We start from the raw sequence: 72,089 nt of genomic DNA, 5'->3' as shown, positions 1-72,089 counted from the left end.
TTGATCTCCTTCGTCCATTGGCACAGAAAGTGTTGAAGCCTGTAACCAGTACTGTTTACTCCACAAAATAATCTATACCAGCTCTCAATCAGTTCATCAGTTGGTTCCATGACTAATACTTTGTGTCATGAACTAGAAGTTCACCAGGTGATTCACCACCAGAACTCTACCTGGCTAAGACAATTGTGGAGTGTAGGTTCTGACAAGAAGATATTTGTTATTTAAAATATCTAAGATTTACAAGCCTTTTAACTTCTTAGTTCCACGTTCCAAAGATTTGAAGGAGCTTTTTCATAAGAACTGTTCATTGATGTGCTTAAAAATAAGACAGAAAGTGTGTTTGTTAAAATAAATGATAGGAATAACATAGATAGCAATTTGGAAAACACAGAAAAACAAAGGTCTCCAGCTCACCTCCACAGATTCTGAGGGGTTGTTTAAGGCTAAGTGGCAAAAAGGTTAAAGATTGAGTTGGTGTTTAAGTTTTAAAGATGAATTGTGTGGTGGTGTGTTTTGTTTATCTGACCTCTTACTGGGTCAGTTTAGTGTCTCCTGAGTATTTCAGGTCCTGTTACTTAGTGTATCCATGTGTGAGTGTCACACTGAGATATAAACCTGTCTACCACCTCCTATACACACACACACACACGCACACACGCACACACACACACACACACATGTAATACAAGCACACATTCTCCAGTTCAGTTTGGTGTCTGATACATGGTCATGTGACTGTAAGGATGCAGTAGAAATTAAAATCATTAACCATATGCAGGGCACTTCTGTGTGTGTGTGTGTGTGTGTGTGTGTGTGTGTGTGTGTGTGTGTGTGTGTGTGTGTGTGTGTGTGTGTATACGTACCTCGGCTGAACTTTTTCCCTGATATGTCCTGGTGTACATTAGCTGAAGATCTCTGAGTTCCTGTTTCTTTTGAACAATCTCACCCTCCAACTCATCTAACTGAGACTGGAACATAAGACTCTCCTACTAATTCACACACACAGCTTACTGTATTCATATCTGTGTGTGTGTATGTGTGTGTGTGTGTGTGTGTGTGTGTGTGTGTGTGTGTGTGTGTGTGTGTGTGTGTGTGTGTGTGTGTTTGTGTGTGTTACCTGCAGGTGCTCCTTTATTGCTTGGAAGCTCCTTATGACGTTTTTAGCCTCCTGACATTTCAGCTGTACTTTTTCTAACTGTTTCTGCAGGTATAACACATCCGTGCGTACGCACATTCTGGAGACAAAGGGAATTGGCGACACAGATGGTGAGGTCGTGAACTGAAGTTAGATTGTAGAAAATTCATGTGAGAAGAACGATTATAAGAATTAATGACATTAAATTTTCACTCCATTTCATACATTATATCCACATTATCATGAAGATTAAATCCAACAGTGTTATTTGTGCCGATTGTTGTAGGCCAGTGGTCCCCAACCTTTTTTTCATAGCGGACCGGTCAATGTTTGATAATTTTACCGCGGCCCGCTGGGGGTGGGGGTTGGCAGCTATACAATTAAATAAAAATTAATAAATTTACTTTAATTGTATGTAAATATGCCTTTTTAACTCACTACAACACTAAACCAATGAGAACCCTGAGCTTGTTTCTTTACAACGAGACGGTTCCATCTGGGGTAATAGGAGACAATGACACCCGAAGTGTGTCGCTTATGTCCAGTTTATTCCGTTGTTTTGTTTCGGTTGCCATCACTGCAGAAATCCCCGCTTCACACAGATAGCATGTCGGACATGGCGATAGGGATGTAAGTGCTGTGGTGACAATCTCAGGGTATTCCGCCATGACTTTAATCCAGAACACCGGCAGAGTTTCTAACTTTCTAACGACGTCTGTTTCATGCTCGTTTTTGCTAATTTGTGGGTTAAATTTGAGCAAACACAATATACACGTACACCAAGCACTGTTAAACATGACAAAGTACCGGTGAACAGAGAGAAGAGCGATACACACCTTCTCTCTTTACCAAAGCTACAACACCACTGCCGCTCGCAGCCGCTCAGCTCCAGACGTCACCTAAACCCGGCCCCATATCATATTTTGCGCCTGCGCGGTATTGGTGCGGCTTTAGGTGACGTCTCTCAGCTCCCGGTTATTAACCTCTCGTTCAGGGAAAGTCGCACAAACCCGAGAGTAAATAAAATGAAAATAATTTAATGTTTAAAGGGCGGCCCGGGGGGTTGGGGACCACTGTTTTAGGCTATATACATCTAGTAAAATCCAAACGTAATTCAAAATTTATTCAAAATAAAATAATAATAATAATAATAATAATAATAATAATAATAATAATAATAAGTGTAAAAAACCATCATGAAGAAGTATGTGTTCACTATAACATTTTCGTCTTAAATTTTCGCCCACAAATTAATTCTGTGATTTTGTCAAGATGTTAAAGATCAGTCTAATTGCTAGAAACATATAAATCCTCCGGTGACAAGGGTATGTAATGCTTCATGATGGCACTGCTGGCACTGTTGGAGGATTACGCCAATGGCAGAATAAGGAGAGAACGAGTTTTCAGGGACCATGATGATTTCCTGGCCCATGATGATGACTGGCTAATAAGCCGATTTAGATTCCCTAGAGCTGTGCTCTTAGATCTATGTGTTTAATTGGGTCCAGTATTAGAGAGGGCAACACGCCGGAACCATGCCATCCCAGTCCAAATACAAGTCCTCACCACTCTGGGGTTCTTGACAACTGGCTGTTTCCAGCGGGAATTGGCAGACAGGTAAATTATTTATATAAAAATAAACTATAAGTAATCCTCAACTTCGTGTCTAAAACCTTTTTGTATATGAAATAATTCTATTGGAATCTATCATCTCACCCTATAGGTCTGGTATATCACAGCCATCTGAGTGCCATAATATCTGTCGTTTGGAATGGTATACTTAATATGGGTAGTCGGTGCATCAGGTTCCCCTACACTGTGTGAGATACATCAGGTTCCCCTACACTGTGTGAGATACATCAGGTTCCCTACACTGTGTGAGATACATCAGGTTCCCCTACACTGTGTGAGATACATCAGGTTCCCCTACACTGTGTGAGATACATCAGGTTCCCCTACACTGTGTGAGATACATCAGGTTCCCCTACACTGTGTGAGATACATCAGGTTCCCCTACACTGTGTGAGATACATCAGGTTCCCTACACTGTGTGTGAGATACATCAGGTTCCCCTACACTGTGTGAGATACATCAGGTTCCCCTACACTGTGTGAGATACATCAGGTTCCCCTACACTGTGTGAGATACATCAGGTTCCCCTACACTGTGTGTGAGATACATCAGGTTCCCCTACACTGTGTGAGATACATCAGGTTCCCCTACACTGTGTGAGATACATCAGGTTCCCCTACACTGTGTGAGATACATCAGGTTCCCCTACACTGTGTGAGATACATCAGGTTCCCCTACACTGTGTGAGATACATCAGGTTCCCCTACACTGTGTGAGATACATCAGGTTCCCCCCCTACACTGTGTGAGATACATCAGGTTCCCCTACACTGTGTGAGATACATCAGGTTCCCCTACACTGTGTGTGAGATACATCAGGTTCCCCTACACTGTGTGAGAACAGGCCGAAATTATAATGCAATTTGCAGCAATGTCTGGTTTCCCAAATGTAATCGGCACAATTGACTGCGCTCATGTTGCTATAAGGGCACCATCTGAAAATGAATTTGCTTATGTTAACAGAAAGCATGTGCATTCTATTAATGTGCAAATCATATGTGACTCCAACACGACCCTCACAAACATTGTGGCACGCTGCCCTGGTTCAACACATGATTCCTTTATCTTGACACATAACAGTGTAGGGAACAGACTAAATGCAGGCGCAGTACGTGATGGCTGGCTTCTTGGTGAGTTTAACAATATTAATTTGAGATAATTTGAATATTAACATATGCCGGTGCGGTTGGCCCTGGGCTCCTCCTAATGCAAGACAATGCTAGACCTCGTGTGTCAGCAGTTCCTGCAAGACGAAGGCATTGATGCTATGGACTGGCCCGCCTGTTCCCCAGACCTGAATTCAATTGAGCACATCTGGGACATCATGTCTCACACCATCCACCAATGCCACGTTGCACCACAGACTGTCCAGGGGTTGGCAGATGCTTTAGTCCAAGTCTGGGAGGAGATGCTGTAGCGTCTGGTACAGGTCATTTAGATTCCAGGTCCCAGGCACCCTAAACCTCGGCATCTCTTCTTCAATCAACCGATGAGCAACCCAGTTTTACACACACACAACTGGCTCCAGAATGACTGGAGCCTACACAAAGACCAGATAACGCCAGATAATTCTCTGATTGAACTCATAGGAGCCCTCAACCAGAACACACACACACACACACACACACACACACACACACACACACACACACACACACACACAACACAATGAGACATTCCTTTAACTAATAAAACAAGAATATAAGATACTCTAAGGTTCTCATTCTTATAACCCTGTTGTAATGTGTTTCTTCTTTTAAGGCTTGCCTGACTTAAAATTATTTGCTCCATACTTTCCTGACAGGGGCGTATTTTATTCATCTTATTTTATTCATCATATTTTATTCTATCGTTTTCTTTTTACTTCCCTAATGAAAGTGCATCTTGTTTTATGTTTCATTTTTGTTTCTTTGCCTTTATAAGAACACAATGTCGTATTAACATCAGTTACCCTTCGATTACTGATCTGTGTATGTAATGTACCGCTGCCTTTATACCGTCATTACCCTTCATGTTTAGTATCCAAATGACGAAAGGCGCCATACCAGCACGAAAGGCGCCATACCGTCTTAATACGCCTTGGATAAAACTTTAAAGTCATCTAAAAGTTTGATAGCTAAACCACGACCACAGACACCTGAAACAAAGGGAGTTTTTCCCTCCAAAACCTTGACCGAAGTATTGGCCATCTCCCCAAAGATGGGTGGAGTTCGCGACCTTTAAATTGTCACAAACACCACCAATCCGTGGTCAGACTTTCGGAACAGCTTGGAGACGACTCCATCTTCCTTCAAAGAAGTTCCAGCAAGCTTCACTTCCAAGAATGACAACTGCTCTGATCTTCAGGAGAACTTGGAAGAACGTCTGACCCCACCCTAACTGACTCCTCAGAGATTTCTCTGTTGCATCCGGACTCTTGTGCAGTAAGCCAATGCAAGTAACCGTTTCCTTTACCAAACAATTTAGATGCGTAATTTTAAGTAGGAATCTTTCATTGAATCTTAAGGTGAATTTAAGTTTCTGTGATGATTTCCCAGTTAGGGTGTGATTAATTTTGAAGTTTAAGCTTGCCATTCCTTTCCTTCCTTTCTCTAATTTCCTCTTTCCAGTCTCTTCCTCCCTTTCCCCAATTTTAATTTCTTTTGTGTTATTTTATTTTCATCTTCGTTTTCCCTATTTCTTTTGTTTGTTTGTGTAGTTAGTTTTATGTTGTGTTTGTCTCATTCATTAAATGTCATATTTTTGTGCCACAAGTGACAAGTGTCTGAGTATCGCTCACAAATTTAAGGTACCTGCAAAATTGCTACAATGCCATAATGGCCAATGGCTATTTGAATGTTACCCTACTGGTGCTTAGAACTGAACTCTCAGGGCAACTACCATAACCCAAGCTTCTATGATCTGTCCCATGGGTTGGGCCCTTAATGGCACCAATTCTCTGCTCTAGTCACACCGGATAAACCTCTCAGGGCCCAGCAGTGAAGAGAAAGAGAACACTAGTTGGGATTTGATAAGCAGGTTCCAGACCATTGTGACATAAGTGTTGGGTTCTAGTAAGTATGACTTTGCATATCCAGGTGTTAAACACTGACCCTGGAGGATTCTCCGGTGTTAATAAGATCACAGGATGGTCCTATGCAATAGTTCTGTGAAAAAACAGATTTAGTGTAGTAAGATGATCAGGGAGAAGCTTAAATCTTGACTCTTTTAAAACACGGTGTACTAAAGCAGTCATGACATAGTGAGAAGACAAACTTACATCATAGATTAGAGTCCATTCATCTCGTTCTGCATCTCCAGGGTATTAGGAGCCTCGCGCTCTCTATCTCTCTCCTGAAACAGTCATTGTGCTGTTCATATCTGAGTGAACAGTAATGACACTTTACTTCATACACGTATTATTCCACCCACCTCTGTTATCTCTTCACAATTCCTGCGTGTCTAAGAAAGTTCTTCCTCCAGCTGCTGCACTAAACATCATAGTGAGTTCACCTGGGACATCAGCTCAGACTTTTCCTCATCCAGCTGTGCACTGGACTCCATCGCCGGCTCATGTTTCTCCTCTGCTTCACCCAAAGATGCCTGAAATTTTAACACCCAAAGCATGTTGGCTCGCTTTTCACACTTTTTTTGCATGGACACTTTAATTCTGGACATGAACAGCACAGTGCCACTTTATACACTCCATACACTATTTACACACCATACTGCACCTGGGGTCTCATTTATAAAACTGTGTGTAGGATCCCTACTAAAAGTTTACGTACACCCAAAAGCCAAAAATGGCGTACGGCAAAAAAATTGGACCACTTGAGTCAAAATAAAGACAATTCTTTGAAATATTTAAATTTTTTATTTGCAAGCTTATGAAATTTACATTTGGCGGTATGGCTCTGTTCTGAATTCCCCTTCCTTTTCATGAGCTCCATGAAAGCTAGTCAGGGAACAGCAGCAGCTTCGTGGGGGGACAATCTCCCATTAACTGGGAAAGCAGCCAGACAAAATCCCCCCCAAACAGACCGTACCAGGCAATCCTCCCTGGCTCTTCATGCTAACTGAAGAGCCAGCAGAGGATTAAAAGCGAGCTTTTCACTAGCCAAACTTATTAGTAAAATACCAACAGATAAGAGGACATGTTATCAGGCACGGAAAGCAGTTCCTTTACCATTTACTAGCAACCACTGACCATTAACCCCCCCCCCCCCCCCCAAAAAAAAAAATACAACAACGGAAGGCTCAGTGCCTGTATAAGATTCAAGGCTGCAGAAAACTCCAGATCATCATGAACATCATGCCATCCCAATTTCCCAAGGAGCAACCAGCACCTTTAACGTTCCACTCCTGGTTCAGCTACCTTAGGGACAGCAGCAGAGGAGGCGAGCTAGCGTAGCAGCAGCAGAGCTAGCTCAATCACAAACAGACCACGAGAACCAAGTGCCTCCTCCCTGAATATCCCGAGTAGCCATCTCTAGCTCTAGGATCCATCCAACAACCCGAGAAAGGAGACTTCCAAAAGACCCAACAAGAAATCCAGTCTTAACTTCCTTTTCCAACAATTTCAGGCAGAAAGCAAATTATAGGCAAACTAATGAGTAGTCAACCAAACACTCCTGCGAAAACCTTGGATAAGTCCAGCTATTAAATAATTGAAGAAGCAGCGGTCATCTATTTATTTATTTATTTATTTATTTATTTATTTATTTATTTATTTGTAACGAACAGAAACAATTCAAGCAGGGCCAGGAGCCATTGATTATCAATCCAAAGGTCACTATCTTTCGCTGGACACTGCTACAGAGAGGAGAGAAATTTAATCAAGCTTTTCATTTTCATTGCTGGCTAAAATTTAACCGTCAAGTTAAGAAGTTAAACCATTTGCCAGTAAATATTTCCTGCATAACGTATCATAACAGCCTAGCGAGGCATGGCATAACATATCACAACAGCCTAGCAAGGCACAACGTGACGCAACATAACGCCTAGCAAGTCATGGCATATCATATCATAACTGCCTAGTAGGGCATAGCACAACATACCATAGCCTAGCGAGGCATCGTATAACGTAACAACGCCTAGAAAGGCATGGCATAACGCATCATAACGGCCTAGAGAGTCCTAGCACAACGCAACATAACGCCCAGCAATGCATGGCATAAGGCATTACAACAGCCCAGCGAAGCACAGCCCAGCAAGGCATAACCCAGCGTTACGCAACCCAACACAGCCCAGCAAGGCATATCATAACGTAACGCAACACAGCCCAGCAAGGCACAGCACAATGCAAAATAACGCCTAGCAAGGCACCGCATAACGTATCACTACAGTCCAGCGAGGCACAGCACAACGCATTACAACGGCACCACGCAACACAACATAGCACAGCACAACCCAACACAGCCCAGCAGGGCACAGCACAATGTAACAAACACAGTCCAGCAAGCCATGGCACAACATATAATAGCCAAGCGAGGCACAGCATAACGTAACAAAACGCCTAGCAAAGCACGGCCTAACGCATCACAACAGCCTAGTGAGGCACAGCACAACGTAAACGCCTAGCTGGCATGGCCTAACGCATCATAACAGCCTAGCGAAGCACAGCACAACGCATCACAACAGCCTAGCGAGGTACACAGTGCAACGTAACCTAACATGGCATAGCAAGGCACAGCACAATATACTGTACCATAACACAGCCCAGTGGAGCATAGCACAACGTATCACAACACAGCCTATCGAGGCACAGCATAACGCATCACAACAGTCTAGCAAGGCACAACATATGGTAACGTTACCTAACACGGCCTAGCAATGCAACACAACATAGCCCAGCAAGGCACAGCACTACACACCTTAACACAGCCTAGCGAAGCATAGCATAACGCATCATAACAGCCTAGCGAGGCATAACATAGCAAGACGTAACCTAACACCGCCTAGCAAGGCACAGCACAATGTATCACAACAGCCTATCGAGACACAACATAGAGTAACGTAACCTAACACAGCCTAGCAAGGCACAGCACAACGCAACAAAACAAGACCAGCAAGGCACAGCACCAAGCACCATAACACAGCCTAGCGAGGCATAGCATAATGTATCTAACGAGGCCTAACATAGCGTAACATAACATAGCTTAGCAGGGCATAGCATAACGGAACCTATCGTAGCTTAGCAGGGCATAGCATAACGGAACCTAACATAGCTTGGCAGGGCATAGCATAACAGAACCTAACATAGCAGGGCATAGTATAACGGAACCTAACATAGCTTGGCATAGCAAAACGTAACCTAACATAGCTTCGCAGGGCATAACATAACGGAACCTAACATAGCAGGGCATAGCAAAACGTAACCTAACATAGCTTCGCAGGGCATAACATAACGGAACCTAACATAGCAGGGCATAGCAAAACGTAACCTAACATAGCTTTGCAGGGCATAACATAACGGAACCTAACGTGGCTTCGCAGGGCATAGCATAACGGAACCTAACATAGCTTGGCAGGGCATAGCATAACGGAACCTAACATAGCAGGGCATAGCAAAACGTAACCTAACATAGCTTCGCAGGGCATAGCAAAACGTAACCTAACATAGCTTCGCAGGGCATAGCATAACGAAACCTAACATAGCAGGGCATAGCAAAACGTAACCTAACATAGCTTAGCAGGGCATAGCATAACGTAACATAGCCTAGCAGGGCAAAGCATAAAGTAACCTAACATAGCCTAGCAAGGCATAGCATAACATAACATAACATAACAAAGCCTAGCAAGGGATAACATAACGTAACCTAACATAGCCCAGTGAGACATAGCATAACATAACGTAACATAGCCTAGCGGGGCATAACGTAACCCAACATAGCCTAGCAGGGCATGGCATAAAGTAACATAACATAGCCTAGCGAGGCATAGCATAACATAGCCTAGCAGGGCATAACATAGCCTAGCGAGGCATAGCATACTGTAACTTAACATAGCTTAACAGGGCATATCATAACGCAACCTAACATAGCCTGGTGAGGCATATCATAACGTTACATAGCCTAGCAGGGCATAGCATAAAGTAACCTAACATAGCCTAGCGCGGCATAGCATAACGTAACGTAACATAGCCTAGCAGGGCATAACGTAACCTAACATAGCCCAGCAAGGCATGGCATAACGTAACCTAACATAACCTAGTGAGGCATAGCATAACGTATCATAACAGCCTAGCGAGGCATAACATAGGGCAATGTAACCTAACCTGGCCTAGCGAGGCATAGCATAACCTAACATAGCTTAACAGGGCATAGCATAACGTAACCCAACATAGCCTAGCGAGGCATAGCATAACATAGCCTAGTGAGGCATAGCATAACAAGTCGTGGCCTAATGGTTAGAGAGTCTGACTTCCTAAGGTTGTGGGTTTGAGTCTCGGTCCGGCCACGATTTAGTTGCCCTTGAGCAAGGCACCGAACCCCCCAAATGCTCCCCAGGCGCCGCAGCATCAATGGCTGCCCACTGCTCCGGGTGTGTGTTCACGGTGTGTGTTTTCACTGCTGTGTGTGTGCACTTTGGATGGGTCAAATGCAGAGAACAAATTCTGAGTATGGTTCACCATACTTAGCCGTATGTCACGTCACTTTGTCTTTCACCTAACATAGCCTAGTGAGGCATAGCATAAGGTATCATAACAGCCTAGCGAGTCATAACATAGCGTAACGTAACCTAACCTGGACTAGCCTAGCATAATGCAACATAGCCTAGCAAGGCGTAGCCTACCTAGCATAACAAATTGTACAACACGCCAGCCCGGTCGCTTCCGGCTCAACAAACGCACCATTAGACACGAACATGCGTGCCATATCGATTTATCGTAAGTTCAAAGCGTCTTCAAAACGTCCCCTTCGGCTCGAGTATACTAATAGTAATCACGACCTCTTATAGTGCCATATCGCAAACACAAAAGGAGATAACTTGCGGTTTAATCTCTAATAGCCGTCGAATTTAACTCGCAGCAGCAGCAATGCAGAGGAAACAGCCCCATAACATAACGAGCTGGCATAGCAAAGCATATCGAGGCATAGCATTACCTAGCATGAGGTAATCTAGCCTAGCAAAGCAAGCATGGCATGACCCATCATGACGTGCATAGCAAAAGCACCTCATCTTATAACATAGCGTAACATACAATAATATAACCTAGCATAGCATAACATGCATAGCATATCGAAGCATAGCCTAAAGTAGTGTAGCCTAACAGACTGTACAACACACCAGCCCTTCCAGCTCAACAAATGCACTATTATACTGTACACGAACATGTGCGCTGTATCGATTTACCGTAAGGTCAAAGCGTCATCAAACCTCCTTTTCGGCTCAAGTATACTAATAGTAATCACGACCTCTTATAGTCCCATTTCGCGAAACCAAAAGGAGATTTGGTTTAAACTCTAATTAGCCGTCAAGTTTGAATCGCAGCAGCAAAGCAGAGGCAGCAGCCCCACAAAAGAAGATAGATAAACTCCAAATAGCCGCCGAGTTTAAATCGCAGTTGCAGCAATGCAGAGGAAACGGCCAAGCAGACAGACTGAAAAAAGCATTTAAATAGGGCGCTCTGTTTGAAATGGACCAATAGCAGAGATAAGCATGAAAAAATCACGGTAAACAATTTAAGCACAGGAAGTGACAAACTGGAAGTCCCCTTGCTATGCAGTACTTTGCTCACTGTTTTGCTCAATATATTGGCTAATGCCTCAGGTAGCAGTTTGTAATTTCTGCAGAGTAGAGACAGAGGCTTGCACTTTTTATTGTCACTTAAGTCTCATATTTTTGCCAACAGAGTATGGATTGCATGGTTGTATGTCTAGGGAATACTCTTCAGTATTATAACTTTTCTCATATTTTTAGTCAGAAATGATTTCATTTTGATTGGAGAAAGCAGTTTACTGTAGAGTGACAGTATTTGGACCAGTTCTTAAATTAAAAAAAGAATTGGTCCAAATGCTGTCACTCTACAGTACTCTGATTTGATTTTTAAATTTCAGTTTAATTAACATTTAAAAAAGTCCATTTTTTTTATATACAGTAATCCCTCGCCACTTCGCGGTTCAAGTTTCACGTTTCAAGTTTCGCGGCCTCAGTGCATCGCTGATTTTTCAAAAATATTCACTGATAAATAAAAAATAAAAACAGTTTCCCAGGATGCCAGACAAAGAGAGAAGCTCTCTCAGAGGCTTTGTACATACCCACTTAGACAAGGCACTCAAACAAGGCACATGATTGATTCCCGGCGCGAGATCTGAGCTGATTGGCTGGTCATCATCGCATCCTCTCCCAGCTTCTTCCCTTGTTGTATCTCGCCACTCTCGTTCACGCTGTCAACTGTGTCTCATGTATTGTGTTCGACATTAACTTTTCGTTAAGCCCTTACATATAATGCCTCCTAAGCACCATGACCCTGCGAAAGATTCCTCTAGTGAGCCCAAGAGGAAGAGGAAGATGATGACCATCAGTGAAAAGGTCAAACTTAGGGCCAATCCTACTTCACGGATTTTCACCAATCGCGAGGGGTTCCGGTACCCATTAACCGCAATAAACGAGGGATCACTGTACAGTATATTTTTTTTAAAACAACAGTGAAAGCACAACCTTTGTACAAGAAATAGTAAAAATGTTAAAATAACCCTTGATCCTGGTGAACACTGAAGACCAGGCTCTCAGGACAGTTAGGAATGTTAGGATCTCAGGAATGTTATTTCTGACAGGTCAATTTCCCTTAGGTTCAGCACAAACAGATGTGTACCATACTGTAGTTCACATACTTGGATGTGAGCCATGCCAACTAATGCCAAACCCTCCCCACAGAGCAGCCTCTGTGAAGTCGAAAAGTTTTGACCCGACATGATAGTTTGATCAGACCTTGACCACCTGCCTGCAGTGGCAAATAGAGAATAGGAGCATGAGTCCAGTGCTGTCAACACCAGAAAAAGTCTACTGTCCTCTTCGAAACATCCCTGATCAATGTCTCTGGAGGTTCTAGTTTGGCGAAGCAATGCCACAGCAAGGAGGCTATCAGATTGTTCACAACCAGTTCTCTCTCTCTGTAGGATAACTGGGTCAAGACCCACGTCTTGGGGTGGCCCTAAGAACAGCAAGGGCCAAACTGTCCCGAGCCATCAGAGAGGCAAAGCGTGCACATGCCCAGACAATCCACAGCCACTTCCAGGACAGCGGAGACACCCGGCGCATGTGGCAGGGCATACAGGCGATCACAAACTACAAGACAGCTTCACCTGCTTGTGATAGCGACGCCTCCCTCCCAGACGCGTTGAACGAGTTCTACGCTCGGTTCGAGGTACAGAACAACGTTACGCCAAGGAAGACCATCCCTCGTCCCGACGACCAGGTACTCTGTCTATCCACGGCCGACGTGAGGAGATCTCTATGCAGAGTTAACCCACGGAAGGCTGCTGGACCAGACAACATTCCTGGCAGGGTGCTCAGAGAATGTGCGGAACAGCTAGCGGATGTCTTTACGGACATCTTCAACATTTCCCTGAGCAGCGCCGTTGTTCCTACGTGCCTCAAAACTACCACCATCGTTCCTGTCCCAAAGAAGTCTACAGTGTCTTGCCTCAATGACTATCGTCCCGTTGCACTCACACCCATAGTTATGAAGTGCTTCGAGAAGCTCGTCATGAGGCACATCAAGACCCAGCTACCACCCTCACTTGACCCCCTACAGTTCGCGTATCGTCCAAACCGCTCCACAGACGATGCCATTACCACAGCCCTCCACTTAGCCCTCACCCATCTGGACAATAAGGACACTTATGTACGAATGCTGTTCATAGACTTTAGTTCAGCATTCAATACAATCATCCCTCAGCACCTGATTGGGAAGCTGAGCCTGCTGGGACTAAACACCTCCCTCTGCAACTGGATCCTGGACTTCCTGACTGGGAGACCTCAGTCAGTCCGGATCGGGAACAGCATCTCCAGCACCACCACACTGAACACTGGAGCTCCTCAAGGCTGCGTGCTCAGTCCACTGCTGTTCACTCTGCTGACTCACGACTGTGCAGCAATGCACAGATCGAATCATATTATTAAGTTCGCCGATGACACGACCGTGGTGGGTCTCATCAACAAGAACGACGAGTCAGCATACAGGGAGGAGGTGCAACAACTAACTGCCTGGTGTAGAGCCAACAACCTTTCTCTGAATGTGGACAAAACTAAAGAGATGGTTGTGGACTTCAGGAGAGCACAGAGCGACCACTCTCCGCTGAACATCGACGGATCATCTGTAGAGATCGTCAAGAGCACCAAATTTCTGGGTGTTCACCTAGCGGAGAACCTCACCTGGTCACTCAACACCAGCGCCATCACCAAGAAAGCCCAGCAGCGTCTCTACTTCCTCCGAAGGCTGAGAAAGGCACATCTCCCTCCCCCAACCCTGACCATGTTCTACAGAGGGACCATTGAGAGCATCCTGAGCAGCTGCATCACTGTCTGGTTTGGGAACTGTACGATCTCGGATCGCAAAACCCTGCAGCGGATAGTGAGGACAGCGGAGAAGATCATTGGGGTCTCTCTTCCCTCTATCATGGACACTTACACCACACGCTGCGTCCGCAAAGGCAACAGCATTGTGGATGACCCCACACACCCCTCACACACACTCTTCACCCTCCTGCCGTCTGGAAAAAGGTACCGAAGCATTCGGGCCCTCACGACCAGACTGCGTAACAGTTTCTTCCCACATGCCATCAGACTTCTCAATAACCGAACTGTACTATACTGAGCACAACATACACACACATCATCTGTATGGACTGCACAGACCCTCACAAAACACACACACTGTTTTGCACACTTTTCTGCTGTTTTTGCACATATTGGACAATATCTCAGTCATCTGCTGTTTTTTGCACAACTCCATATATAATCCAAAGGACCTGCTGCTAAGAACCTGCTGCTGTTCATTCTTTTACTGCACAAAATACTGTTTGAACATTCAGTATTTACACTGGTCGGTCGGCGCTGTTTCTGTTACTGTGTATTGTCTTTTGTGTATTGCATTTTTTGTACTTTTTGTATTGTCTTGTAACTTAATGTCTGCACTGTTTTTTGTCCTGCACTGTCTTGCTTGTCTTGTCCTGCACTGTTTGCACCAGGTTGCACAGTTGCACTTTATGTGGCTAAGACTACTTACATGTCCTTAGCCCTGTCTTTGTTTTATGTAGCACCTTGATCCTGGAGAAACGTTGTCTCATTTCACTGTGTACTGCAACAGCTATATATGGTTGAAATGACAATAAAAAGCTTCTTGACTCTCTTGACTCTTCTTGACGTCTACTGAGATAATAAAGCTATAAAAGCTATGAAATTATTTAGGTCCATCAATTCAATTCAAGTTTATTTGTATAGTGCTTTTTCAATTGATATTGTCTCTTTACAGAACATACAGTAAACATAGGACAAAAGGTTAATATAAAGAATAATATAAAGATTAATAGAATACAAAATACAAGATTAATATTAGATATATTTAAATGTGTATGTATTTATCCCCACTGAGCAATTCTGAGGTGACTCAGGCAGCAGTGGAAAGGAAAAACTTCCTAGAATTGAAGGAGGAAACCTCGAGAGGAACCAGACTCAATGGGGAACCCATCATATGGGTGACAGTGGAGGGTGTGGTTATAATTATACAGTCTGACAAATGTTGTATTAAAGACCACATGGAGTTGGCACTATCTGACTGGAGCTGGTAGATCTCTAGATGTCCCAGGATTCTCACAGAGTTGTCCTCATCTCAGTGGAGGTCCAAAATCTTTATCACACGGAAGTTGATCGGAGCTAGTACAATTTCTGGATGCCTCGTGATGAGTAGAAAGAGAGAAGTGGAGAGGGTTTAACGTAGCTGCTGTTCATAATATTTGCAAGCACTAGATAATTTGGTCTGATGTAATAGTGCACAATATTATGGGATGTATTATGTGTACGCCTGACTAAAGAGATGAGTTTTTAATCTACATTTAAACTGGGAAAGTGTGTCTGAGCCCCGAACACTATCAGGAAGACTATTCCAAAGTTTGGGAGCTAAATAAGAAAACGCTCTACCACCTTTAGTAGACTTAGATATTCTGGGAACTAGCAGAAGTCCTGAGTTTTGTGATCTCAGAGAGCGTGAAGGATTGTAACATGTTAGAAGACTAGTTAGATACATGGGAGCTAAACCATTAAGAGCCTTGTACGTAAGTAGCAGCAGTTTGTAATCAGTTCTAAACTTAACAGGTAGCCAGTGTAGAGATGATAACATTGGGGTTATATGATCATACTTTCATGTACTACTGAAAACAACAGCTACAAGAACATTTAGCAAAAGTTACTTACCCTCAGCTCATCCAAGAGTAGCAAAAGTTATGCTAGTGTTATGCACCCTGCTAGTGTTGGGTGATATTCTCCATAGTGAGCTCTTCCTTTCATCACCCTATGAGACCACTGTGTAATTTTCCATATTTATTCATCTGCTCATTTTTTTTTTTTTACTTTTTTATCTATGACAAGCCACAAAACCAGAAGCTGCTTTACTTTAAGTGCACCTGGCAACACTTAACAAAATGTGAAAATACTGCAAAAGATTATGCTCTTTTGATGGGTCTGATTTATGCCTTAAATCAACAGTATCCATCAAATCTGAAATACACTTTTGAGGTTTTTCAAAAAATTCTTTCTGGATCTCGATGGACTTGAGCTTTCTCCTAAAGTGTGGTCTTGGAAAGCCAATCTGCACACTTGAAATGTTTTTGTTCTCTGGATGTTCATAGGCATTCATCTGTTTCAAGTTTTCCCAACTTTGTTTAAACATTGTGAGAAAATGTATAGCCTGAAACATGCAGAATGATTGTTGCTGTTACCATTTACATTTTTATAGGTTTCATGTAATGGTTTTATATTTTCAAACACTGGATAAGAGAGTATTTAAAAATAAGCAGCTTAAAACCTGATTTTTTTAATTAAAATATATATTTTTTAAAAAGAGCACATGGCCATGGACTTAATTTACTTAGAAGACAGGATTCATTTTGTAACAGCAGTCTGATTATATCAGTTTTTTGCTCAGGTTAAGATTCTGTCCAATCTTTGCACAGACAATGCAAATTTAGAAGGCTTGAATAAGCAAAAGTTTTATAATCAAACATATCATTGCACTTTACTGCTGAATGAGCTGTTTAAATTCTTCTCATTATTTTTAAGCATTGATCTGTAAGGGCATATTAATTCCTTAAAATTAAGTTCTTAATAAATAACTATTGATTGCACATTTAGTGTTACAGTACTATTTGTGTCATATTGTGACCCATTTTATTTAACTTAAAATAATAACTGAAAAACTTGCAAAAGAAAAATTTTGTAAATTTTACTTATTATTTTCAGTGTGGAAACTCTTTCTGCACATCGGCTGATCTCCTTTTAACAGTTCCTAGAGATCCATCTTTGCCACACAATGATAAATCACATTACTTTCTGAAAAAAACTTTTACAGCACTCACTGGGATATGCAGAATAGTTTGGATTTTTAATAACAGAGATTCTAGGTGTGTTTTCACCGGCTTCTTCACTTACATCCAGATCCTCTGTGTCAAATATTGTCTTCTGTTCCAGTTCTCCCTGACTGTCACAAGCGTCACTGGTGACCATGACAGTGATTTCAGACTTCCAGCTATATTCTCTGTGTGTTTTACTTTTGTGTGCACTGAAAGTGGAGCGTACACTGCTCTGAAATCTGGACAATCGACTTTGTGGTTTACTTTTAAGTGTGTATCCTGCAGATGAGCAAGACAGAGCAGGGCTCAAAAAACTCACATGACAGTGAAACTCAATTAGCAAATCTGTTGTTTTCTGTTAATCCATGGTTCTGCTGTGAAAGCAGAATATAAATGAGTATGGAGTGCATTGGGAGATTTGAATGGTCACAGTCATTTCTCATGCAAGCAAAGCAAGGGATCAGTTCTTGAATAACTTCATGTTTTGGCCTATAATTTAAAAAAATCTGTACTCTTTTCTCACAGATAACATGGTAGTACTTACATTTCCAAAGCATTTTTAATGATCTTTAATCTTTAAGAGTCTTTGAACAAAAAAACAGTAATAAAAAAGACTAATGTTAAATCTGACACACACACACCAAATATACAAATCAACAAAGAAACTGAAAAGATGAAGATAATCAGTAAATAGGGGGAGGGTCCTAGCAGGTGATAAGAGCTTTGAGGTAAGAGGGAGCTGGATCATTTTTGGCTTTGTAGCCAAGCATCAGTGTTTTGAATTTGATGCGTTCAGCTACAGACTGCTGAAAACAAGTCAGACAGCTGCATTTTGGGTCATTGCAGAGGACAAATTGTGTTACATATGCAGACCTGACAGCAGTGAGCTACAGAAATCCAGTATTGAGATAACAAGAGACTAAACAAGTAACTGAAAAGCCTGTGTAAACAAAAATGGCACAATCCTTCTGATGTTGTAGAGAAGAAACCAACATGAGCATTTCATATTAGAAACATGCGAGGGAAAGGACAGTTGATTGTCCATGGATGCTCCAAGGTTGTGAGCTGTGACCAAAGGGGAGGTCAGATCGTTGTGCAAATACAATTGTTGGGAAATAATTTGATTAGAAAAAGATAAGATTACTTCACTGGCTTCAATTAACCACTTGTTGAGACCACAGGAAAGTGATTTTAAGAGGTGAAAGTTTAGTCATAGAGATGGGATAGTGATGCCTAATCCAAATACAACTTTCAGTCCTATTAACAGTTGTTAACATGTCTTGTTTATATCTAGACAGGAAGACTTCTGCCACCCTAGTTGAAGACCACAGACATATCAACACCGTTTGATCGGTCTGAAGGTCTCCTGACCAGCCTTAATGAGCAGTGGTTGGAGAATGATGCCTACAGGGGATTCATGATGATGTTTTTTATCTTTGCTTCAGTTTTGTTGCAACTTTGACAAACATGTCCAGGACATCAGCAGCTGCATCTCATCACCATTTCTCCAATTTGTCCCTTGGCCTCAGACTGTATTCTTTGTCATAACTATACTAGTAAGAAGCAAGAAGCTGTGCTTGTGGCATTGCTTAGCTTTATTTTTTTTTTACAAAATTTTCTCTCAAATATTTTTCATTGGTCATTTACTTGACTATATATTATGTTAGACATACATTTTTGAAGAACTATATTTATATAGATTATAAATCTGAAGAAAAAAAATGCTACATAATGTTAGACTATTAATTTCATACAACAAATACAACGACATTGAATTCATGTATTTTATTCCTTCAAAATGTATTCAATATTTTTATGCAAGACATATTAAGTACCTTCATAGAATATAACTTTAATTATGTATTCAGTAAAATAGCTATAACTAAATCATGTGTAATAATAAGGGTAACTCATTTTTCAATAATATACAAATAATAAATCACACAAACAGTAAAATCACAAACCATCAAAACTACATTATACAACAGTTAGTGGTGGATCATTAATTTGATTAGAAGAGTTCTGATATTTAGTATAACATCACTGGAACATTAATTACCCAAAGGACAAAGTGATAAATGTGACTTGTAGTGAGTCTCCTGTGGGCTTCATCTGATAAACTCCTCAGATAAACTATCAGGTGAGAAATCCACCACTGTCCTGAAACTGTTCCTGAAAACTCCATTTTATTTCTCTTCCACTGACAGGGTTCAGCTCAAATTCATGTGGATTTTGAACTTCTGTTCCAAATAATCCCTCAGGTTTTTATGGGATTGGGGTCCAGGGAATTTTATCCAGGGATCAGAGGTCATTATAAACTCAGTGTAGAATTGTGTTTAGTCTGATTCACTGTACACGATGAACACACACTTCTCACGTCTCTGTGTGTGTTTAATGTGTTAGAACTAAATGAGTGATGTGTTAATAAACATGTTCTCTATTCTCCATCATGGTAATGCAGGAACACTGGAGTCTTCATCACACACAGATATTCATTAGACCCTGAATCTGAAAGAAAAAGATGTGAATTAATCAGCACAAAGTGGACTGTGGTACTTCATGACCAACAGCATGTAATCATCTCTGCTCCAACAGAAACATCATCATCTCCTGTTTATAATGAATCATTCAACATTTCTTCATTCTTACTAACATCTGTGTTCTAACATTTAACTAGAACAAATGAGAACTTCCACAAGTTCTAACAGGATAATGAGCAGATCTTTACCCATCACATCACTGCTCTTATCCAATCACAGGAGCTTTTTTATATAACAAACACTACTGTGTCATTTAGATCTTGTTCTACATTTATATTTAAGTGCAGACTTTAAGAACAAACTCAGGTGAATTTTACAGGAATGACAGAAGACACAATGTTCATTAACAATCACTCTCATCAACTCATTGGTGACTTTTTGTAGACTGTCTGAATCCCTGTTTTCTGCCTTCACATGAATTTTACATCAACACACTTTACTGAACACAAAACAGCATTAAAGAGAATCGTTAGAAAAATCCTGATTAAACGGAATATAGTGACATTTTCTAACCTGATAATGTGAAAGTTATTGAAGAGAAATGTGATGTGTATCAATGTGTAATGATAATGAGGGTAAACTTTTATTAATAGGTCATTACTCACCTCACTGTCTGTAGTTTGTAATGTTCATCATCCTTAAGATCAGACAGCAGCTTCTTTACTGAGTCTCCTAGTTTATTATAGGACAGATTCAGGTATCTCAGGTGTGAGGGGTTTGATCTCAGAGCTGAAGTCAGAGCAGCACAGCCTTCATCTGAGACACCACACTGACGCAACCTGTATAGAGACACAATGACACACTCATCACTGGTTGTACACAGGGACATTTCTAGTGTTTAATCACTTTGATCTATATTTGTTTGTTTGTTTATTTATTTATTTATTTGCAAAAACATCAACTACTATCAACAAAATAGTTACATCTATTCTATGTTTATTCTAGTTTCTTTTTTATTATTCTATTTTATTTTATGTTTAAATCACAGACAGATTAAAAACATGTCACTACGTGTAGTGTTTTAATCCGAGTTCACATGAACAGATCTTTCTTGAGAAGATCAAGTCAAATTAAGAAGCTTTTATTGTCATTTTAACCATATCTAGCTTTTGCAGTACACAGTGTAATAAGACTACCTTCTTCCAGGACCTGTGTGCTATATAAAACAAAAATAGAGCTAAGAACTTATTAAGTTAGTCCTAGCCACATAAGGTGCAACTGTGCAACCTCGTGTAGACAGTGTGAGACAAAACAAAAAAGACAGACAAGACAGCGCAGGACAAGACACACAAGACAGACAGCTGTTTCTGTCTATTGTCTTTTGTGTATTGTCTTTTTGTGTATTGTCTTGTCATTTTTTCCATGCTGACAAAAAATTACAAGACAATACACAAAAGACAATACACAGAAACCGGTGTAAATATTGTATGTTCAGACATTACGTGTGCAGAAATACTGGAATGAACACAGTGTTATAGCAGCAGTTACATGAGATATAGTAAAGCATTGTGCAAAACAGCAATCAATCAACTGAAATGTCAGACAGAATGTGCAAATAGTAAAGGAACAGTGTGTAAAACAGCACGTAAACAGATTGATGGATATATATTGGAAGAGTATGTATTTAGTGTAGGTCTGTGCAGTCCATACAGTTGATGTGTGTGTGTGTGTGTGTGTGTGTGTGTGTGTGTGTGTGTGTGTGTGTGTGTGTGTGTGTGTGTGTGTGTGTGTGTGTGTGTTGTGCTCAGTACAGTTAGTTATCAGACTGTCAGTAATCAGACCTAAAACAGGGTCAGACTCTAATTAGTGTTTGGAGAAGTTGTTAGTTCATTGGTGTATTTTTTAACCCCAGACAGTGAAAGTGTAAATGGTTTATTCAGTATTGACAAGAACAACTGTGACTGTTGTAGTGGAAATTTTTACTTTAGAGAAGAACACATGAATCTGTCCTTCTAGGCTTCTGTATTTCCCATGGCTGGTAGTTATTGTGACTAGAGATTTCAGTTGTTTCTTTCTAAAACTGCATTTAATCAGAGCTTTCCCATGAGACCTTTTCTGTTCCCGTGGGATTAGCTTGGTCAGAAGATGAACAGGCGATGCTTCTAAGCCAATGGTGGATGATGTTTTGGTTTTACATGTCCTGTTTATTTTATTCCTGTCTATAAAATGCTGGTGTTATCAATAATGGTGCCCCTTCCTCTCTGATTTCACACGTAGAGTGTTGGGTCCTTCTGCAAAGCTGAAAACAATAAACCGTGAAAACCTTTATACTCTTGCCCGTGCCTGTTGGTGTGATATTTTTATGCTTTAATTCTCTCGAACCTCAAAACTTCCACAACACTGTGTTTTATTTATACACAATGTGTTTATCTATTATTACGACCTGGATGAAGATTAGACCATGATTTATTATTAATGTTTTAATAGATGATCTTACCTCAGTGTCTCCAGTTTACAGTGAGGATTCTCCAGTACAGCAGAGAGACTCTTCACTCCTGAGTCTCCTAGTTTATTACGGGACAGATCCAGGTGTCTCAGGTGTGAGGGGTTTGATCTCAGAGCTGAAGTCAGATCAGCACAGCCTTCATCTGAGACACCACACTGACGCAACCTGTATAGAGACACAATAACACACTCTTCATCAACACATATAAAACCCTTTATTACAATAACTAAAATATTGTCAGATATATTAAATAAATAATTATGACAGAAACCACAAATAAAGATTTCTAGTGAGAAAGTTTCCTCACATCAAATAGACTAGAACACAATAAATATTCATCTATTACACTGCAGAAAGGCATGAAACACTTTAACTCTGTAAACAATATGGACATCCATGGGTTTACATTTATATCACTTTACTTTTGTAACAGAGATGTTTTTAAATTGTTTTAATATTTCCAACATCAAACTTACCTCTGATTTAATTAAAACATCATCATCATCATCATCATCATCAGCTGATAAACAGGTTTGTTGAACTTCAGAATATATAATCAGTACAAATCTGTTCTTAACTTGTTTAAAAGTCTTTCTATTACTAAAGTATACAACACACCAGACAAGACACAACCTTTATAACACCTCTATAAACTTTATAAGGAACCACATAAGTCACCATTAACTTTCAGTAGACTTTCAACATCACTGTACAAAACCTTTATCATGGAAACAAAATCAGGACTAAAACTAAATGCTGTGAACACATTCATAAATAGTTGTGTTCGACTCGGTCACAAGTCTTTTCTAGGTCTACTGACACTAGACCAAAATCTGGTTAAGACTCTTACTGATATCTAAAAGATCCCAGATAACAGAAATATTATAAACATTCATCTTCCTGGGACACAATCTGTCTGATCACGATGGACGACTTGTTCTAACACTTCACTCAGTCTGTTGGCCAAAACCTTGGGGAGTAATTTATAATCTCTGAATAACAAACTCAGCAGTGTCCAGTTTTTAATATCATTTAGGTCAGGTGTAGGTTCCCCTTCAGAGAGGGCTTTTAGTACTGGGGGAATATTGTTCCTCTCTTGTGGTCCTCACTAAAGCTGGATCATGTTGATAGACTTGTGTTTCTAACTAAAACCTTGACAACACAAATGTATAGTACAAATACTGACATGTATAGTGTAGGTTTAGTTCATTCAGCTCTGAATCATTCTGTTTTCTACAGTGGAGTCTTATTACAATTTAATTTTATTATAACAGTTAGAGTGTAAAACAGACCCACTTGTACACTGATCACAATTTTACATCTTATATTATAATACACAGAACTTCTTTATTTCTGTTCAAGAAGAAGAAGTAGTCAAGAAGAAGCTTTTATTGTCATTTCAACCATATATAGCTGTAGCAGTACACAGTGAAATGAGACAACGATTCTCCAGGATTGTGGTGCTACATAAAACAAAGTAAAGGCTAAGGACTTGTAAGTAGTCTTAGCCACATAAAGTGCAACTGTGCAACCTGGTGCAAACAGAGCAGGACAAGTCAAACAAGACAGACAACACAATGCAGAACAAAAGACAGTACAGACAAAAAGTTACAAGACAATACAAATGTAAACAGAAACAGCTCTGACCAGTGTGAGTACTGTATGGTCAAATAATATTGCGTGCATTAATACTAGAATGAACACAGATTCTTAGCAGCAGGTCCCTGTCCAGGATCCAGTTGCAGAGAGAGGTGTTTAGTCCCAGCAGCTCAGCTTCCCAATCAGGTGCTGAGGGATGATTGTACTGAATGCTGCACTAAAGTCTATGAACAGCATTCGTACATAAGTGTCTTTATTGTCCAGGTGGGTGAGGGCTAAATGGAGGGCTGTGGCAAGGCATCATCTCTCTGGAGCGGTTTGGAGGATATACGAACTGTAGGGGGTCCATTGAGGGTGGTAAATGGGTCATGATGTGCCTCATGGCGAGCTTCTCGAAGCACTTCATAATGATGGGTGTGAGTGCGACGGGACGATAGTCATTGAGGCAGGACACTAATAGCTCCGTATAGCTCACTTAATGCCTCTTTGGCATTAGCACTGGGGGAAATGTAGCGTTATAATGTAAACAGTGGTGAATTCCCATGGTAAATAATATGGTCTGCATCTAACAGTCACAAACTCCACTGAAGATGAGCAGTAATTAGAAAACAAGTACAGAGTTCTTGCAGCATTCCGTGTTGATGTAAACACACCACCACCATGAGAGCTGCATTTCTGTCGGCTCTAAGTGAGGTGAGTCCATCGAGCTGAATGGCGGCATCCGAAACTCTGTCGCTGAGCCACGTCTCCGTGAAAACAAACACGCAGCAGTTTCTGATCTATCGCCGTGTAGAGCGTCATGTCGTTTGTAGTCCAGTTTATTGTTCAGGGAGCAAACATTGGCTAGTTGAATCGACGGGAGAGCCGGCCGGCTAGGGTTTGTTTTTAGCCTAGCGTGGACACCCGCCAACTTACCGCACTTCCGCTTCCTCGCGAACCACTTTCGGTGTCCCCTCCCCTGGTCTACAGTATCAGGAGACATTGACGAATGGAGGCCCGGTCTCCTCAGCAAGCCGAGGTCACAAAGCCTATCCAGTACATCATTGTGCAGGTTGGTTGTTGCACGATTTCTGTACTTTATTAGGTCCTGGGGGTTGTATACATGAACACCACTGTCTCTGGTGTCCATGTACTAGCAATAGTCGGGCTAAAAACCGTAAATAAATCTTTAAAAAACGTAAATAGCACCATATTGAATCCAGAGTGGCCGCTGCGTGCAACTGCTGCGCCGCCGTCTTGTTCTGTTTATAATACGTTTTACTGATTTGACTGTAAAAAAATCATAAGTGAAAATAATTTAAATAAAAAGCTGATAGCTGACAGATAACTGCCTCTTGATGATCATTTTATCCTTCATCATGCAGCCCTTCTGCCCCTAATGGAGGGTAAATCCATCAATTCTATATTCTGACAGTGTGAGCTGACCAGAGACTCTTGTGTAAGTTTAGTCTCCAAGTTCTATTTATTTCCATCATTTCCATGTCAGTGCTGCTTTTAAACCCTGCAGCTCACACAGTACATTTAGTTTGTGTCCCAGCTCCAGTTTGTGTCATTAGTTCCAATGTTTTAGTAAATTTCACAGTAATTTCAGACACATTGCAGTCACATCAGAGTCTGTGAGAAATCATCAGTGTGCAGTGAAAAGAAACAATCTTCCTCCTCAGGACATTGATGATGAACCTAAAACTTCTGCTTCAGTCTCACTATTAGAGAATGTGTCTTACTGAGGAGAAGGTCATGTGATGCTCAGAGAGATGATCTTACCTCAGTGTCTCCAGTTTACAGTGAGGATTCTCCAGTACAGCAGAGAGACTCTTCACTCCTGAGTCTCCTAGTTTATTATAGGACAGATCCAGTTCTCTCAGGTGTGAGGGGTTTGATCTCAGAGTTGAAGTCAGAGCAGCACAGCCTTCATCTGAGACATCACAACCCAACAACCTGTATAGAGACACAATGACACACTCTTCATCAACAGATTTTTAATATATATAGTATAACTAACAGGGCGACACGGTGGCTTAGTGGTTAGCACGTTCGCCTCACACCTCCAGGGTTGGGGGTTCGATTCCCACCTCCGCCTTGTGTGTGTGGAGTGTGCATGTTCTCCATGTTCTTGATTTTATCTCCGGAAAATTGTCCCTAGTGTGTGATTGCGTGAGTGAATGGGAGAGTGTGTGTGTGCCCTGTGATGGGTGGGCACTCCGTCCAGGGTGTATCCTGTCTTGATGCCCGATAACGCCTGAGATAGACACAGGCTCCCCGTGACCCGAGGTTCGGATAAGCGGTAGAAGATGAGTGAGTGAGTGAGTATAATTAACACTGAAATCATTACACTCATATTGGCTATGATGTTAAATCATGAAGGAAAATCTAACTCATGATATTAGATACATTATTGTTTTAAAATAACTGAGAAATCAAGCAAATTGTGTTAGCTGAGATTTCTTTTCAGTCTATAAGGAGATCCATTATATTTGTCTTATTATTATTTAGTTTGGTGATTTTTAAAATAAATAAATAAATAAATAAAAATAATAATAATAATAATAATAATAATAATAATAATAATAATAATAACAACAACAACAACAACAACAACAACAATAATAATAATAATAATAATAATAATAATAATAATAATAGTGATTTTAACAGAATAGTCAGAATGAACCACCACCACATTATATATTATTAAATAAATTTATTGAGTGTTTTAATTGGAGTTAAAATGACTGTGTTGGTGTTGCCCCATGTACTGTAAACCAACTGCAGTTCTGTTCTTCAGCTCTCAGATGAGTCCAATCTCCACTCTGACACTGTTCTCCAGTGTAAACACAAACTGTAACACATTTCATCTTATTATATCCTCTGATTACAGTGTAGGAGTTTCAGGGGTAAAGACACAGTGTGGTGTCTGTTTCAGAGAAGATAAAGTCTTTATTAAACTAGTCTGTTACACGACTAAACACCACACAGAAATGTTACTGAGCAATGTCACTCAATGAAGCTTCTTAAAGCAGCAGCTCCTAGTGAGTGACAACTGGGGTTTATTAATAACTCTAACATTATAACAGAGTTTATGTAGGTGGGCCAGGACTCCACATGGGTGGGACCAGGACCCTGGGGCTGCACCAGTCATATTAGTTTATTATATTATTTATTATTATTGATATTAAGTTTTTCTTGAGCTGCAAAAGTTTTGCTAGTGTTAAAAATAATGACTCAGGAGTTTTATAAATGTTCTCTTATTTACTCATTTATTTATATCTTTACTACATAAGTGATTCTGAAGAGGAATCTTTATCACTTAATGACTAATGTATTTGTTCTGAATGTTGTAGTGTTACAGAACATTTCAGGTGAAAAACAACACTATATATAACTGCTGCTTTTAGTGAGTTATTGTGACGCTCAGATCTTACTCCAGTTTCTCCACTTTACAGTGAGGATTCTCCAGTCCAGCAGACAGAATCTTCACTACTGAGTCTCCTAGTTTATACTCAGACAGATCCAGTGTTTCCACAGTCAGATGAAGTTCTCTCAGTTTGGAGGTTTCTGATCTGAGCGCTGAGAACAGAGGTGACCAACTTTCTACTCCAAGTTCATCACAGCTGATACTAAAGGGAATAAAATAAAACATAATGAACTCACACAAATGATCAAACTCGTCCTCAAAGCTTTCACTGAACCTTCTCATTGTTATAAATACTGAAAGTCCAAACACCAGTTAGACAATATGGTTAAAGTGACACTGCAGTCCACATCTACATGTTGAGGACATTAAAATGGGTAAAGTTAGTGTTTAACTACAGCTAACTAACTAGTATCTAGTGTAGGGTTTCCCCTGTCCTGTATAATATGGGATTGTCTTGTATTGAAAAAGACAAAGATCTCACATTAAACATTACAGAATGTAACACTGACATTCAAACAATAATTCAACATCATAGAAGAGGAAAATGACCAAATGACCAAAGGTGTATGATGTATGTAATGAAAACTAGTGAACTAGTGATCACTCAGACAGTAAAACCATGTGCTCTTGAAACTTGTTTTCTTTTACTTCTTATTTATAGGTCATGAGCAGCGGACTATGGCTAGAAATTCCAGAAGTGATGTGACCTTAACAAACGATCGAATCCGGATTAATTATTATAAGAACAAATTCACTTTAAAACAACACTTTTAACACATTAATTGGAAAGGGGTGGAAAGGTTCCAGGAAATTTTTGGAAACTTTCCACGGCATGCACGGAATGTCCAGCAGACATGCATGCAAGGTAATACAAATTTTAAAAATGACGTCTTGACTGAATTAATTGTAAGTGGAACTTTGATTCTTTCATTCAGTAACACAAAAGCATAATAAAAATTATTATGCTTGTAATAAACATAATAAACTTAATTGTAATAAACATATTTACCTATGATTGCTGTAATCTATTCTAATTAGTAAGGTAGTTATTAAGTTTAGGTATTGGGTACAATTAAGAATGTAGAAAAAGGTAACGCAGAATAAGGCATTAATATGTCATCGCTGTCAGGTGGAATCCTCGTATCTCCAAAACCATTATTTTTCAGGAAATGAAAAAAACGCTGTATCTTATGCACAGGGTTTAGTCCGCACAGGGTTTAGTCCACACAGGGTTTAGTCCGCGTTGCAGTGGATTGTCTTGCGCTAAATTCCTGTCTTCGGACGAGAACCAGAACTAGCGGGGGTCAAGATTTTTTTTTCTTTGAGCCCAGTGTTTTGAAGACATTTACCTCAGAAGACGTGTTGATTAATTGCGACTCTTAATCTTGACGATATGCCGCGAAGCTCTACGTGGAGTGAAGAAGAGGTGGACAGTTGAAGTGTCCAATGGAGTTAAGAGATTTGCGCTCAAGCTATTTTCAAGTCTTTAGATTGGTTAATAACTTGTAAAAAATAACAGACCCACGTGGGGACTGACCAATAGCATCGATATGTGAAAAAATATGAAATTGACAAAATTTGGACATAGGAGGCTTCCGCCCGACAGCAAAGATGTGCTTAATAAGTAATAATAAATAGCCAATATTCTATTAATATTCATGCTAATAAGCAAGTAGTTAAATGACCCTAAAATAAAGTGTTACTGTGCATGTTATGGAAGAGGGGGTGTGGCCTCAATGGCCCTCCAGTAAGCAGTGTGCTGTATGCAAGTGACCGAGGAACGCAGGGTACAAATTCAACTCAAATTGCATTGAATCTTGCTGTTTTAAACAAAATTTTGCTGCAAGATTATTTTAAACTACATTTAAGTTCCTTGTTATAGGCAACTCTGCATTTTTTTTTTAATTCCCAGATTTTTACATATACTCCCATTAATTCCCATGGAAAGTTTCCAGCCTTGAAAATTTTACAGAATTTTGCAACCCTAATTTTTACTAGTAAATCTGTTCTCTATTACTTTAAGGTTTTACTTAAGTATAACAAAACACTTCTATCTCTTGGTACAATTATTAATAAACATGGTATTAGCTTCCACTGTTACACTGATGACACACAGCTGTATGTTTCAGCTCAGTCAGATGTGAGACACCAGATTAATAAGACTGAAGATTGTGTGAAGGACATCAGACAGTGGACACTTACTAATGTCCACCTGTTTAACTCTAACACACAGAAGTTCTTGTACCAGGACCACAGACAGGCAGAAGTTCTTGTACCAGGACCACAGACACACAGAAGATCTTGTACCAGGACCACAGACAGTCAGAAGTAAGCTTTCTGATTACAGAGTAACTCTGGATGGTCTTTCTATTACATCATGTGCAGCAGTAAAAGACCTTGGTTTCATCTGACTTTTTCAAAATTCTCAAAGGTTCTCCTTATAAGTTTAAAATCTACCCTGTCCCATGTCCAACAGCCTCTCACTTTATATTGGTGCTTCCTCCTGCCTCTAGAGTCTTCCTTCTCTGCCTCTAATTATTATTATTATTATTATTATTATTATTATTATTATTATTATTATTATTATTATTATTATTATATCTAATGAGTAGAAGTCATTGCTAAGTCAGCTTTCTATAAAAGACCATTTCCACCTCACAAATAAAACTTAATAATGAATAAAAACTTTTTGGGGATTAGAATTTGTCATTACTGCAGTAAACATGGTTCTTTATGTACACAGGTGTGTTTAATATACATCAAACATCCAACATAAAACCTGCATTAACTTCATCATTATTGTAAGATATTAAGATAAGTCATAACTACAAAACTACAAAACTCCCTCAAATGTAATCACCTGCTTCTACATGTTTAATAGCTGCACTTCAGTATCATTCATTTATTAATGCAGTTTTTATTCCCTAATTTATCTATTTACATGAACTCCACTCTGTATCACCTTCAGGTCAGAACATCCCAAAGTCCATATTAGAGTGTGTTCAGTTTCTCTCTAACACTGTAACAGTAGAACAGTTATATTCACATTTACTTACATTGCTTTACTGGATGCTGTAATCACAGGCATCATCTTCAGAACAACTTTTTCTGTTATCTTATCTGTACTGAAATATTTACTCATGTCAAACTCATCCAGCTCCTGTGCTGATGTCAGTAACACAAACACCAGAGCAGAAAGCTGGGAAGAAGAAAGTTCACTTTGTTTTCCAGACTTCAGGTAGTGTTGGATTTCCTCCACTAGAGAATCATCACCCAGTTCATTCAGACAGTGGAACAGAGTGATGGATTTCTCTGTAGGAAGATCTTCACTGATCTGCTCCTTAATGTACTGAACTGTTTCCTGTGTGCTCTGAGGGTTACTTCCTGTCTGTGTTACTAAAACATGTAAGAGTTTCTGATTGGACTCCAGTGAGAGACCCAGAAGAAAGCGAAGGAAAAGATCCAGATGTCCAGTCTGACTTTCTAAAGTCTGATCTACAGCACTGATGTGTACATCTGAGATTGTATTTTCTTCCATTCCATCTTCTATCAGAACATTTCTGTTCTCCTTCATGAAGGTCAGGTGCACATACAGAGCTGCGAGATGCTCCTGAATGCTCAGATGAACAAAGCAGTACACTTTACTGTGGTGAAGCCCAAACTCCTCTCTGAAGATCTGAGTACACACACCTGAGTACACTGCTGCTTCTGTCACATCAATACCACACTCTCTCAGGTCTTCATCATAGAAGATCAGGTTCCCTTTCTCCAGCTGCTGAAAAGCCAGTTGTCCCAGTTTAAGAAGCATTTCTTCATCACTCTCCTGCTTCTTTGAGTATTTTTCTCTGATGATGTTTGTCTGAATGATGAGGAAGTGTGTGTACATTTGAGTCAGAGTCTTGGGGATCTCTCCACTCTCTGCTTCACCCAACATTCTCTCTAGAACAGTGGCTGTAATCCAGCAGAAGACTGGGATGTGACACATGATGTAGAGGCTTCTTAATGACTTCAGGTGTGTGATGATGTTATTGGCCAGGCTCTGATCACTGATCCTCTTCCTGAAGTACTCCTCCTTCTGTGGGTCATTGAACCCTCGTACCTCTGTGACTCGATCCACACACTCAGAGGGGATTTGATCAGCTGCTGCAGGTCTGGAGGTGATCCAGATGAGAGCAGAGGGAAGCAGATTCCCTTTGATCAGGTTTATCAGCAGCACAGGCACTGATGCTGATTCAGTTACATCACACACTCTCACTGTGTTCTGGAAATCTAGAGGAAAACGACACTCGTCCAATCCGTCAAAAATGAACAGAACCTTTTCCAAACTGGACATTTCTGTTTCTTTTGTTTCCTTAAAAAGACATGAAGGAGCTCCATCAGGCTCAGTTTCTGGTCCTTCATCAAGTTCAGCTCTCTGAAAGGAAGTGGAAATATGAGGTGGACGTCCTGATTTACTTTCCCTTCAGCCCAGTCCACAATGAACTTCTGCACAGAGACGGTTTTTCCGATGCCAGCGACTCCCTTTGTCAGCACAGTTCTGATGGGTTTGTCTTGTTTAGATGATGTATTTGTCAGCACAGTTCTGATGGGTTTGTCTTGTTTAGATGATGTATTTGTCAGCACAGTTCTGATGGGTTTGTCTTGTTCAGATAAAGGCTTAAAGATGTCATTACATTTGATTGGTGTTTCCTCTGTTGTTCTTCTCCTGGATGCTGCCTCCATCTGTCTCACCTCATGTTCATTATTGACTTGTCCACTGTCTCCCTCTGTGATGTAGAGCTCTGTGTAGATCTCATTCAGGAGTGTTTGGGTTCCCAGGTTTATTATCACTCCATTCAAACACTGAAACTTCTTCATCAGATTTAATTTGAACTTTTTCAGGAATTCATTTCCACCAGCAGATTCTGGGTTGTGCCTGTGTTATGGAGAAGCAGGAAGATGTGGTGAGACATGGACTTCAATGATTAGACTTCAAGATCACTATTTTCTGACTGGTCACCACAGATAGGTCTTTATAATGTTCTCACTATGTGTTTCCCTTCATCTACTGTATGTTTTCTATAATCTAATCCCTCTGTAGTTAATAACAGCAGAGAGGTTTATAATATCAGTGTGTCAGTGTCACAGTCATGTTGGTTTTGATCTTACCCTGTATCTGTGATCTTCATTTCTGTTCTGTTTCCTGTCTTCTGTAGATCACTGTGAATGTAAATTGTAGTTGATCATTTCATCAGTTCACACTACAGTAGTGGTAGTTTTCTCTGTACTTAATACCACATGACTATGGAACATTATGCAACTGCAGAAAAATCTCTGGTCTTATTTTAACTCTAGTTATTCTAGGTTTATTTCTGTGTCTGTTAGGGATGTGACTGAATCCATCAGCCTGAATGAACAGGTAATGTGTTCTAAACAGATACAAATCAGAGGTGGCAAAAGTACACACATCCTTTACTGAAGTAGAAGTACAGATACTCATTTTTTAAAAGACTCCAGTAAAAGTAGAAGTAGTGACTACACTCTTTTACTCAAGTTACAGTAAAGAAGTTTGGGCTCTGACATGTACTTAAGTAAAAAGTCACCAATACTACTACCTGTTTAGTGTCATGCTGGTAACTGGACTTCATGTTTTATTTATATATATATATAAAATTAATAAGTTCCCAATAAATAGACTTCAATATTAAGAATTTAATTACTGAATTTAGACACGGGCTTCATTATAGATCATAATCAGTGTTTCAGTATTTATTTTGTCCTGTTTATCTAGTTAAATTTCCCTTTAAATGTGACTTTAGCAGTGACGTTAACAGTGAGGAGATGTTACCTGTGTAGAAGTGATGAGTCTCCATCTTTAAACTTCAGAGGAAGCCCCATAGACTGATCACTCTTCATGGAGATACAGCTGTGTGTTGGTGATTCTGATCTCTTTCTCTGGAGTTTACTGTACAACATTATACACAGTCCTTTAGTCATTTATAAAAAACTCATATATAATAAGGACATAATTTTACTTACAATGAACAAAGTAGTGACTTATATTTAATATTAGAACCTTTGGTCAAATTATTATTTTCATATGTTCTTATTAAGTAATTTAGATGTGAATATTTAATGACTAGAACACAAGGATGTTGTAGATTACCAGATGTTTGATGGTGTAGAAACATTATCTGTGTCCAGATGAGGAGTCTTCATCTTTATATATTAGTAAAGTTTACACACAAACACACAGCTGAGTCCTGAAGAGTCTGATCTCTTCTGATGGAATGGATCACACTCCTAGAAAACACACAAACAAATGTGCAATTATATTATTACATGCATTTTTATATCTTTATCCTTAAAAAATGCACTCTGATTTAATTAAAAGAAATTCTTTGTTTATGTAGCACAGTGGGTGAGCTGGTTATTGCACTAGAAATGTTGGAGAGTTAAAATGGTTGAATGTGCACCTTGTATTATCCAGTGAATAAGTGTTGTAAACAGGAGCTGATGATAACAGTAATTCTGTTGTATAACCAGTGGATCATGTGAACACGTTTCACACGAGATAAAGAGTGAGACTCACACACACACACACACACACACACACACACACACACACACACACACACACACACACACACACAATGACAGTGTATTTTACATTTAGCTTCCATGTCCCAGATTGTGTTGAATGTGGAAATGTGGAAAGACATAAATGTTGCCAGTTCAGTTCACAATACATAATTCCCATGCAGGCTTGTGCTTCAGAGGGCAACAACCCTGCCTGTGAGAGAGAAAAGTGAAGATACCCTGCCTGTGTGAGGCAGAACTAGAAGGTGCAGGATCTTTCTACATGAAGAACTACCAAGTGATTGAGAGTCTCTACAAAAAGTGACTAATAGAATATAAATAAAATGTACATAATAGGTTACTTAATAGGCCTTTATAATTAAGCTTGTTTTTAAGGTTATTGGACAAATCAGATAAATGAAATGTTTTATTTAATATAGTTTAATAGGGTTAGTTTATTATTAATCTGTGATGCAATATGTTGGCACTTCACTATGACTGAATAATTGATTGACTGAATATTTTATCAATTTTATCAGCATGTGGCTTTACTGCAGTGATTTAGTTTTTACTATTGACACTTTGCACCTCCAAATAAAACTTTAACAAACCTCAAAAGGTTTAAAATAAGCAAGATTTTTTTTTTTTTGGTGATCTTAATTTTAATAGGTGTGTTCTTAAAGGGAACAGAAATGTACCCATTAAGCACATCCAGTCTTTTAGTTCAATGAATTGTATTTTAATTTAAATGCTTTATTATTTTGCAATAGAGTTACATATTATTGTCTGAGAGATTAATATTTTATTTTAACATAACTTTTCCTAATGAAACATGTGACTTGAACTCAACAGAATATCTTGAAGGAGCTTTGGTGAGCTTAATAGATACGTTTACCCTAATATAACCATTTAGGACTATTTAGTTTTTTTTTTATTTTATATATTTTTTTATTTTTTATATTTTTGTTTTATTTTATAACCAAAAAAACTCTCGGAAGGGCTTAGCAACCTAAAGAGACCCTACACAGAATAATATCTAGTTGTTATTTTTAGATTTTTAACTATTAGTATTTTTTATACAGGAATTCATCATTAACAGTGCAATACTATACTCGTTTTTATTTTCCATTTTTCAAATTGCAAAATGGAAAATAATGCATTTCATAAAAAGCATTTCATTGCATGTCATACTTAGTCATAGTTAAAATAAAATTTGACTTCAATTTGTGTCCACATAATTATTCATAAATTTATCTACAGTAAGAAGAATCAATCTAACTAACTAAGCAAAGCTCAACGACTCTAATAAATGCTAGCTAAAGCAAATTAAGTCTTAGTTAATCTCTTTATTTTTAATGCATTTTTTCTTGGGTCTGGAAACCAAAAATTGTTATCCAGGCCTTTAGACAGCTGATTTCACCTGGTGAAGGAGAAAACCCTCAAAAAGGAAGCTACATGTGCCCGTGTTCAGTAGTTTCCTGTTTTGTTCAGTTTTTTATTTATAACACTCATTTTATTAGCAACAGTCAATAAAGTGACAATAAAGTGACAATAAAGTGACAATAAAGTGACAGTAAAGTGACAGTAAAGTGACAATAAAGGTGACTTGACTTGACTTGACAACAGGTTTCAGAAAAAAATTTACTTCATTTACGGTTTAATTTTCTTTACAAAAAGGTTACATTTATTTATTTATTTATTTATTATGATTCCTGATGCTATTTATTGTTGTTTCTCCTTCCTGGAATTTGAAACCAGACACAAATACAGATGATTTTACACGATACTATAACTCACCGTTAGTAAAGTCCTTGTTCTGAGACATTAATGTCACCGTTTCTGCCGCATTAAAGATGCTTAACTTGTCTGAAAGCTTCCTAAAATGGAGTCGAGACACACAGAGAGAGAGAGAGAGAGAGAGAGAGAGAGAGAGAGAGAGAGAGAGAGAGAGAGAGAGAGAGAGAGACCGACTTTTACTTTCGAAATAAATGTATATTGAGTCATGTGTCGTTTCGGGATGAGTCGACTCTTTGAGTCGGCTCTTTTGGTGATTCGGATAGAACTGAAAAACTAACGATGAGTAAAATAGTTCTTTCACAAAAATACTGATAGGAATTCAATACAAAATATCTACTGACAAATTGAACGCACAATGTGATGTTAGTAAATATATCATTGTTATTAGTATTATTTTTTTAGATATGTCCAACAATGGTCTATAACTGTTCAATGTGTGGTCAATCTGTAAAAAGCAAACAATTCAGAATTACATTTTAACAGCTTTAGATTGTAAGCATTAAATTATGCTAATAAATCAAGATATAATAATCTCTATGATGCTGAGATCACATATTTGCAGGAAATTAGTTATTTGTGTTAAACATTATCACACATTTGTCTCTGCATCACAAACACATACTGAACATTGTTTAGCAACTAAATGCAACAACATGTATATTGCATGAATATTGACAAGCAATATAAAAACAGTAAATGTCTACACAAACATATGCGTATAACATTAGCCGCTAATTACAAACAGCGATCTACATAACAACATCTCAGAAACTATCAATTCACTAAACAACATTAATAACTCAGCACGCTGGGAATATATAGCTTTAAATTACTGTTTCGAACTGGAAATGTTATATAAGTTCTAACAAGGTTTTAACATGACAACAACACGGCTTTTTCTCTCAGTGTTTTTTTTTTCTAACTAACTGCAACTTTTTTTTTCTAAGCAATCACGTGTGTCTTTATCACGTGTCTATCATGAGCTTTAACCACACTGATCCCTTTCCCATAGATGTTATAACTCCTTGTATCAATAAAATAAACATATTAATGACCAAGAACTTCCTCAAACTAAAGACAGATAAAACAGATCTGCTCTTAGTCGGCCCTCCTAAATGTACTTCATCTCTTAATATTGATAAAATTAATATCACTGGCTGTCGTGTAAAACCCCCAACCACTATCAAAAACCTGGGCATAGTGTTTGATTCTTCTGTCTTTCTCCTCTCACATCTCATCTCTCACCAAATCTGCCTTCTTTCATCTACAAAATATTGCCCGATTACACCCAAGTTTAAATATCAGTGATGCCGAGACCCTTGTCCATGCTTTCATTACCTCCTGTCTAGATTACTGTAATGCACTTTTTTATGGTTTACTATCAACTTCTTTAAAGAAACTCCAATAGATCCAGAATTCAGCAGTAAGAGTGTTAACACACACACAGAAATCCCCCCACATCACCCCCATCTTATACAGTTTACATTGGCTCACAATTAGTTTCTGTATTCAATATAAAGTTCTCCTCACTACATTTAAAGCTCTCCTACATCTCCATGGGATGTTTTCATGTGTTTCCTTTTCTATGGTGTATGTGTATGTTGTGAAGTGAAGTGAAGTGAAGTGAAGTGAAGTGAAGTGAAGTGAAGTGAAGTGACATACGGGGGGGCAGTCGTGGCCTAATGGTTAGAGAGTCTTATTCGTAACCCAAAGGTTGTGGGTTCGAGTCTCGGGCCGGCCACGACTGAGGTGCCCTTGAGCAAGGCACGAAACCCCTCAACTGCTCCCCGGGCGCCGCAGCATTAATGGCTGCCCACTGCTCTGGGTGTGTGCTCACTGTGTGTGTGTGTGTGTGTGTGTGTGTGTGTGTGTGTGTGTTCACTGCTGTGTGTGTGCACTTTGGATGGGTTAAATGTAGAGAACAAATTCTGAGTATGGGTCACTGTACTTAGCCGTATGTGTGATGTTTACTAAACCTCCTTAATTCTGTTTGATTGTATATCACATCATGTAAAGAGTCATTGAGATTGTTGAAAGGTGCTATATAAATAAACTTCTTCTTCTTCTTATTATTACTATTATTATTATTATTATTATTATTTTATTTTACATTTTAATTTGGACTTTTTTTAGAAGGGCAAAGGGTGGGGGATGCTTTCATTTTACAGCAATCATAGGGAAATAATGTTTATTACAATTATTAAGTTTATGTTATTAAGTTTATGTTAAGTTATGGTATTATTTAAAATGGTAAAAGTGGACACCAAAATTTTATGCATGATGTAATGATGTCAGTCTTGAATCAGATCAGTTCATGTGTGTGTGTATTCTCTACAAACAGTGTGTCCGATGAATGACGTCATTAATAAACTAATATTCACAAGACAAAGACCAAATCAATAAATGTTATTTTTATTTAGTATTAAATGGATTGTTTGCATTAATATTTAGTTTGTGCTACAACTCTGGTAATAAGAATAGTGACATTTCACTGCTTTTGGTTGACGTCTTTGCGGCTTTCCGCCGATTAACGTTATAAATAAACGCCTCCAGCTCTGACTGCGCGTGCACGCTGCGCGTTCCCGTGCGTCTCCATTTTAATAAAACAGACAGCTCATGACGCACTTTTAAAACACTACAACACACGCGTGTAAAAAAATCGCTCTTGGATCAAACTGATAAATAATTTTCTTTCCCATCGACGACACGTCCTGCATTTTAACGTCCTTTTTATTGTTTATTTCTGAAAGTAAAAATGCTCCTTATAGTTTTAGAGTGACTGAGATCACACACAGGGGGCTGGAGACACCCTAAAGAAGGCCTAGAACTGCCTCTGCCTTGTATTCATGTCTGCTTATGACCAAACAACATGTTTATTTATGTTTCTATATCATATAGTTTATATACATTTCCCTATAGTTACAAATAATTCCCATAAATTAAGATTAAGTACCAGATTAAGTTCCCGTTGAAAGTTTCAGTAAGTTTACCGAAACTTTCCGCCCCTTTGTAACTCTATAATACACGACATTATGTAGCGACAACCGTGGTTTTAAATAGCTGTATGTTAAAATACCCCTATTATAATCCTTCTTATTAAAATCTATTAAATCCAAGTGTGGGAATAAAAGTTAATGTCGTTACGCAGTTTAACTAATAACAGTTGTACATATAGCGAACAAGGAAGAGCTACGATGAGCTAATGCTAAAGCTAGTTTTCGACATGAACAGAGGAAATAATAATAATAAACAAAGCTAAATATAAAAATACAGAATAATACCAGATATGTGGTGTATTAGCGGTGTTAAGTTACAACGGTGTTACATTTCATGTCGTTTATATGATGTAGTGTAAAAATAACAAGGAATTAGCCGCCTGGGGCCGAAGCTCAAACTGCCCCATCCTCCCTATTTAAGCGCACTTGCTTTGTGGTGCACATACAGCGTTCCAGTGACCTACCTAGTGCACTACTTGTCAATACGAAACACAGCCACGAGACACGTTAGCTAGCGCTGTATTGTTTGGGTAAGAATCGCTCCATCATCGTTTAATAGATGAACAGAGGAAATAATAATAATAAACAAAGCTAAATATAAAAATATCGATGTATAAAGGATTTAAACGTGTAGAAGTCCTCACCTTACGGTGGTGTTATAGCCTGTAATCCGCTGTCGAACTAGGCTTTCGCTTTCATTTAGAGGCTTAGTAGTGCGCATGCGCAGACAGTGTGGCCTTGCGGTGTGGTGCGCATGCGCAGACAGTGTGGCCTCGCGCTACAATGACACGTACTTTTTTCCCCTTATTGAATACAAAAGTATAAAAACAAAAAAGGCAAATAATCTCTACAGGAGTAAATAGTAGAAATGACAAACTTAACAGAATAAGTAATAGATTATTGTGAAAAGACAAAATAACAAACAAACAAATAAATAAATAAAAAGATAAAAATAAATAAACAGACATTTGAAAAAATAACTTACACGAACTTAAATAGATTGGAAAAGAAAAACCAAAACAAATTAAGGGAAGTATCAGAATAAATCAAATGTCAAAAGATATAGCAGCTTCTTAGCACTCGGACCTCACATCTTATTAAGGGCTTTGGAAAAATTATGAATATATTGATGATATATTTTGCTAAAATAACAATATTATTAAGCAAAAACAGAATTAACACAGCAGTCTTTGGGTTTTCCAAATAAGATATGATGTAAAGAAAAAACTAAACTATCAGCAACCACCTTTTTATGTATCAACCAGCCCTGAATTGATATCCAGAAGAGTTTGGAGAAATAGCATGAAGAAAAGATATGATCCGTGTCTTCAGGATGGCTCTCACAGAAGGGACAGGGGACAATTTCTATATTAAATTATTGATTTAGGAATTTGTTAGAAGGATAAATATCATGTAAAATTTTGAAGAGTGTTTCTTTTGCTTTAGGAGGAGCAGGAAAACTTAAATAAGCAGTTGTAAGATATTTTACAGTATTCTTAACAAACATGTGATCTAATTCGTTTCTTTTAACTTGACAGTGTAACTGGGTTTTAACACGACATGTCTTATATACTTGTTAGTACAAGTATCACTTTTAAAATTAATATTTCTAAAGTTTAAAGCTGGAAGAACTGAACTAACTTTAGCATAAGAAAAGACGCCTTTCATCAGTGTTTTTATACCAGAAGGTATCACATTAATGACAGTGAAGAACTCTTTCAGGTGACAGGTAAAGCCATGCTTCAGTGTAAAGGCATTATAGTCTAAAATGTTCCCCTTCTCATCCATTAGATCTCTCACTGACCAAATACTTCTGCTTAGCCAGTTCTTATAGCATAAAGATTTGTTCCTGTGCAATATATATTTGTTGTTCCAAATCGAAGCATTATAAGGAGTAAAATTATATGTATTTTAATTTCCAAAATAAAAGTACTTCTTGGTGGAATGTTGATGGTTTCACTGAGAGTTTGGATAAATCTGAGAAAAAATTGAATTCCACCAAATTCTTGAAACAGAGCTGAGGGGGCTGTAAACCAAAAACTTTCTTCTTTACACAAAAACATTTTAAACCATTTAAGTTTTAACAAAATATTCATGTTCTCAAATTCAATTACATTCAAAGCATCTTGTTCATAGGATTTAATAATGTCTGCTTTTTTAATATAATGGGCTTTGTGCCTCTAAATAAAATTATACATTTTTTTGGGAACGTGTTTTAATAAGATTCGAAGGGGAGCTGAAGAACGAGCGGGATAAATCAATCTTGATAAGTATTCATCTTTAGTTAGCAAAATTTGACCAAAAATTTAAATGTCTCTTTGTAACCAGCCAATTTTCAAAATTTTCTTTTGTACTTATTTTCTGGTCTTTGGTAATTGTAATGCCTAAATATTTCACCTTATCTTTTACCAGGATATTATGCAGACAAGTGATATCACTCTGAGTTAGGGCAAGAAGTTCACATTTGTTTAAATTCAGCTGGAGTCCTGATACCTTAGAAAATGTATTAACTACATTTAAGCTTCCGCCACACATCGTATTTCTCACGCAGAAAAACTGACTATTTATCATATATTTAATAAGCCGCAGTGCCCAAAACGTATCATTCCGCACCGCTGTCTCTATGGAAACGGGCAGGAACCAAGCGTCTCAGTTCTTAGTCGAGCCTGACACTTAGCAGCCAATCAAAAACAAGAGGCTACACAACAGCCAATCAGAAAATAGCACTACTGTATCTGGGTAAGATTTAACACAACAACCAATGAAAAAAAGCAGATCCTGGAATTGTTCATCATCGTCCTCGTTCCCCTACAGAGAAAAGCCCTGGAGCTGCGAGCATCACTTTGAGCACAGAGTAAGTCATGATCTCCTGTTTAATGTTACAACTCATTCACAACGTGTTTAACACAAACAATGACATTGTGACTGCTGTTAGAGACGTTTCCCAGATCATCAGCAGGAGTTTGTCATCAGTGTCTGTAACTTAGTCAGCAGTTTTACAGCCTGGTCACTGACAACACCTGCTCAGGACATGTAGTCTAGGGTCAGTGGTTCTCAAACTGGGGGCCCTGAGATGGTGCCAGGGGGCCCCGGGTCACTGACAACACCTGCTCAGGACATGTAGTCTAGGGCCAGTGGTTCTCAAACTGGGGGCCCTGAGATGGTGCCAGGGGCCCCCGGGTCACTGACAACACCTGCTCAGGACATGTAGTCTAGGGTCAGTGGTTCTCAAACTGGGGGCCCTGAGATGGTGCAGGGGGCCCCGGTTTTATGAAATTTTATAAAATAATGAATTTATCATAAATTAAATTTCAGGAAAATAAGGCTACTAACCTCCAGCACTACATTGTATAATTTTATATGTTTTGTTTAATTCAAATATTTAGTTTTGGAAAGTTTTATGTCATAAATTTTCGGGGGGGGGGGGGTGTCAAGTTTCAATGAACTATGGAAATTTTAAAGTAAAACTGCATTAGTTAAGTAACTCATCGAGAATGTTTTCTATATATTTAATAATTTTTAAATATTGTTAAGTCATAAATAATGAGAAACATGGCAAATTTAATTTTAATATAAAACTGTCTGATACAACGCAATATTTACTCTTGGCCCACGCCTCTTAGTCAAGTTTGATTTTTGACTTCACAGAACAAAGTTTGGGCTCCTCTGGTCTAATCTAAAGGGTTCATATATGTATATATAGTATAGTACTCCTGAGCCCTGCCATATGGCTGCTTGGCCTCCATCCAGACCCACACACAGTACCCTGTCAGACGGCCTCACAGAACCACATGTGAAAGCACCACCCTGTAACTCTCAGTGAACTGTCACTTCTTTGAAATTCTGCTATATCTGAAAATTACTGTGAATAAACTGCACATAAGACTGTTCTGTCCCCTCATGTCCTGTGTTCAATATGTAGTAAATAATGATAAAATTATATAAATATTAACTTTTATCCTCTGGCCTGTGCTACAAATGTAGTTTATGTACGATTCTGATTACTTCAATCTTTTTACAGTAAAAATTGCTGATTTCACATTTTAACCTCACTCAGTTCAGTGCCTTACAAACTGGTGCGTGAGCTTTGCTATGGAAAATACAACCTGAGGTGTGCCACGTGTCTGTCTGTAGCTATCACCCTGTAAATAAACTTACACTGTAGATCAGCTGTGTGCTTTTCTATGGGAGACTTATACTGAACCCTCAATCTATCACTCATAAAAAGTCCTGTCCACACAAGTCTGGCCACCTCCATGCTCTTTGCTGGCTTAGTGGGCACAAGTGTGTAATGTTCACTGTGATGTATTAAAGTGCCTTCTTTTATGTCAACTGAAAGTCTTTTTCCTGTCCTCACTGACAGCTGGAGTGATCGTAATTTTTGGAAAGTCCTGCTTGTCTCCTTTGTCCTGTCGAAGTCCTCTTACTGTGGCATTTCTGTAGCTTCTTGATAACACCATGAAGATCTTGTCCTTCAAATTTTTAAATGAGGTGTGTTGAATTTGAGTCTGTCTTAACTTTAAGGACCTCTTCATATCTCCATCCATTTCTATCTAGGAGACATCCCAGCTTTGTGAAGCTCTTCATCAGAAGGGTCGAAGGGTTCATCAGAAGTCCAGTTTCCTCGTTTGTTCACGATGCTTTTTAACTGATTCTCTAGGCTTGTAGCACTGACTTATAAAATAGTGTAATCCACACAGACTCATCAGAGACTCACCTCATCACCTTTAAGTAAAAATAAGTGTCTAGTCCAAGGTTGGCTGCTTTTTGCAGAATTAGACCTGCTCTTTGTGTCCAAGCCTTTATGCTCTTTAAGGTACAGCAGTCTCTGAGCTGCTTGTAGTCTGAAGGCTTGCATGTGACACTTAATGTCCACCAGGCCTTGACCTCCTTCTTACATTGGCACAGAAAGTGTTGAAGCCTGTATGCAGTACTGTTTACTCCAGAAAATAATCTGTACGGCTTCTCTGTATTTTACTAATCAGTTCATCAGTTTGTTCCATGACTATTCTTTTGTGCCATTAGAAATAAAAATGCGTAGTGTAAAAATAAGACGATGATGTTGAAGATCTTAATGAAGAACAAGAAGTTTATTCCATATAGCAGTGACAAAATACATGACGTACTTTGGGTTCATCGGCGTCAATAAGAACCCAGAGCAAATCCTGCTCACGCATTATATACAGTTTTCCCTTTTGGTAATTTAAATAAAGTTCTGTTTTGAATGTGTATTGAGTGTAAGAACTGAATGTCTCCCAAATGTCTGGGCGACACCTTGTTGTCTAACTGATGTCTTTAAATGTTAATCATGGTCACGTACACCTTGTCTTGGTATTGTTACAATGGTTATCAACCAAGTGGTCACTTTAAATGGTAATCGCAGTCACGTAGTCCGTTTGTTTATGGTGATCCCTAATGTCCTGCTACCGTTCCAATATTTATGATTGAATAAAGTTTATATGTTTAGATCCTAAACGTATTACCTTATGATACTATGATACTTAGGAATGAGCTCTTTTTAGATGTGTACCTTGGAGTGGAATTTGGGAGCAATTTCTGTAATTTCTTACAGTCCCCCCTTTGATGCTTTTGGCCCTGAAGCATCACATCACTTCCTTAATACAGATCACACCTCCCATTTTTGGGTCGGTGCCCAGTGTCGGTGAAGCCCTGCCTTAGGTCGTTCCCCTTCGGCCCTCAGAGAATCTTACCCGTCATCGAAACTTCACCTCACAAACACTGGTTTTAGCTCCATTCCATAAGGCAAACTTATCACAGGTTTTCTTCTTACAATTTGGTTCTATGTAAAATATTACTTGGGTTTGGAGCAGAGACATTCAGAAAGAATGAGAAAGATGCATACGCAAACAGCAGTTTTTAAAGTTACATCCCAAATCAGATCAGAATTAACCAAATCACCACCATGCATTTGTTTAGACAAAACATTATCTTTTCCTACAAGACCTTGTTGAGCTTTGACAATATGCTCATCCTTTCTTTGCATTATGACATAATGACTAGGGATGCAACAATACAGTTAGCCAGTTAGCCACTGTAACAATACAGTTACAGTTAACCATGGTTTCGGTTCGGTTCGGTTCTGATGGCTTAACACATAAAAGTGTTTTTTGTTATTCTATACTTAGGCAATAGGAACAGTGAGAGGTTAAGAAGAAACAAATAAAAACGATTTATTGCGAAACTCCTTTATTTTACTTAAAAGCAAAGAAAAGTCCGCTGGTTCCTAGTGTTTTGTACAATATAAACATTTTTTATTTTAAAATGAACACTGACATCTCACAGCTGCTGGGAGCCCATGTACAAACTGGGGAACATAAATTACTAAATTTTGAAAATAAACATACATGTGAAGTTAGTGAACATAAATAAACCATCTTAATTAAACTTAACAGTACTCCAGTACAGTATCCTTCATTCAGAATGTAAAGTGCAATTTCACTTAGGTCAGCTATCTATTCCTGTATTTTGAGGTTCTTCTGTAAAAAGATAAGCCTGTCACCATTCTCTGCAGCAAGGCGAGAGCGTTTTGCACTTACAATGTCCCCGGCAGTAAAGACAATTCTCTCACTCGCAACAGAGGTTCCTGGGACACAGAGGTGTTGTTGTGCAGCTTTTGCTACATGGGGAACTATCCATAATAGTAAAATCAGACAAGTTAAAACATATAAGTATTTAGGTGTAACGATTGATGACGTTAACATGGAAGGATCACATCGATGCTCTCTGTAAAAGAACAAAGCTGAGAATGTATTCGTCGTCTTAGGTCTTTCGGCGTAAGCAAAAAGATTCTTCTTTTGTTCTTTACGTCTGTAATAATGAGTGTACTGCAATATTACAACTCTATTTGGTATAAAAGCCTGTCTGTTAAGCTAAAAACACAGCTGTTTAATCAATTAAAAATCTGCTCAAGGATTGTTGGCATGCCTCTAGAGAAGCTTTATGACTCAACTTATTATAATAATTTGTTAAGACTGGCTAATAATATAATTTCTGATCCCAATCATGTTCTGCATAATGAGTTTGAACTACTACCATCAAATCGGAGGTACAGAATCCCACCAGGCGATGCTTGAGCTAAATAAGACACTTAATCGTAAAGTGTTGTAAATGTGCTGGGGGTTTTTTTTGTTTGTTTTTTTGAGTTTGTGGATTATGTGATGTTGTGTAAGTGATGATCGCTGCAAACATAGAAAATATTCTGTGATGCAAGAAATATTTCAGACATGTTCTGACAATAAAGTATCATCTTGTGTTTTCAATACTAACCCAGTTAGGTAATAATAGTGTGGAAGGTTTTCTACACAATCTGAAAACAAGTGTCACTGAGGGACACGTACGTCAGTATAAATGACTTCAGGTGTAATATCTTTTTGGTCAGAGCAAAAGAGGGGATGAAGTGACTAAAATAAAGTCTGACAAGATATTTACATGTTTACATTGTCATCATTTGTGAATATGAGAATCAGACTTCAGAGCAACTGTTCAAGACTGAACAAGAAAAAAGAACTGAAAACATCATACAAACATCATACATCATAAAAATATACATGTTTATTATTGTTTTGTGAAGTTTAAAAGGATGTTACATTAAATTTAAAATGAAATAGCAATATAGTGCTGAGGTGGTGAAATGAACTTCCAATATAATACAGGTTCAAAAGCGTATAAAAGATTCATTCCCATACACAGTACCTGTACAATAAGGCAGTTAGCTGTTGCTGGTGAAATCTGTGATCACTACATTGCTATTTTCCATCTAGATGTAATTATCAGGAAATGTAAGCTGAAACTCTGGTCTTTTCTCAGATAGTTATGTTTTGTTCAGACTTTTATATACAATAAATATAAAAGTCTACACACCCCTATAAAAAGGGAAGTTTTTTGTGATGTAAAATCCACCTTTTCCTCCCTTAATAAGAAATACAGGAGTCTTGAAGAAATACATGAATGAATCACTCTGAAAGGTTTAAAAGAAAGAACTGATTTCACCTTAGCCAAGACGGAATCAAAAGAAATAAAACGAACTAGACAACAGAACTAATCTGTCAAATTTAAGTCTTTCTCTACAGCAGCAGCTCTTTAGCTGTAAATATGATTGAATTGAAGAAATACATGAATGAATCACTCTGAAAGGTTTAATGGTATTTGGCAGGTCTTTATATATAATAACTTCTCCAACATTATTTTCTCCTCCAACCATCATTTTGGTTTCTGTCCACATTAGTCATGAGTTAAAAAAAACAAAAACAAAATGTCCACTAAATTAAAAATATATACTGTACACACACACACACACACACACACACACACACACACACACACACACACAGACACTGAAGTAATTATACTGACATACGTGTCCTTTAGTGACACTTGCTTTAGGATTGCGTAGGAAACCCTCCCACTATCCCACTAAAGGATGTGCCCTAGTTTGCACGGGTTAGTTTTGAAAACACAAGATCAACAATTAGAGTTGCTCTTACCTTGAACGCAGGTGTCCTTCGAAGTCCCTCGGTCTTCTAACAAAGGTTCTGCTCCAAGTTCTTCTACCTATTCTATTGATTGTATCTTTAGATGAAGAAGTCAGACTTAAACCTTTTGTCTTTTCAGGATCCTCACAATGGGAGGCCTTGTTTTTATTAAAAGTAGTGTAATACAGATAGATGTGTGTGTAATATATGTAAAGTAAAAGAAAATTACAAACAAAAATCTCCTTCAATAATCAAACAATTCTAGCGTAAGTAGAAATAAGTAAAATGCAAAGATAAAACAAACCAAGAAACACTTTCCAAGTGTGAGCCTGAGTTTGTTTCTCCTGATGCACTCTCTATAAGCAATAACAGAGTATAACACAATGAGCTTGGCTCTAGGTGAATGCACACCGATAACTGGTTCTAAACCCTATTTATACCATTTATTAGTATGATCTCATAACGTCATTCTGCATATCGTCAGGTCTCTGATGACCTCATGCTTCTGCAGAACATCCTGAGATGTCCTCCTCAGCTGCACGGCTGATTGTGTTCTTATGCTGCTGACACAAAACCTTGTGATTTCCTTTTTTAAGCTTTCACTGTTACTCTTTGTCTTAATATCTAAACATAATGAAATTATATAATTTCTTAATCACATAATGGTTACATACACTCATATAAAGGTAAAGGAAACTTATCATTATAAAAATGGAAAAAACTTATAACAATTCTGTAATCTTCTTTCAGCAAGATGATGGGTCTTGACCCAACTGTCTAGGTACAGTGTCTGTTCCTCTGTGTGTTGAATCAGGCTCCTTCTAGATCTTTTCTTTACAGATTTAATCAGATATATTCAATTTCTTTATGACAAATAACAATTCCCCCATTTCTTTTAGTTTATTTTCCACAGCTTCCCTTTTCCTCGCTCTCTGTCTTTGTTGTCTTTTATTTCTTTTCTCTCTTTTTGCTGCATTAATTTCACTTTGTTTCTTTATAGTATTGGATGAGATTGTCACATAAGGATAACCATGTGTACGTTGTATGGCAGTTACATGTGATATGGCAGTTACTCCACTCCTAACATTTCTATTCACAAGTTACTCTGGACACATTTTTGTCTAAGCTTAAACAGGAAAACAGAATGTTGGCTTCTACAAAGCGACATAAAAATATCGATATCAATGTAGTTTATTTCTACATTATATCTACCTCATGGCTGCAGGAACATCAGCACCTGAAATCTTTATATCCACTATAAGTAAGAACAAACACACACTGGTATTATAATACTGGAGAGGAAGGAATTCATATCCACTGGTATTTGTACACTATATGGAGTTTAAAGACGACAAAAAATACAACATAAAAATACCAATATCAATGTAGTTTATTTCTACATTATTACCTAAATTAAGTTGCGGTTCTTTCATCTGACGTGAAGACCAAACAGAATGAAAATACAATAGAAGCTGTACAAAGACAAATGCAGTAATGTTACTCATTGTGGAACTGTGTCTTGGTTAAATGATAGTGATTTAGAGCTTAATTTAAAAACACATTTTAGATCTAATATACATTTGCAGGTGAGTTCTTCACTCAGGCGGATGTTGGTGTAAAGGCCATCATTGGATCAGGACTCTTCAACATCCTCTTCATCACTGGACTGTGTGGGATTGCTGCTGGACACGTGTGTGTGCTTCTTCTGTGTGTCTGTGTGTTTTGTGTGTGTCTGTCTGCGGTTGTTAGTTGTGGTTCTTTCACCCGACATGAACCTCAAACAGAAATCGCTGCCATTATTGTGATTGTGACGATCACTTTTTGTGAAAAAGTCTCAGTCAGATCAAACGGAGGTTGTAGGCTGAGGCAGAGTGATGTCGGGAGTCGAAACACAACAGAGACAGGACGGTGTGCAGGAATACTGCTGCTTGTGTGAGGAGAAACTTCACCGTTTGTTGGTTTGATGCATGTTGCTGCAGGGAAGGATTGTGTTTTTGTGGAAGGGTTTTCTTCTATTGACTGCCGTAAGTCCAGAAAGAGAAGGTCCTGTGTGATAGTTTACTATTTTTGGTTAACCTTATTTCTGCAGCTTTGCAGGCTCTTGTATAAAGTGTTACTCCTTTAGCTGCCACATGTGATTTTAAACGTGAATGTTAACGGTTTGTTCTAGTCTCGTTAATTTCTGAGTATTTGTATAATCAGACAATATAGCAGCTTCTCCCTAACTCAGTCTCATAGCCATGCTAGCACAGATAGCATCAACTAATTAATCAGCTCCTTGCATTGCTAGTAACAACGTGATGGTAAGTACAGACCCTTAAAGATTTGATCCAGGCTTCTTATTAAACAGAACTTGAGTATTCCACCAGCAGCTTCTTTAGACAGACTAGACTAGACAGCCTTCCTGCCAATTTGGACTGAAAAGTTTGGAGAGAAAGGAATTAAGAGGAGGTGAATCTCTTTCCCATTCAGTTGTCTAGGCTTGTTCCCTTCTGTCTGCTTTGTTTTTATCCTTTTTTTTAAATTTGTGAATCTATATACACATGTTTTGTTCATGATCATGTGAATTAACTGGTGTGGTGTGTGTGTGTGTGGTGGTGTGTGTGTGGTTGTCAGGTGCTGCTGTTGAAGAGGTGGGCTGTGATTCGGGACTCAGTCACATACATGCTGTCTGTTCTGTGGCACTGATTGGTGTAAGTTCTGCTGCAAACACAATTCAGAACTCCATGTGTTCAGTAATATCTCAGTAAACATACCACACATTTCATCAGTTTGATAGATCTGCTAGACCTCATTTGAACACACACACCATTGTGTGATGTCACTTTGACCTTCCTTTTTGTGCTCTAATATTTCTAGTCATCTTACTCTGTTCTTTTTCTGCTCTAGATTACCCATGATGGGAAGATCAGTATGGTGAGTGTGTGATGTGTTTCTGCTGATTGTTGATGGTGTGATTAGCAGAATTGGACCTTTACACACCGTCTTCTTCTTTGCAGGTGGGAAACGTTTGCTGTTGGTGGGTACTGTATGTGGATTACATTTTGATCACAGATGGTGAGGTACAGAGGATTTTTATATTATGGTCCATTTTTTCTCCCCAGGTTGGTTCCCTTATACTTGCTCTCCCGAACCAGCTGACTGCCCCTTAGCGTATAACAAATACCAGCTAGGGACAGTTGAAGCCTCCCATCCTTCCCCCTCTGACGCATCAGAAGCTTGTGTTAAAGTTTAGTAGGTAGACGTGGTGTTAAAGTCCATCAGTATGGTGTTATTGAGTTCTGATTATAAATATTGTAATATTTGTGCCAGTAAAGGAATAGCTGATTGGTGAGTGTTGTTGTATAAATATTAATAAAAAGGCCCTCCAGGATTTTGTGAGCACAGAACTATATGAACGACAAAAATCAAGCAAATTCCCTGATATTAGTGGAGCCATTATTTAGCTATGAACACAGACTTTCTGCAGAATTTGGGGCCAGAACCATCATGTTGGATATCACCAGTTGCACTTAAAGCCAAAGCCTTCTTTTTGATTACTTTCTATGACACCACTACCCTTGACGAACCTTAATTACATCCATGTCTTCATTGTTAAGTAATTTAACGAATCATGGTGCTTGATTGAGTATCCAACTATCATCTTATTAACTCACTATCGTTTATTAAATATGTATATACAACACATTTCTGCACCTTTCAGCCATTTTCTCCTCTGATAAAGAAACCTCTTTTAGCCTCTAAATGTCCCTCCTCACGTCGAAGCACTTTTGACCGTTAAGCACTCTTTTAAGTGGTTAAGATGCTTCATGGAATTAACTTTATCTTTACCTGGGATCTTCTCCTTAAGTTTACGGGGGGGACTGGGGGAACGACCACAATCCTAAGATGTTAAGCAAGTCTTTTCTACAGATTTTCAGATACAACAAGGGCCTCTGAAGTTTTTGGGACTTGAAGTGAGTGTGTTTTAAGGCAGCTATAAGGCGATAGGAAACGTATCACAGCTGACAGGACGATATTTTTGCTGAAGATGAGAGAAGAAATTTGGCTCATCATAAAAATTCCTTATCCAATAATGAAAGCAGGCTGAGGGGAGTTTACATCATTTGAATTTTCATATGAAAATGAAAATATCTTGCTTGTTCATTGAGGTAGAAAATGAGGCCACGGCATCAAGAAAACTCACCATCGTCACTCTGTGTGTTGGCACTGATGAATGTAAACTCTACAAATAGTAAAAAATAATTCCATAACTTAGTGCAAATTTTTTTAGTTCCCCTAACACTTGATTTTTTGTGTGTATCTCGGTTTGTTTTCTGTCTCAGATTTAACTCACCCATACAGACTTTTTTCGGGAACGAACCATCAAGTGGACACGAGCGAGAGAACGGTAATGATTGTTGTGCTTCTGTCTCCGATGACCCTTCGTTTCCTTTGCTGTGTTCAGGTAAAGGTTAAACAGACAGGCTGATCATCACTCTCTATTTAAATGACATTTAAGTCCATCTTTTAGTTCTATAGTATATAAGGTTAATGAGATCCAAAGAAGGATTTATGAATTGATTTGTATTGGAAAATTAAAATGGATTTACCTGTAATTCTTTTTATCAGAGAGAGAGAGAGAGAGAGAGAGAGAGAGAGAGAGAGAGAGAGAGAGAATGAATAAGAATCAAGAGAACTAATAAAAACACAAAAACCTTGTACATTTAGTTATTATTGTGTTATGATTATTAATTTAAAAAACCTTGCCAGTATCAAACAGTGTAATACAGTTGTGTCACAAAGTTCTAGCTTTTTAATTAATTATATAATCCAGTTATAATAATAATAATAATAATAATAATAATATATAATAATAATAATGTGTCTAAGTATTGTATATATCGTGTGTGTATCTGTGTGTGTGTATCTGTGTGTGTGTATCTGTGTGTGTGTGTGGTGTGTGTGTGTGGTGTGTGTGTGTGGTGTGTGGTGTGTGTGTGTGTGTGTGTGGATGGTGTGGTGTATCCATGCTTTTGCTGCAGTCTGATGAAAGGTAATCCCTTGTGTGCTATCTTCATTTTCTCTCTCGTTTCTTCAGAGACATAACATCTTTGAAGCTTAATTTCTGCTTTGAGTTCAGTAGCCTGTCTGTTTAGCCAAACCAAACCCTGTTTCATGTCTTGTTATGGAATAATTCTCTCTGATTCTGTGCGTTTCAACAACTAACTTCGTACTTTGTACCTTTGAATAAGGTACGATCCGGGCGAGGGGACAAGCGAAGGTACGGTGCAAAGGATTCCACGAACAATCCGGGCAAAGGACAAGCAAGGACCATTTGAAGGAGTCCACGGACGTTCCGGGTGAGGGGACAAGCAAGGACCCAGTCAAAGGAGTCCAACGGACAATGGAGCGGCCGACCTCATACCGTTCTCTATACCAAGTAAGAAACATACAGAGCTAAGGAACGGGTGTGATGTTTCTGTACCTCTCTGTAACTGGAGAACAAATCACACTTATGGTAGATAATTAGTTGGAGTTGTGGCATTTAGTAAACAATTAAAACCTCATTAAACAATCTCAGTTGATCCTTCATCAGAAAGCCAGATGGTGACAGAAGCAGGATAAACTCTGAGATGATGAAACCTTGAGCTTAAATCCAAGTCTATTATATCCAAATGAAATGACATTTTCAGACATTTTTGCCATTCATTTCATTGCCTAAGCAATTTCAGTCTTAAGGCCATCTGTCAGGACTCAACCCCGGACTTTTGGCCACGTGCCCTTTTTGTTTATCTTTCTCATCACGTGTCTTGCCCCCGCCTTCGTCCGCCCCTCCCTGTCTTCACACCTGATCCTTATTGTGTCATCGTGTCTTTTTATATTTAAGTGGCCGCGTTGCCGAGTGCAGCGCGGAATCATTAGTTACGTTTACCCCTCGTCGTCGCCTCACTTCCTTCGCGGAGGATGTCACCATACCGTTTTTGCCCCTTTTTTATTTTTTGGTTGCCCTGTGGCATCGCCCCCGCATATTTTTCGGTGAAGGACGTCGCTCCACTTTCGGTTCCGTTTCCGAGGAGGGCGTCGCTTCACTTCTTCCGCGGGGGGTGCTGCGGCCCAGGGCGAAGGACTTTTCCCACCCCCTCCCACCCTTCATATTCTGGTCATCGGGACGTGGATCCGGCAGCGGTGCGTCGGGGTTATGTGCGGCCCTCCAGCTCAGCTGTGGACGTCGCTCGGCCCTCCAGCTCGGTTGTAGACGTCACTCGGCCCTCCAGCTTGGCTGTGGATGTCGCTCGGCCCTTCAGCTCGGCTATGGAAGTCGCGTGGCCCTTCTGCTCGGCTGTGGACGTCGCTCGGCCCTTCTGCTCGGCTGTGGACGTCGTTCGGCCCCTCTGCTCAGCTGTGGACGTCGTTCGGCCCTCGCTGGCTGTGTCCGCCGTGTGCCTTGCTCCCCCCACCTACCTCGCCGTGTGCCTTGCTCCCCCACCGGCCTCGCCGTGTGCCTTGCTCCCCCCACCGGCCTCGCCGTGTGCCTTGCTCCCCCCATCTGCCTTCGCCGTGTTCCTCGCTCCCCCATCTGCCTTCGCCGTGTTCCTCGCTCCCCCATCTGCCTTCGCCGTGTTCCTCGCTCCCCCATCTGCCTTCGCCGTGTTCCTCGCTCCCCCATCTGCCTTCGCCGTGTTCCTCGCTCCCCCATCTGCCTTCGCCGTGTGCCATGCTCCCCCCACCGGCCTCGCCGTGTGCCATGCTCCCCCCATCTGCCTTCGCCGTGTTCCTCACTTCCCCATCTGCCTTCGCCGTGTTCCTCGCTCCCCCATCTGCCTTCGCCGTGTTCCTCGCTCCCCCATCTGCCTTCGCCGTGTTCCTCGCTCCCCCATCTGCCTTCGCCGTGTTCCTCGCTCCCCCATCTGCCTTCGCCGTATTCCTTGCTCCCCCATCTGCCTTCGCCGTGTGCCTCACCCCCCCCCCCCCCAGACCTTGTCGGGGTTTGGCGCTTCGGGAGCCACGCCTCGAGGGGGGGGTACTGTCAGGACTCAACCCGGACTTTTGGCCACATGCCTTTTTGTTTATCTTTCTCATCACGTGTCTGCCCCGCCTTCGTCTGCCCCTCCCTGTCTTCACACCTGATCCTTATTGTGTCATCGTGTCTTTTTATATTTAAGTGGGCCGCGTTGCCGAGTGCAGCGCAGAATCATTAGTTACGTTTACCCCTCGTCATGTCTAGTCTCTGTTAAGTGTCTTCATTTGTATTGCTTTTGTTATCGTCTTTATGTCTTTGTCTTTATTATTTATTAAACCCCTTTCCTTTGAAGCTATCCTGCATACGGGTCTGTCTCCTTCCTCTTCCGGCTGTGACACCATCAGAGGAAGAACATCCACAGCTATCGTTATAGTTTCTCTGTGGTACCATCCACAGTTATCTCATGATGATCTTTAGGATGTTTGTCTCAGACCATCCTCAGCCTCAGCAAGTGAGTTTAAGGTGATGAGAAGTCCAGCCAGAAAAAAATGATGGATGAGGCAGGTCTGTTTATCAGAATGCAAAATTAGATGATTACTTACAAACAGCTGTATGTGGAATTGCTTCCATTACTACAGATGCTGCACCTTTTGTCCATCTTGACATCTGGTATAGCTGAGTATGACGAGAATAAAATTAGGGATTAATGGAAGATTCAGTTTAAACCACACAGCAATGTTTTTTTCTATTTAAATCTTCACCAGCTTTCAATGACACGATGATTAATTTAATCTGTTCACTGTACTGTGGAAATGTCTTCAGTTCACATCCAACACTGGTTGAGTTTCTTTCTTTTAGTTTAATGCTTTAGGCAGAAACTTATTGAGGTCAAACATGAGCACACATTCTGGATTATAAGATCTGCTCGAGAAACCGATATTCACTTGAATTCAAGAAAAAACAAACATGAATCTAGGGAAAGCTGTCAATCGTTCCTGCTTCAGCACAGACTGAGGAAGCCATTATTGTGGAAAAGAAGACAAAAGTATGGAGTGTCACACCTTTCTGCTCTCTCTCTGGTGTTCTGTGTGAAAAATGTTGAATTCAAAACTGAGTTCACCTAAACACAACATGCTCATGCATGAAATTTGACATTTTATTAAAAGATTAATTAGGGATTTGCTAAATGAGGTTTTAAATGATTGATGTGGAAGCCACTGTATTCTAGTTTAATTTTATTTTAATTAAAAATTATTATTATTAAAAAATCCATTGTATAGAAATACAATTGGGCCAGTCTTCCTTGTCTTCACCTCCAACTAGTTCAAAATGCAGCTGCACGCCTTTTAACTAAAGCACGGAAACGTGACCGCGGTTACGCAGTTCTGGCTTCAGTACACTGCTTGTCTGTCCAATTCAAGTTCTTTTATTTGTTTTAAAGCTCTAAATGGCCTCACCCCCATTGTACCTAATGTATATAAGAAGACAAGTATAAAGCAATGTTTTCAAGGAGTGCAAGCTGATAGAACTTCCTTTAAGCCTCAGAGCCCGACGGCATCGTCCGCGACATCACACGGGACCCTCCGATAAATATTTATATTATTTAATGAAGTTTATCGATTTTCTTACCTTTTTTCCCGCAGCAGAAAGCTAACGAGGCTAGCCATCACGGGGGTGTCTTTGTAGCCTTTACAGAAGGTTTTCTATCCAGCCTGGAACATGTGCATCTTTTCAGAGTTGTTCAGCAATAAATCAAAACGCTCACATCCAAGATTTATCCACTTGATGTCCATAATTTATAAACGTTCTGTCTATTTTTGGCCGCTAGCTTGATGCTAGCTGCCATTTTGGATCTCATGACGCTTTGCGTGAGGCTTTGACCAATGACAGGCTGATCCGTCAGCCACGTTGGTGTGCGTCATTACGCATGAACCCCAGCTCTGTTATAGTGGGGAGAGAGAGAGAGAGAGAGAGAGAGAGAGAGAGAGAGAGAGAGAGAGAGACTCACAGCAAGTAGTTTTGAGGAGAGAGAGAGGAGAGGAGAGAGAGAGAGAGAGAGAGAGAGAGAGAGAGAGAGAGAGAGACGCGCGCGGCAGTTTTGAGTAGTTTTGTGGAGAAAGTTTGAGGAGAAAGTTTGAGGATACACGGAGAACAATGGATCGTCGGAGATATATGGACACAAATCAAGCGCTGGCCTTTTTTGAAGCCATGCAGGATGATGAATATTCAGGAGAAGAGAGCTTTTTGACTGATGAGGAACTCGATTACCAGGATGGTCTAGACCCCCTGAAGAGTAAGTGATATTTATTTATTTACTGTAAAAGTATAAATAAAAAAAAAGTAATATGATAAAATAGAAATGCACACAGTAGCGTTTTCTAAATATAATAATAATAATTATTATATTGCCGTTTTCTAAATATGTAAAAATAAGTTCTGTAAAAGTAGTATTTCTTTTTTCTATGTTACAGAGTAGTAAGAGTTGTGGATTACACTTTGTCTCAGCCATTTTTTTGTCTGAGGTTTAGAGAGTTTACCTAGAGATGGTGACACCTTTTAGCTGTGGAGAGAATGTCTCATGGATGTTGTAGTGGCGGTAGGGCTTTCAACACTGCTCACCTTATAGCTGTAGTGGGTTGGGGGTACAGTAGCAATCTCAGCGATTGTTATCTCATGTTTGAAATAAAATACAAAAACACTCATTGATCTGATATGTATGATCTAATATTTTGCTTTATTTATTTGTTTTACAGTCGTGATAATGAAGACACCAGCCCACCCACCCAAGCCAGACAGGAAAGCTCCGATTCTTCCGCTGTGGAGAGCCCTTCCACTTCTGCTGCAGCACCCCAGCAGCTGCCAGGAATAGGACGGCTGCAGTCACGGTCACGAGGGAGAGCGCCGTCAAGATCCAGATCCGGCAGCTTGAGGGGTCGACAGAGTCCTGAATCCACTAGGTCGAGATCTAGATCACCACAGCCAGCAGCCCCAACTCCATCATGGAACAGAGAGAGTCAGCCAGACATCCCACCAGTGCCCAAAAGGTTCATCCCCACAAGAAAGCCAGGACATCAGCTCCGCCCCACATCCACATCCACACCATTGGACCTTTTCAAACTTTATGTCAGTGACACTGCAGCAACCACTTTGTGTAATAACACAAACACAAACGCTGCAAAAAACATTGCCAGTGGCAAAAATATTCCTGGAAAAACTTCATTGTTAAAGAATTTTTCAAATATTTAGGACTGACTTTCTTTTTTGCACTGGTGAGACTGACAAATATCTGGGACACACCCCCCTATTCTCACGCCACACCCCCCTATTCTCACGCCACACCCCCATATTCTCACGCCACACACCCCCTATTCTCATGCCACACCCCCATATTCTCACGCCACACCCCCCTATTCTCACGCCATACCCCCCTATTCTCACGCCACACCCCCATATTCTCATGCCACATCCCCATATTCTCACGCCACACACCCCCATATTCTCACGCCACACACCCCTATATTCACACGCCACACCCCCATCTTCTCACGCCACACCCCCCTATTCTCACACCACACCCCCAGATTCTCACGCCACACACCCCCTATTCTGACGCCACACCCCCATATTCTCACGCCACACACCTCCATATTCTCACGCCACACCCCCCCATATTCTTCACGCCAATCTCCATATTCTCACGCCACACCCCCATATTCTCACGCCACACCCCCCCATATTCTCACGCCACATCTCCATATTCTCTCGCCACACCCCCATATTCTCACGCCACACCCCCATATTCTCACGCCACCCCCCCCTATTCTTTTGCCTCACACCCCCCCTATTCTCACGCCACACCCCCCCCCATTCTCACGCCACACACCCCCTTATTCTCACGCCACACACCCCCCTATTCTCACGCCACACACCCCATATTCTCATGCCACACCCCCAGATTCTCACGCCACACCCCCATATTCTCACGCCACACCCCCAGATTCTCACACCACACCCCCAGATTCTCACGCCACACCCCTGCAGCAGTGAGGAAAACAAAAATGATACCAAATCATTTTATTATGGGACTATTCTTAGTAAACAATAGAATGTCAAGTCAATGACATCCCATAATAAAATGATTTTATTTAGATCAATCACAACTCATCAATCATGTCCAGATATCTGACTGGTGGTGGTGTCAGTATGGTATCAGTGTGGATAAATTAGCATTTTCTGATTTTAATTTTACTATTATATAGGTGAACATATAGGTGCATAATATACGTGCATACATGTACCTATATAGGTACATGTATGCACGCATATATGTACATATAATATAGGAAAACAGCCAATTTTATGTAGGTCACATATATCAAAACCTATATTGAAACATATATGTTTATATAGGTTCTTTCCATGTGGGTTGTAGCACTTTAGCATGCAGTAGGCTATCAGGAAAGGTTTTATATATATGTGTATATATGTGTACACACACACACACACACTTGTAGCACTTTAGCATGCAGTAGGCTATAAGGTAATATATATATATATATATATATATATATATATATATATATATATATATATATATATATATATATATATATATATATATATATATATATATATATATATGTGTGTGTGTGTGTACACACTTTCGATTCAATTCAATTCAAGTTTATTTGTATAACACTTTTTACAATAGACATCGTCTCAAAGCAGCTTTACAGAACATAAACATAGAGCAGAAGGTAAACATAATTAATGATAAAGGAAATAACGAATAATAAAAGAAATAAGAATTAACAGAATAAAAATTCTAGATTATTATTAGTTGTATATAGTTCACAATGTGTATGTATTTATTCCCCTATGAGCAAGTCTGAGGTGACTCAGGCAGCAGTGGCAAGGAAAAACTGCCTTAAATTGGTAAAGGAAGAAACCTTGAGAGGAACCGGACTCAAGGGGGAACCCATCCTCATATGGGTGACACTGGGGGTGTGATTGTAATATACAGTCAGGTAAATGTTGTATTGGTGTAAGGTTCATGGACTTCAGATCTCCTTGGTGTCACAGAGGCTAACTGGAGATGTCTCAGGATTCTTAGAGTCGGCCTCGGCTCAGTGGACGTCCAAAGGCTTCGTCCCACAGAGGACGTTGGGAGCTGGTACAGTGTCTGGATGCCTCGGGATGGGTACAAAGAGAGAAGCAGTGGAAAGGGATTAACATATCTGCTGTTCATAAAAATGTGCTGGTCTGATGTACTGGTGCATGATATTATGGGATGTATTATGTGTACGCCTGACTAAAGAGATGAGTTTTTAATCTACATTTAAACTGGGAAAGGTGTCTGAGCCCCGAACACTATCAGGAAGACTATTCCAAAGTTTGGGAGCTAAATAAGAAAACGCTCTACCACCTTTAGTAGACTTAGATATTCTGGGAACTAGCAGAAGTCCTGAGTTTTGTGATCTCAGAGAGCGTGAAGGATTGTAACGTGTTAGAAGACTAGTTAGATACATGGGAGCTAAACCATTAAGAGCCTTGTACGTAAGTAGCAGCAGTTTGTAATCAGTTCTAAACTTAACAGGTAGCCAGTGTAGAGATGATAACATTGGGGTTAAAGGTCATACTTTCTTGTCCTAGTGAGAACTCTGGCAGCTGCATTTTGGACTAACTGTAACCTATTTATTAAAGATGCAGGACAACCACCTAGTAATGCATTACAATAGTCCAGTCTAGAGGTCATGAAGGCATGAACTAGCTTCTCAGCATCAGATACAGACAGGATGTTTCTCAGCGTGATATTTCTAAGGTGGAAGAAGGCTGTTTTGGTAGTATGGGCGATATGATTTTTAAAAGACAAGTTACTGTCTAATAAACACCAGCTTAAAGCCTGACCATGAATACCTGTGTAATATTGTAAGTGATCTAGAAGAATGTTGTGGTCTATAGTGTCGAATGCAGCACTAAGGTCAAGTAGAACTAATAGTGACATACAGTCTTGGTCCGAAGCTAAGAACAAGTCGTTTGTAACTTTAACAAGTGCAGTTTCTGTGCTATGATGGGGCCTGAAACCTGACTGAAACTCTTCAGAGATGTTGCTCTCCTGTAAGAAGGAGCTCAGTTGAACAGACACAACCTTTTCAAGTATTTTAGACATAAACAGAAGATGTGAGATAGGTCTGTAATTTGATAGTTCATTAGGATCTAAGTTAGGTTTTTTGATGAGTGGCCTAATAACTGCCAACTTAAAAGACTTCGGGACGTAACCTAAAGATAAAGAGGAGTTAATGATATTAAGAAGAGGCTCACCAGCTTTATGTAACACTTCTTTCAGTAGTTTAGTTGGGATGGGGTCTAGTGAACATGTTGTTGATTTAGCTGTAGTAATAAGTTTATCTAACTCTTCCTGTCCTGTACTTGTAAAGCTGTGTAAAGCCTTAGGTGAGATTGTGTCACTGGTTGCTCTCATATGTTGAGCGTCACCTATTTTATTCCTGATACTTTCGATTTTATCAGTGCAGAATCTCATAAAGTCCTCACTACTGAAATGTGATGGACGTGTGTTCAGATTTCTGTTTTTTTGTTAAACTAGCCACTGTGCTAAATAAAAACCTGGGATTGTTCTGGTTATTTTCTATGAGTTTGCTCAGGTGCTCAGCCCTAGCAGCTTTTAGAGCCTGTCTATAGCTGGACATACTGTCCTTATACGCAATTCTAAACACCTCTAATTTAGTTTTTCTCCATTTCCGTTCGAGGTTACGGGTTTCTCTCTTGAGGGTGTGAGTATGACTATTATACCATGGTGCAAGTGTTTTATCTCTAACCTTCTGTAATCTGACTGGGGCAACAGTGTCTAATGTGCTAGTGAATATAGCGTCTATGCTGTTAGTCATTACATCTAGGTGGTTTGAGTTTGAGGGTACAGTAAGAAGTCCAGACAGATCAGGCAGGTTATTTGTGAATCTGTCTTTGGTGGTCGGAATAATGGTTCTACCGAGTCGATAACGTGGTGAGACACAGTTAGTCTGTTCTATAGGTAGTGTGTACATTATGATGTAATGGTCTGTGATGTCATCACTTTGAGGTATGATATCTATATCAGTGACTTCTATTCTGTGTGATATTATTAAATCTAGTGTGTGGTTACGTCGATGAGTTGCACTAGTGATGTTTTGTTTGAGCCCAAGTGAGTTTAGTAAGTCCATAAATGTGAGTCCTAAAGCATCATTTGTGTCGTCAACATGAATGTTAAAGTCTCCTACAATTAATGCTTTGTCAAAGTTAACCAATAGGTCTGAGAGAAAATCTGTGAATTCTCTAAGAAAAACTGTGTAGGGCCCTGGGGCCCTGGGGGTCTGGGGGTCTGTACACGGTCACTAGAGCAAGAGACATCAGGGATTTCTTTGTGTGCATGTGCGATAGTGTAACATTAAGGACGAGCTCTTCAAGAGAATAAAATCTATGCTGTGTTCTCTGGCTAACAGTGAGGTAATCACTAAGGATAGTGGTGACACCACCTCCACCACCTCCACGACCAGTCAGACGAGGCTCGTGCTTATAGATATATCCTGATGGTGTAGACTCGTTTAGACTGATGTATTCATTTGGTTTAATCCACGTTTCGGTGAGGCAGAGTGCAGTAAGGCTATTATCTAAGATCATTTCATTTACAATAAGTGCTTTGGGTGCAAGAGATCTAATGTTCAGAAGTCCAAACCTTAAGAACTGTTTTTGTTTGTTTCTTTGGCATTTTTCTGGTCTAATTACAGTAAGATTATTTCGAGAACTTCTCGTGTATTTACTTTTGGATCTCACTGCTCGGGGAACAGACACAGTTTCTATAGGGTGAGCTATGTGTGCATTTTCTGTGTCAATGTGCTGAGGTGAAGGATGGCTATTGAGATTTAAATTTAAAGAGTAGTTTACCAGTCAGAAGGTGTTCAGCGCCCTGGAGATGTGGTCCGAGAGGATCTCCGCTCCAACTCTGCTGGGGTGCAGGCCGTCAGCACGGAACAGCCTAGGATGTGTAGGAAACTAAAGTGTAGGAAAGCAGTCAGATTGTCAGGAGGATTAGCGTAGCTTCGGCTGTCTGTGCAGCAGACTCAGAAGAAACAAGTCGTAAACTTTACTCTTGTACACATTATATACACAAATAAAAGTAGTAATAACACTCGGTCAGACAAATACAGACGCTTTAACACACTTTGTCAGTGGTTATTTACTCTATATATTAGCCTTAAAACTCGCAGGAGACAAACAACAAACCTCTCACACCGATCTGCAGCTCTAAACTCCACCCCTTCATCCAATCATAATTCTCAGTATACCTGCAGAGGCGGGAATAAGAAGGACAAGGGCCAATCAGAAAGAAATGAACTAACCTGCTGGGCAAAGCCACGTTTTTAGACAGTGTATTACTAACAAACTCTTAAAGGGGACGTGCACAATTATTTTATCACAAAGACACAGTTATGATATTATATGAACCACAAACAATCATAAATGCCCCATTACATGAAAATAAAAGAAATGATACTTAATATAACCCCAGCTGGGCTACACTAATGTTTCAGCAGAACAAAGTCATTCAATATAGGGTTTTAGCAGCACAAAGTCATTCAAATTAAAAAGATACCAAGGGAAATGGGGGTCTTAAATTAAAGAACATTAAATATATGCATTACAAATATTAATAAATAAATAATTAAAGACAAATATATAGATTTAGAAATAAATAAAACATTTTCATTTGAAAAACATTTAAGCATCTGATGTACATGTGAACTAAGGGACACACACATACACACACATATACACACATACACACACATATACACACATACACACACACACACATATACACACACATACACACACACATACACACACACACACACACACATACATACATAGACACACACACATACATACATAGACACACACACATGCATACACACACATACACACATACACACACACACGAAAAAAAATACACTAAATGTCTCCTTTTTGTGTCATTTGCCCTCAAGTTTAAACCTTGCCCCATGTGTGTGTTTTAGGAGGGTGAGAGCGAGAGGCTCACAGAATCCTCCAAGAAGAGGAGGAGGAGATGATGAAGACTCTGGCACATGAAGAGGAGTTACAACATTTCTTCTCAAAAATACATGGTTCCTTTTGTGAACCCTGTGTGTGTGTGTGTGTGTGTGTGTGTGTGTGTGTGTGTGTGTGTGTGTGTGTGTGTGTGTGTGTGTGTGTGTGTGTGAAAGTGCTCTGCGATAGACTGGTCTCCTGTTCAGCCCTGTGCCCCTCAGGGCCGCTGCTCTACGCTTCAGCTGATGAGGTTTCCAGGCTCCTCATTTAGGGTAAAAATATATAAACAGGAAAAATAATAGAGCTCTATAATGTATAAAAGCAGCAAACTTATTCTACAGTTAAACTTTTATTATGCTATTTCAGGTTTACGTGCAGAAAAATATTCATTTTTAAGAAAGTAATAAAAAAAAAACGCCTTATGGGGAAAAAGGAATTTATTTACTGCATGTACAGAAAGTCGCCTAATAACATTTTCCATAGATGTCCATTTCTTTTAGAGTGTCTAGTAAAGTGTGTAAGAGTGTCTAGTAAAGTGTGTAAGAGTGTCTAGTAAAGTGTGTAAGAGTGTCTAGTAAAGTGTGTAAGAGTGTCTAGTAAAGTGTGTAAGAGTGTCTAGCAAAGTGTGTAAGAGTGTCTAGTAAAGTGTGTAAGAGTGTCTAGTAAAGTGTGTAAGAGTGTGTAGCAAAGTGTGTAAGAGTGTGTAGCAAAGTGTGTAAGAGTGTCTAGCAAAGTGTGTAAGAGTGTGTAGCAAAGTGTGTAAGAGTGTCTAGTAAAGTGTGTAAGAGTGTGTAGCAAAGTGTGTAAGAGTGTGTAGCAAAGTGTGTCAGAGTGTCTAGCAAAGTGTGTAAGAGTGTCTAGAGTGTCAGAGTGTAAGAGTGTCTAGAGTGTCTAAGAGTGTGTAGCAAAGTGTGTAAGAGTGTCTAGCAAAGTGTGTAAGAGTGTCTAGTAAAGTGTGTAAGAGTGTGTAGTAAAGTGTGTAAGAGTGTGTAGTAAAGTGTGTAAGAGTGTCTAGTAAAGTGTGTAAGAGTGTGTAGTAAAGTGTGTAAGAGTGTGTAGTAAAGTGTGTAAGAGTGTGTAGTAAAGCTCTCTAGCTAAAGGAAAACAATCATTTTCTAAAACATCACAACAGTTTTAAATTAAACAACTTACAGTTTATCCATTTAGTTATATTTAATGTGCTGGAACGTCCATGCAATATGGTAGTTCCTGTTCTAGTCTCTCTCTCTCTCTCTCTCTCTCTCTCTCTCTCTCTCTCTCTCTCTCTCTCTCTCTGTATGTAAACACTTCACTCTGACCATTCCAAAGCACTGACACTGGAGACTCCTTCCATAAACATGTCTTTAAAGTCTAAGTGAAATTGTAAGGAATAAAAAATTTACAATTAAGTATGTTTGATATTTATTTTCTGTCACATCAGATCTGCTTTAATCACCGTGTCTGAAGTTCCAGTTCCTCCCAAAGTCCAGGAGAACTTTCAGGACAATGCAGGTCTGACAGCTTCATTTTTGAAGACTGTTAAATAAAAAAATGACTTTAAATCTATAAATTAGCAACCAGCCATTAAAAAAACCATGGACATGAAATTTGAAATGTGCCTACAAACAACTTGATTTTTATGATAAATATCTGTTTTGTTTATTCTATGTATAAAAGGCTGTAGGGAACTTGTTTCTGTCAGTGAGCCTGAGACCCATCAGAAGGCTCCAGCATCACAGGAAAATAGGGAATGTGGTTCCAGGACCCAGAGTCTCCAGGAGCTCTGTATGGGCCAGACACGGTGTGGTGCATCGACACTGTGAGCAGTGAAGTACGAGAACTGTACGCCTATGAAAACCTGGAGCAGCTCGCCCGTGGTTACCCCACCAAGGTCCTGCTTTTACCAGAGTCGACGGGGAGCCCCGGGGCCACCGTGTACCACAGATCGCTTTACTACCGACGCAGACAGAGCTGCGTTATGATCTTGCCACCGAGAACATCGTGGCCTGGATTCCCAGGACACCCAGGATTGCACAGCCAGTATCCTTATTCATGGGGTGGCTACACCGACATCGACCTGGCTGTGGACGAGAAGGGACTGTGGGCCATTTACTGCACAGAAAAGGCTCGTGGAGCCGTCATTATCTCACAGCTGGATCCTGAACACCTGAGAGTGATCAGAAGCTGGGAGACCAACATCCAGAAGAACAAAGTGGCGAACGCTTTCATGGTGTGTGGCAGACTGTACACTGTACAACCCAACTTTTATAACATCGTGTAAATTAGCGCCATCTTCTGGCAAATAGATTCAACTGCAAATACAGTGATAACATAAGTGCTTCCAAAACGTCTTCTGGTGGAGGAATAGCTGCTTTATTCAAAGATGCCTTTCAATGCAAGCAAGTGTTACTTGGTGATTACCAGTCTTTTGAATATTTGTGTATTGCTCTAAAAGGTACACCACGCATTCTGTTAACAATTAATTATAGGCCTCCCAAATACAACCAAACATTTGTTGATGAATTCACAGAACTTTTATCACCAATCTCCTCTGAATTTGATTATTTTGTTATTGCTGGAGATTTCAACATTCATATAGACAATGCAGAAAACAATACTGCAAGTGAACTGTTAAATAGGGGACACACTCTTGATCTGCTCATTAGCAAGGGTCTAAACATTCCATCCACTGTTATCAAGGATGAAGCGCTATCTGACCATTTCTGTGTTTACTTTGATTTATTGATCTGTCCTGCCACTGATGCTAGATCTGTCTATGTCGAAAAAAGGTTCATAAATGAAGACACCAGTGAGGTATTTATGAATGCTATATCAATGTTGCCAAACATATCAGCAGACTCTGTTGATGTTCTCCTTGAAAATTTGAACTTAAAAGTTAAAGATGTTATTGATGGTATAGCTCCAGTAAAGGTCAGGATGATCACTGGCAGACGTAAAGCACCTTGGAGAAACACAACAGCGGTACAGAGCATGAAAAGAACATGCAGAAAAGCTGAACGTATGTGGCGGAAAACAAAACTTGAAGTACATTATAGCATCTATAAGGACAGTCTTCGTGCTTTCAATGTAGAACTAGGCACAGCTAGACAGATCTTCTTCTCAAACATTATAAACAACAACATAAACAACACTCGCACTCTTTTTGCTACTGTAGAGACACTAACAAACCCCCCAAATCAAGTTCCTAGTGAAATGCTCTCTGACAACAAATGCAATGAGTTTGCAACCTTTTTCTCTGAGAAAATCAGTAATATCAGAATGGCAATCAATACGGCCTCATATTGTAATGTGGTCAGTCAGACCTCACGACAACAACCTCAAAAATTGGTCATTTTCTCAGAATTTAACATAATTGATATAAAAACAACATCTTAAAGCATCAACTTGCAGCCTTGCCCCCCCCCCCCCACATCCTTTCTCAAAAGGTACTTAACTGCTTAGAAACTGACCTCTTAAAAATAGTAAATACGTCTCTGCTCACAGGCACTTTTCCAGAGCCCCTAAAAACAGCAGTTGTTAAGCCTCTCCTAAAAAAGAGTAACCTAGACAAAACCATACTTAGCTACAGACCAATCTCTAATCTTCCTTTTATAGGCAAGATCATTGAAAAGGTTGTTTTCAGTCAGCTGAACAAATTCTTAAACTCAAATGGCTACCTGGACAATTTTCAGTCTGGTTTCCGCCAGCATCACAGCACAGAGACGGTGCTCATAAAGATAATAAATGATATTCGCTTAAACTCTGATTCGAGTAAAATATCAGTGCTGATGCTACTAGACCTTAGTGCTGCCTTTGACACAGTAGATCACACCATACTCTTACATAGACTGGAAAACTGGGTAGGGCTTTCTGGGATTGTCCTCAAATGGTTTAAATCATACCTAAAAGGGAGAGGTTACTATGTGAACATAGGTAACCATAAATCTGAGTGGACATCCATGACATGTGGAGTCCCACAGGGCTCAATTCTCGCACCACTTCTCTTTAATTTGTATATGCTCCCATTTGGTCAAATAATGAAAAAGAACCAAATTACTTAGCACAGCTATGCAGATGACACCCAGATATACTTAGCCCTGTCCCCTAATGACTACAGCCCCATTGACTCTCTATGTAAGTGCATTGATGAAATTAACAGTTGGATGCGTCAAAACTTCCTCCAGTTAAACAAAGACAAAACCGAAGTCATTGTATTCGGAAATAAAGATGAAACTCTCGAGGTTAACACACACCCTGACTCTAGGGGTCTAAAGACACAAAATAAAGTCAGAAATCTTGGTGTCATTTTAGAGTCTGACCTTAATTTCGTAGTCATGTGAAAGCGATAAGCAAATCAGCTTACTACCATCTCAGAAATATAGCCAGAATTAGATGTTTTGTCTCAAGACAGGACTTAGAGAAACTTGTTCATGCTTTCATCACCAGCAGGGTGGATTATTGTAATGGACTCCTTACTGGGATCACTGACTGTGCTGCTTCACTGGGATCACTTCACTGTGCTGCAAATGTCTGAACTTTGCTCCTCTTTAAGCTGGGGACTGCAGCTTCCACAGTTCTCTCCAACATTTTATTTACAGTGGTTGGTTGTGCTTGCTCAACGGAGTTCACAATTTGTTCTATCACATTGAAACCTATGACAGGGTGTGAGAGGTTCTGGGATGACAAGTTCAGCTTGGTGCGATGATTGTGATGATAATCTGAATGTCAATTCAACATATCCGGTATAGGGCAGGTCAATACAATTGGCAGGGACAAGGTTCAATGTATTTGGAGCCTCAAGAATATTGGAAACATCTCTCAGACTTCGGGTAAGTATTCCTCTTTCACACTTCATCAATGACACCTACCTGAAGAGCCAGTGTCCCAGAGTGCTTGAAATCATTGACCTTGCAGGTAACACTCAACTAGACATTGCCTCCCAATTAATGATGTCACAGGGGAATGCTGATTAACTTGGGTTCTGCAAGGGGTGTGAACACTCATGGTTATGCAGGAATTTGACACTGAACTCTGTGAGTTGATACAAGTTTTCTTGTGTTCGGTCCAATGGTGAGTTTGCCAGTTTTTAGAACAATACAGTACCTTTTTACTTCGTGAACACTTTCATTTGGTTCTCTATTCTTCCACAGGCTGCACATCTTTGGGACTGGTTAGTAGATCTGGTGACTCCCTGTTCCGTGGGGGTAACCGCTCTCCATTTAAAGAACTCTCTTTTGAAGGCTTAATGCCACGGATTCTGCATCCTGCTTGGAAGTGCTCACTACTGCCACTTCTAAAGCAATGCATGCAATGGTCTTCTGTTCTTTGCTGCTGACAATTGAAGCACTTTGTTGCTTGGGAACGAGTAGTCGGTGCATAATATTGTCGAGGCATGTACTGGGGTTGGAATTGAGTGTTCACTTTGGTTTGGTTGGCACCCGGTGATGCCCAATATGGTTGCACTGGACACTGAACAAATTCTCGGTCAAAGGCTCTCGGTGTAGGACCTGGTCAAAGGCTGGTTGCTGCAATGATTCTCGAATGTGAGCTATTTCAGCACTGAGTGTTTTTAATGAGGCTACATCAGTTCTCAGTTCTTTAAGTTCTGACAGCACACTGGAAGATGGTTTTGGTGCACTTGAAGTCACACTGGGTTTCGTATCAGTGGTTTCATCACTGGACTTAACTGAATGGACAACAGTAGTTGTACTGCTGCACATTGGTATTATTATTATTATTTTGTTTGCATTTTTAACACCTACACTTCAATACACTTATTTACTTCAGTTACGCATATATATATATATATATATATATATATATATATATATATATATATATATATATATATATATATATATACATATATATTAATTATTAATATATACTTAATACATTAATAATACACTTAATAATACACTGCATTACTTACATTAGTTTTAGTCTATTGCTTTATTTATTTTATTAAAACTTTGAATAAATATATTTTATTATAATAATAAAGATAATTTGCTTGGAGTTTTTTAATTATATTGATTAGTTTATAAAACAGTATGTAAAGGTGAAAAATGTTCTGTAGATACACAGTTTTGTTGAAGTTTTGATGAGTTTGAACAATAGAAGAATTCATGAAGTTTGAAAGCTGAGTTTTTTTTAATGCTTTTCCATAATACAAAGCAGTGAAAGGTGATTCAGTCATATAGACTGTTGTTGTTCTAACTGTGTGAAGAGGTTTGTAAATGTGAACACAGTAATCATAAATACATGTCACTAACTGTAAAAGAAATTGTACATAAAAATAAATAAATAAATAAACGCCATCTGCTGGTAAAACGATGTTATGACATTAAGTAATGTGTCTAAGAATCATACTATCAAACCAAATAGTCTTTGGTCTAACCATAAACTACTGTTAACAGACTGAAAAAGAAAAAAAAAAAAAAAGCAGCTTTCTTGTAAATAATAGCATCATATATTAACCATGGACAAAGATATTCAAACCACTGTTGATACCACACCAGATTTTTATCTCCATTTACCATGTGTACCAGCATTTATTTATTCTTATATCATTCAGATTGAATTAAAACAAGTGCTGACCATAAATATCTAATTTTCATGTCCAAATGTTCAGGAATATACACTTACTGTTCAATCTGATCTACCATAGACGTGGTAATGAGTTGGAAAGAGGACACTGAGGCAGATATTGTCCAAAATAACATGGATTCACAGGAGGACACAGCAGACCTGGGAAGAGAGAGTGCAACTGAGGATAGTTGTCTAAATAATATTGCCCCAGAGGATACCAGAGTGAACCTGGAAGGAAGAGAAACAAGTGAGAATGCCCCATTGGGAGATGCTGGTCTAACTGTTTACAGGACAGCACAAAAGGTGCATAAACAGTTTTCAATAACTCTTAACAGAAAAGGAATGGAACAAAATAAGACCTTCAAAAGGTTCCATTAAATTAAGGCCACCCTGGACTCACTATCTCTATAATGGGTGACAAAAGGTTTAGGCCAGCAACAAACCTCAAAAGGGAAGCACTTGCAAGAGCAATTACACGTGGATCTAGTCATTATTTCTACTCAACACTCAAAACTACACCCAAAGAAGAACTTTTGTGTGGAAATATATCCAGCTGCCTCAACAGGAATGTGCTGAAGGTAATTCGCTCAGAAATTAGGAAGAACAAACTACTCCACACTGATGTGTTAATTGAAATACATCTCATGCAAGGAATACTAAGAGGATGTGACACCAGATTTTTTAAATTACCAGGATACATACAGCATTTTAGCATGGACCCCTTTGGTGTTCATATGTACAAAGCTCAAATTTACATTGCATTTGTCCAAATACACACAGGTTGAGACAGACTATAGCTGGGGTCTCATGCAAAGTGTTTTGGTAGCTTTCCACAGAGAGCACATCACCACCTACCTAGAAAGAGCTTTTGATATTTGCACAGGCAAAAAAACTCAGGATGACATGAAGCCTTACACTGTGCTGCACATATGTTCTGCTCACATCCTCAAAGCAGTCAGACAGGCAATATCAAAGCAAACTGACGACCAAGGCCTGAGAGACTTTGTCACATTTACCTTTGCAAGACTGCAGAATGCCTGTTCACTAGATGAAACAAAATATATCTTTAGTGCACTGTGTTCTGTCCTGACAACTCCAAATAGCAGTGAAAACCTCACGGCAAGCCTGCAAATTCTTGAAAGAGTAATTGTTAAACCCCAAGAAGGCAAGCTCGATGAAACGTTGGAAATTGGAGACAGGGAAAAATGGGGCTGTGAAGACAGAAACAATGCTACCACAATTGTGGGTAACTCACCCTTCATACCGTATTTCAGACGGATCTTTGAAGAAGCCAAGGAACACGCAGCAAGTGAGACCTCTTTCTCTGAGGACAACAATCCATACTTTTGTCCAGGTATCATCGACATGCTCTTTGACCACTATCTTGCCATTTTTCCTATGTGGAGTGGTTTGCTGTTAAGACACCTAGAATGTGGATCACATGATCAGAAAGACATAAAAACAAAATCACACAAAAAAAGAGACACTAATTGCCATGTGGAAAGGTGGCTTGGAATTGTAAAACATACCATAATGAATTCAAAAGAAAAAGCTCAGACCAGGAACTTTCATTAGAAAAATGCATTGCTCCCTGCAATCAAGATACACCGAACACATCATTCAGCACAACCTCTCTGAAGATCTTTTGCTAAAGCCTCGGCCACCGATGGACATCGGTCATTCCCAGGAAACATGGATGAAGAGAAGGAAAACACAATTATCAGGGAGTAAATCCAAATACTTTTCAGCACCACACAACATACCAGTTCCACAAAAAAAAACAAAAGACCCAGAAGTGCAGAAAGGACCTGGCAAAGAGCCAGGCAACAGGTTCAAATCTGGACCAGCATTCTCTACCTGCAGAGATCCTATCTGTAGACGATGAGGTAATACTGTCATTAATGTAAACATTTAAAACTGTGTACTATTTTAGTCAATAAAGTTGAGAGAAAGTAATTCATAAGGTGGATGTTATTGTAGGTTGAAATGCTATGGACAAAACCCTCCACAGATCTGGTTGTTGCCATTCTGAGGTCCCCTGATCACAAACAGGAGTACCTCTTGCATCATAGTGCATTCCAAACATCGAGGCTCCATGACTGGTTATTTGGAGAGGTATGTCTATCAGGAATAAAGTATGAAAGGCAAATAGTGCACTTCCCCTAGAGGTCCGGACAGCTGAGTCACTGGCTATTTTCAAGCAGCGATTGAAGACCTACTTATTCAGGAAACACTTCAACTAGCACTTCTTTCCCTATCTTTTGCATTTAAAATAATAATAATAATAATAATAATAATAATAATAATAATAATAAT

General features: G+C 39.5%; 1 protein-coding gene, 1 long non-coding RNA gene and 1 pseudogene across 2 annotated transcripts; 1 reads left to right on the top strand and 2 right to left on the bottom strand.

Annotated features, from left to right (window-relative positions):
- Nucleotides 1-25,307: 25,307 nt before the first annotated feature.
- On the bottom strand, nt 25,308-35,809 carry LOC113635308 (annotated as a pseudogene).
- Nucleotides 35,810-38,516: 2,707 nt separating this feature from the next.
- On the bottom strand, nt 38,517-39,118 carry LOC125145992. Its single transcript, XR_007144475.1, has 2 exons — nt 38,894-39,118; nt 38,517-38,730 (listed from the first exon to the last, which is right to left on the bottom strand). It is a non-coding gene; the product is annotated as an uncharacterized LOC125145992 (long non-coding RNA).
- A 24,103-nt stretch (nt 39,119-63,221) lies between these two features.
- LOC125145989 (myocilin-like) lies at nt 63,222-65,798 on the top strand. The gene is made up of 3 exons (XM_047821205.1): nt 63,222-63,475; nt 64,624-64,694; nt 64,860-65,798. Exon 3 carries the CDS (start codon nt 64,933-64,935, stop codon nt 65,461-65,463), a length of 531 nt encoding a protein of 176 aa, XP_047677161.1. The 5' UTR covers nt 63,222-63,475; nt 64,624-64,694; nt 64,860-64,932; the 3' UTR covers nt 65,464-65,798.
- Nucleotides 65,799-72,089: the final 6,291 nt, after the last annotated feature.

The sequence above is a fragment of the Tachysurus fulvidraco genome, chromosome 12 (assembly GCF_022655615.1).
Source record: "Tachysurus fulvidraco isolate hzauxx_2018 chromosome 12, HZAU_PFXX_2.0, whole genome shotgun sequence".
Lineage (NCBI taxonomy): Eukaryota > Metazoa > Chordata > Actinopteri > Siluriformes > Bagridae > Tachysurus > Tachysurus fulvidraco.
This window is presented reverse-complemented; position numbering and strand designations above follow the sequence as displayed.

What these genes read in the sequence shown, in the direction of transcription:
- LOC125145989 (XM_047821205.1), top strand. Translation starts at nt 64,933, where the DNA reads ATGTGGTTCCAGGACCCAGAGTCTCCAGGAGCTCTGTATGGGCCAGAC.